General features: G+C 33.0%; 1 protein-coding gene across 1 annotated transcript; it reads right to left on the reverse strand.

Moving 5' to 3' along the window:
* Nucleotides 1-20,612: 20,612 nt before the first annotated feature.
* Nucleotides 20,613-41,681, reverse strand: LOC128553005 (P-selectin-like; the record flags this gene model as incomplete). Its single annotated transcript, XM_053534109.1, has 5 exons — nucleotides 20,613-20,806; nucleotides 27,054-27,233; nucleotides 27,899-28,063; nucleotides 39,748-39,873; nucleotides 41,511-41,681. Coding segments are annotated over 5 exons (836 nt in total), but the record flags the coding sequence as incomplete, so codon positions are not given.
* Between the last annotated feature and the right edge of the window lie 11,360 nt (nucleotides 41,682-53,041).

Below are 53,041 nucleotides of genomic sequence, written 5' to 3' on the forward strand. Positions count from 1 at the left end.
ATTATTAATAGTTGAATTACAAGGTAAAATTGAAAAAGAAATGAAAGCTATGGTCGATTCTATTAAAGAACTTGAAGAGAAATCTGATTTGACAGATATTCAGATGAAAGAAGTATTCAGAACTAATTTTGAAATAATATACAATCAAGTTCAGGAATTAAAGGATAGTATGATTAAACATGAAGAACTAAAATACAAGATTATTGATGCCGAGAAAAAGTTACAAAATATGTATCAGTTAGAAATCAGAACAGAAATAAATAAACTAAATACTGAAATGACAAAAACCAATCAAGATTTGTTGGATACATTTTCAAATAAATTTGCAGAATATAAATCTGAACTGGAAAAGACAGCTTCACAAAGAGGTGATGATCATGACACAGCATTAGACAACCTTAAAAACAGCTTAATTCTAACATAGAAAATTTTAAGAAACAACTTCGGATCTTGATTAGAACTGTTGGCACACGTCACAATTTAAAGTACGCAGACTTAAATACACTTACAAAAATATTACAAAAAGATACAGCGCAGCTTAATGCTAAAGTTGAAGAAAATAAAAATGAACTGAACTTTGTAGTTGAAAAATCAGTTAAACAAGGAGAATCAATTACTGCTAATACTTAAGCAATTTCCACCAATGCTGAAGCAATTACCACTAATACCGAAAAAATTACAGAAGTAAAAAATGTTTCCTTAATACAAGAAACACGATTAGCCAGAACAAAAAATACTGTTGACAATTTGTCTGCTTCTGAAGTTGCTACAACAAAACGAGTTGATGATATAGCTGAAGTAATTCTTAAACATGAAAATAGATATAAAGCAATAGAAGAAGAACTAGAGAAAGTAAGACGTGAAGTGTTTCTTTTTGAACAATACAATAACAGAGGTCATTCTGTAAAGGCTTTAACAGATTGGGGATATATTATTGAAGATAGACCATTAGGACAACAAATAATAGATACCAGAGATTTTTATGTATTATTTGGAACACGAGTTAATAAGATTATAGATTATAAAAGTTTTACTGAAAAAGATAAAAGTGGTGTATTTCATATCAAAGAAGATGGGGATTATATAATTGAAATAAATATTATCATTGGCTTCTTTCGTGAAAAAAATGATTTTTTTTGTTTGATTGGCGGAGTAATCCCGATAATTTGAGCCGAATAAATGGACGGGAGAATATTTCACCTGAGGTTAAAGATACAACAAGTGTTAACAAGAAAAAAATTGAAATTAAACTAAAGAAAGGAATGATGTTTACGATTTTGCCAGATTTAGCACCATACAATACATGTGTTATAGAACCAGGAAGTAATGTCAGAGTCTATTTGGTTAATTAATTACTGTGTTTTTTATATAATGGGAATATTTAATAATATAAATGAAGAAGTAAGTAAAATAGAAAGGCAAATAATAAGAAAACCTCCTTTGTTCTTAACATCTGCAACAGGAGATACCGATAGCGGCTTATTTCAGTGGAAAGTTAGTAATGTTAGTTCTGGTTTAGTTCAAAATGGTGATAATGTAACAATTAAACAAAATTGCATCTAAATTATTCTTATAGATGGAATCAAATTAGATAAAGGAGAAGTTAAATTAGAATTAAAAAACAAAGAAAATAAAATTCTTCAAAGTTACAATGCCAAAAATAATAGAAAAAAATGAATCTATTTCTCTTAATTATGCTAATCAATTTCAAACAAATGATGTAATTTATATTAATTCTTTAAATGTTAAAAATATTCAATAAACAGTTTATGGTTCTGTAATTTAACGATAAGTTAATGTATTAATACCATTATCAAGAATATATCTTTTATCATCATAACATAATAAAGATGTTTTATTAATAACATAACTAGAAATATTGTGCTTATCAGAACGAATAGCTTTAAAGGTATGGTCAGTTTGGGTTGAATTAAACAAAGTATCTTTGTAATTTTCATGAACTATTGTTTTCTTTACAACATGCTTTTTAATTCCTTTACATTTTTTAATATTAACTTTATTTTCTAATAAATATGAATACATTTTACTTTTTAATCCGACAAATTCAACGACGGGAATGCCGGCAGCTTCGTCTTTAAATTTTCCAATTACTTTTTTATTATCTTCAAAATAAAACTCTGAATTTGTGTTGTAATCACTATTATCAAACAGTTCTGAATCTTCATAAAAATCATCATATGCATCTTCAGTATTTATTTCATAACATAATGAATCAGTGTCAGTAAATAGTAACTTACAATTACTCTTATACTTTTCCTTAATGTAATTATAATGAAAATCATACATTAAATACTTTGATAAACATGCATAATGTATTTGCGTACGAATAAACTGTTAGTAACAGAGTCGCACCGAAGGGTTAATATTCTGTGTAAAAACAGAAGTTTTCTTTTTTCGACTTCGGACGAGAGTCTATTTAGTCCTAGCATTGCTTCACACATATCCGAGCGTGTTGAGACGTGAAAACCTTGAATCTTTTTGACAATAAAATGTTGTAGTCGGTTTATTCTATCGATATCGGCTATTGTCAAGCCATTCCATAACTCAGCGCCATGCATGGTAATTGGTACGATAACCTTTTTGTACAGACTGGTTGCTGTTATGGGGTTTAATCCATGTGGATGTAGCCCGAGGCTAGCCATTGCGAAAAATGAGTTTTTTGCTTTTTGACAGCGTTCTTCTATTCGGATATTGACCTTCATATTTGCATCCTGTCTAATTCCTAGATGGGTAGTATATTTTACCTCATTTAAACGCATATCACCATAGAATATGCAAATGGGCGCATGAGTACGTTTCTTAGTATATGTCATTGTACATGATTTGGAGGTACTTATGCTGAAATACCATTTCTTAGCATATTGGTAAGTCATGTCCACAAGCGTTTGCAAACTGGAAGGGGAGACAGCAATAAGCGAAATGTCGTCTGCAAAAGATGGGTTCCCGGATTTAGTTGATAGAACGCATGCACCTGCTGGACTATTATGGAGGAGATTAAGTAACTCGTCCACGTAGACCAAATAGAAAAGCGTTGACAAGACCCCTCCCTGACGTACCCCGCATTCAACGGGCACTGGAAGTGACGTCATTCCTTGAAGTCTAATTACACAGTTAACATCTGCAACAGGAGATACCGATAGCGGCTTATTTCAGTGGAAAGTTAGTAATGTTAGTTCTGGTTTAGTTCAAAATGGTGATAATGTAACAATTAAACAAAATTGCATCTAAATTATTCTTATAGATGGAATCAAATTAGATAAAGGAGAAGTTAAATTAGAATTAAAAAACAAAGAAAATAAAATTCTTCAAAGTTACAATGCCAAAAATAATAGAAAAAAATGAATCTATTTCTCTTAATTATGCTAATCAATTTCAAACAAATGATGTAATTTATATTAATTCTTTAAATGTTAAAAATATTCAATAAACAGTTTATGGTTCTGTAATTTAACGATAAGTTAATGTATCAACACCATTATCAAGAATATATCTTTTATCATCATAACATGATAAAGATGTTTTATTAATAACATAACTAGAAATATTGTGCTTATCAGAACGAATAGCTTTAAAGGTATGGTCAGTTTGGGTTGAATTAAACAAAGTATCTTTGTAATTTTCATGAACTATTGTTTTCTTTACAACATGCTTTTTAATTCCTTTACATTTTTTAATATTAACTTTATTTTCTAATAAATATGAATACATTTTACTTCTTAATCCGACAAATTCAACGACGGGAATGCCGGCAGCTTCGTCTTTAAATTTTCCAATTACTTTTTTATTATCTTCAAAATAAAACTCTGAATTTGTGTTGTAATCACTATTATCAAACAGTTCTGAATCTTCATAAAAATCATCATATGCATCTTCAGTATTTATTTCATAACATAATGAATCAGTGTCAGTAAATAGTAACTTACAATTACTCTTATACTTTTCCTTAATGTAATTATAATGAAAATCATACATTAAATACTTTGATAAACATAGAATGCACATTCCGACATAAAAAGGTCTGTTTAATAACAAACTTTCTTTTATTCTATGAATACCAAACAAATTCTTATTAAAGGTCCAATACTAAGGAAAGTGAACATTTTAATTTCTTTTAAAAAGCACAGAAACTATTTCATTTTATTGGAAAATGAAAGTTGGTATGTAGAAATTCGAAATAAATCGCAGTATATGTACAATATTTTTTCTATGAAGTATGAAGAAAGTTAAAAAGACCTGGGGGGTCATTCTGTCGATTCATTGAAATTTCAACATAATACACATACATTTCTTTGAGTTCCAAAGACCTTCTGTAAATTTTGACCTGCCAATCTTCATTATTTAGTGTCTTGCAGAAGTATATGCACTGGCTATGAAAAAAATTGCCAACTCACTTTCCCTTAGTAATGGACCTTTAAACATTGTTGAACTAACAAATGAAGGTTTTGCTATATATTTTAATAAAAGATTTTCATCATGTGTTAATTTAATATTGATTCTTTTACGTAAATTCTCCATCGTCTTATCAAATACACTGTTGTTCATAAGTTTAAAAAAGTCTCTTTCAAAAGAATTCTTTGCTTTAGATCTTTTTTGAGTATTAAAATCAATATATCCTTTTAACCAAGGACTTTCATCAAAAGTTAATATTTTGTGTATTTTTGTTACTTTTAATCCTAATTGTGTATATAGTTCAAGATTTTTAAAATAGATAACATACAGTAGTTAGTTTTGTTTTTTCATTAAAGTTGGAACTAATTTTTTTTTACATTACTTTTTCCTATTTCAAATTCTTCTTTAATATTTTTACTATAATTTGAATGCGTATCTTTTCAGGAGCAAGGGATAATCATTGTTAAGATCATGTAATTCTTTTGGATATTCAAGATCGAATTCAATTATAAAATTAGTTTTACCTTTTGCAATTAATTTCTTATATTGTTTTTCGGATATGAATTAAAAATTTTCAGAGGGTAAATGTCGACACATAGCCCAACCGTAAAGATTATTGGCGTCGAGGTACATAATGTATTTAGATTCTAATTCAGGATCATAATTTTTCATATATTTATTGTTTGCTTTACTGTAACGATTAGCTATATAACTTTTTCCTCCTCTCAGTCCTTTTTCAATAAAAAGATACACATCAATATCAGTTATTAAATCCAGATTTATTCCAGTCATTTTTAACATTGCATCCCAAGCTAAACCAGGACTACTAAAGTCATGACAAGGGTCAAGTTTATAATATTCCAAACACAACCTTCTAAAATTTTCAAATGTATCAGCTAAAAGTCAGTTAAAATATAGATCATGATATTCTCCCATTGTTTTTATTTTAAATTTATTCCAAACATTTTTAGCATGTTCATATTCATTGTCAGATATATGTGTTTCGTTTAAAATTGAATAAAACTCTTCTTTAAGAGGTACTTTTGTTTCTTTGAATTTATTAAATGAATCCATGTAATCATATGGATAAATACCTTTTGTTTTTTTATAATTCAACTTTTTCTATTCTAAATTCTTGAGATGTGTACTTAAATTCTGGAATATTTTTACTAAGTTATCTAATGATTGGGAAATAAATTGAAAAATATTTATAAAAATCAAATCACTTACCATAAATGCCATATATCTTTCCATATTCTTAGGAATGGCATCTATTTCTTGTTTAAACTTTCCTATTTGTTGCATAAAAAATGACCATCATAACCTCTTAAATTATGAAAAATAACAGGAATTTTGTGTGTTAATCTAAAATTAAAATTACAGTCTTGATGAGCACTTCCTCTAAATTTTCCCGTTATATGACAGTGATCTCTTACTCTAGTTTCATTTTCCTTATATTCTTTTCCACAAATATGACAAGAGGTTTGTTTTTTGAATAAAGCTTCATCTTTTTTAGACATTCTCAAATCTTTGTTAAAGTTTTCATTAAATATTTCCTTACAATATTCCTCTTCCTCAAAAATTTTTTTTAATAAACTTATGAACTGCATTAGAACCTCTGTAAACTTGTGTTGGTTTAGTAAATTTATCGTCATAACAACAAACAACTTTATAATCGTAACCACAATCTATATGTTTTTGATATGGCTCAGTAAATGAAGATTCAGGTGACGGCAAAGCAGTTGAAACTTCCTTAGTTATTGATTCAAAATCTGCATAAATTACAAAAGGTACTGCTAAAACTTTATGATAATTTTTAAAATGTATTTTACTTCCCTCTTTTGGCATTTTTACAGCTTGAATACCATTAATAGGTAAACAATTTGGTATATGTTCATTTAATATTCTTTCTTGTGAAAAAAAAATGTAAACATGATTTGCATTTTTTTTTTAATTTTATGTTTTCTTTTGTTAAACATTAATCTATTAAAGTCTTTTATCCAAACATAATGTTGGACTACAGACCTTGAGGACGGTTCCTCGGAACCCTCGGGGGCTTTAGCCCACTTACAGTCGTCATCAGTTATTTAGTTATTACTGATTAACAACAAGTCACAGTGTTCTTCATATTGATTTATTTAAATGCACAATGGATAAATACCTGTAGGTTCTTCATAACCAAATATATTAAATAAAATATCATCTATTAAGACATATTTCCGGGTCGGTTTTAACATAAACAAATCAATCAATTGGGGTTTTTTTCCGAATGTTTTTATGATATGATCAGTTAAGAAAAGATTATATAACGCCCACTCGGGGTCATTTATAACACCGCTGTCATGATATTGTTTTGTAAAAACGTTACTGTTAGTTAAATAACATCGTTCGAGGACAGAAACACCATCAAACTGTTTAGCAGAAAATAACATTTTTATATGGCTGTTTAAAGTTGCTAGTTGGAAAGGAAATGAATATTTGGAAGGTTCATGGGAAGCAAGTTCAAATAGATTATATGAATTATGACTTGGGTCCATAACAGTTTGCCATCCACGAACTGGTTCTGGAATTATATTAAAATTAGGATTATATTCTTTAATAATATCTAAAAACGTGCTTTTTCCTGATGCAATATTACCTTCAACTGATATAACTTTTCTCATTTATATATAATATACTTATAGAAAAAAATCTTTAAAAACACACTTAAAAATCAGTAATCTAAATTTAATATAACTCTTCTTTTTTATTTCTGTATCCGTTAAGTTTAAATTCCTTCATATACGTTTCAAAAGGCATCGAATAATTTTTTTCTTTCTGCATTTCTAACAGTATTGTAAAAATATCTTGAATAACTTTATTTGAATCTTCTTTATTTACTTTTCCGATTCGTGCTTTTGTTATTATTTGTTTTATTTTATGATGATGTAATTTTAAAATAGCTTTTTTGTCTCCAACTTTTAGTCTATTAATAAATATAGTAATTACTGATGGAACAGCGCCAGCAACTGCTACAAATATAGGAATAGCTGGAATAAGTGCTTATGCAGCTGAACAACCAAAAATACCTGCTGTAATTTGTAATCCTGTATTTACTCTTTCACAAAATTTATAACATTTTCTGTAAGCAGCAGCAAGTGTAGTCAAGTTAATAGTTAATTGATCTATTGTTCCTATTTTAGGAAACCCGTTGTCTTCATTAGAAATTAGATTTTTATTACTCATTTATATAATATATTTTTTAAATTTAAATTTCTTCCAATTCACTAAAAGGAATCCAACTATTAAATTTTTCACTAATTTTTCCATTTTACTAAAGCTTGTTTTTTCTTATAGTCTCGTCTTTTTACTTTTTTCTATTCTAAAAACCTCTTGTTTAGTAGGTAAAAGTTCTTCCTCATAAAATGAACCCTGAATTATTTCATTATTCAAATCTTTTATAGTGTATGTTCTGGGATTTGTATTATTAATTCCATGAATTATAAATATCTCCTCTGTCCAGTTTGGTGTATATCCTTTTTCAAAATGTCGTTTAAGTTTGCTTAAGCGAATTCGGTCACCAATTTTAAACTTTGGTTTACTCTTTGGTATCTTTAAGGTTTAGCAATATATCACAAAACAACAGATTTTTTTAGTAAATGAACAGCATCTTGACACACAACTTATCTGTCCAATACATGTTTTACTGTTCTGTCACACAGAGTTGGATACTTAAAATATTCTGAATGAGTTGTCCTTTAAATAAGAATGCCATTTGTAATGAAATAAATGTAAACAATTGTCAAAAACGATGTTTTACCTAGTTATGTAAAGTTTAAACACTTGCACGATGCAAATGCATCAAACGAAGACATGTAACAGCTTTTAAAAAATGGTGAGTTTTTAAAGGCGCTGAACTGTCCAGAAGTGTGGCCCCTTCATGCAGTCCCTTTCCGGAATTCAATATATATATGAGAAAATTGACAATGCTTTTGTAGAATAATATAAATGTTAAATTTTCATGTAAATCAATGCTTTCTTTCCATGATTTAATGACGTTCGAACTTTTTTCTCCGAAACATGGACCTATACCTTAAATTACCATATAAATTAAAGTAAACAGTACCTTTATTTAAGTTTTTACTAGCTTCAGTCGGTGTCATTTTTCATGACGAAAGTTATTGAAGGGTATTTATTTACATAGGTACCTATGGATATTTCTCTTTTGTCATACTATTTTGTAGCAGAGCTAGTGACGTAGTTTTTGCGCATGCGTATATGTGTCAAGAAGGATGGCGTGTAATTGCAACATAGAGGTGCCAAAGTATAATTTTATTGAGAGAATCAATAGATGTTATCATAAAGTGTTGGTATGTAATATGTTCGTTTATTTGATTTATGTATTTTCCATTTATAAAAGTAATTAAATATCTGAAACATTTTGATTGGTTGTTGAACGGTCACGTGGAATTGGATTATGCGCATGCTCCAGTAGGGTGTCTACTGGAAACCAAAAGTCGCCATTTTATTTATCTAGTTTTTTTGTGGAAGTGAAAGGAAATGGAAAACGTTGTTTGAAATGGAGTAGGTACGTATATATATACATGGAACTGTTATGTATATGTTATGTTTTATGATGTTGTTGATATCTTGAAGGTAGGGTTTTTGTAAGGCTTGATGTTTATATAACGATAGGACATAGCCGTGGACATGTGCATGTGTTTATCATCATGATAACACTTTATGGCAGGGAATTTTACATCTTTTATGAATGTTAATAAAAGAAATGTTGTGGCAGTTATGTGTTATTAAATAAGGATAAGAGTATTATTTTCAGTCATTTGTAGTAGGGAAGGTTGGTTATAAGGTGTGAAGTAGATATTGACCTACTTTATGTTGTTTATATTTATGTACCACGTGATATGTAGCGGCCAATCAGAGACTTTTTTTTCTTGCGGGCATCTGCGTAAATGATGTATTGCTCATAAGTTTTACAGAGGCTTTGTGTTTACGAAGCATTTTCTGGTCTCATTGGCCCCACAGGTGTCAGTAACGTACCTAGGATAATGTATGGGTCCATGAGCCATATGACCTTAAATTTACTACAATTATAATGTTTTCTTAGGAAAAAAAAAGACAAAAAGCTATTTTGAAAAAAAATTTGCTCCTGTGACAATGAGCCATGAGAAAGGTGATCAAGAACAGTTTGACATGTGCATTGCTTCCAGGTCCGTACTTTATTTTCAAAACAATATTTCCTTATCAATGGTTGGCCACCCTTTCAGCAAAAGATTAATCTTTCAGAAAAACTTTACTTCAAAACCCAGTTCCAAACCGTTTACGCATCACGAGCGAGCAACGGCATACGAAACGATAGTGATTTCTCCACCCGAATAAATCCCACACATTTTTCGCACCGAAGCCTGTTATGTAACTGTAAATTATGTGTGAACAGATATAGAACAAATTGGATAAATTGATAGTGTTTGGATTTTTGTGTAAATTTCACTGACCAGGTAAAATTTCAACATAATTCCCTAAGACTTTGTTCTTCATTGTCTGCTTTACAATGGGCTGTAATTATTTTTTTACATGACTGAATATATACCGAGTTTGACTGCATGTAAAATTGCAAATTTTGTCATTTTTGCCAGAGAAAAATATCAAATAAAGGCATAATACAGGTAGTGAAAATTATGCAAATCCTTTTACATGAATATTTTCAAATACATATTTACAACATTATTGTGGCATAATTATTGATATTATAGTTACCACTTAGCCATTGTTTAAGAAAATGTGCATGGAAAAAGTTGAGTAAAAGGGCGGCACTTTAATCACGCACCAAGAAGCAGCTGATTGGGCGAGCTGTGTGAAGGTTTATACATAATTAGCATATTACTGTTATACCACAAGAAATAGTCCCATAGACTGGTCCCCTGCGAACTTTGAAAAAGTACGACAGGTAACCACCAGCGATTTCTGTAGTCTGATTGGCTGATGGGATTTTGATAAACAAATATGGCGGCGGCTGCGAGGTAAGTATGTAGGTTTGTTCAAATCAATACAGGCAGTTACAAATCCCATTTCATTTCAATGTTATAGATTTGCTGTTCTTCATTGTTTGTTTAATGTTAAGTAGACGAAGGTCTTAAAAATACGCGTAAATAATGGCATACTGCCAATTCGTCCCCAGTCAACTCGCTCTTGCTTTGACAGTTCGTCCCAAAATAATTGATTTAATCATTTAATTAATAATCTAAGTTCAAGTCTAACGCCTCATAGATATTTGTTTTTCATACAAATGTGTAGATTCTTAAAAAAAACAAATGGAAAGAGGCATGTTTGATGGTAACTTTCCCAATTACCAGTCTAAATTTACTAAATTATAACATACCCAGACCGGTAGACATAAGGGTCAAGGGATCCGGTTACCGCATCTGTTTGTTTATAAATATGATACATATTTTTAATTTTGACACTTATAGATTGACAACAACTAAATTCACTTTCATTTGAGCTGCACCGTGAGATTGAGAAGACCAAAATATATTCATAATCATAGCTTCTATGCCATCTAAACAGCTGATCACATGTATTTTATCTGACTAGGGGTATTTTATTGTATTTTATTTGACAGGGGTAGCCGAATTCAGAGATCTATGTATAGATCTAACCAAAATAGTGATTTTGCAGCCGGCATGAATCCATGCTGTTCACTGACGGTTTCTCTGATTGCAAGAGGCGTTGAATGCGAACAGCATGATCCTGACCAGACTGTACGGATGCTGGTCACAAACACACTATGTTGGTTTTCTCATGGTGCGGTTCATTTTGCTATTTTTACATGTACAGACTACCAAGTGTTGCTAATTTATCAGCACATATCACAACAGTTAATGATGTATTAAATTTTGTTCCGTTGAAATATTTACAATATATTTGCAGGTGTCACCGTCACATATATAATATATATATTGTCGTTTTGTTTATGTCTTTTCAGTTATCATCTGTTATTGCAGATTTGGGAACTAATTGCACTTTTATATTCTATATAAATGAAAGTGTTAGGATGCTCTAAAATGACTGTGTTGCTATGGGGTTACTTCTTGTAGTGTAAGGAAACACGCTTACTTCAGTAAGAGTTCTAGGTTCAAATCCTAGCAGGAAGCCCTGGCATACAGAAAAAGTTGTATTAACTATTTACTTATTTCTGTAGAATGTAATAATTTATTCATTATAAGCCTAAATATTGGCAGCTTGAATTTTTCTTTGTTTGTATTTTTGTCATGTCTGTGTTGGCAGAAAAGGGGGAAAAGCATCTATATCAGAGCACTGCAAACAAACAATATTTTTTTTATAATTTTTATTATTAAAAAATAAAAAACATTTTATTTTCCCTTTGTAAGTCGTTTTGGTTTTAATTTATATGCACTGCAGGCAAAGTAATTTTTGAGTTGGGTAAAGTTGAGCGTATTTAGCTGAAATTACCCATCTCCACTTATTTGAAAAATCTGTATTGTTTCACCCAACGTGATCTTAGATTCTAATATGCAATCGGTAGAGTTTGTACTAGCTCGGTTCTAATCATTCACTTACTGCTGCTGCCATTTAGAATTAAGTCGAGCGCATATTTGATTGACTACACTCCCCATTACAGGAGGAGCATGTTCTTGGCTTGTGGCCTCAACACTAGTGTTGCACGACTCGCGTTTAATTGGTGGTAGTGTTAAAATTCCTCTCGACTCTACCCGAATCGAACGCACCCCTGGTTTGTTGCTGACAAAGAAGTTGAGGGAATTGATAGGTTATTATGGGAAATATATGGTAGAGGCGTTTGCAATATCAAAATTATTATATTTTTCACTGGGCTCATGATGGAATTAAAATTTTAGCATCTTATTACCTTTGTTGATGACCAAAGGTGGTATTTTTAACCTCCCTTTGCAACTATGGCATTGTTGTAAAGTTTCCATTTTGAGAAAAAGTTGAGCTCGGGCCTGGATAAAACATGTCATTTAGCAGAATTTAAATACAACATAACATTCTCAAGTTTCCACCTACATTAGATTATAAGGGAAAACATGTAAACAACTGCATTTTGATACATTTTTTTGTTATATTTATAGCTCGTACGTGCGCTTTTAGTTCCTTCGGCAAAGCAGTATGGCGGGGTTTTGGGGGAGGGGGGTAAAACCACAATGGGCATTTAGATAAGTGTTGGTTGAACAGAATTTTATCAGCTCTAAATCCAATTTTAGTTATTTATGTAATTTGTTTATTAACAATTGAATGCTGTAATACCCTTATTGTCGAGCCCACTTGCGGAAGCGAAGACATAGTTGTCCAAATGGCTGTTCGGTGTATGTGCGTGCGTCAGTGCGTGCATCCGTGCGTGCGTCCGTTCGGATTTGTTTGTCCGGACCATCACTTTGACATGCACGGAGCAATCTTGTTTATATTTGGCATGAATGTAACCCTCAGTGAGACGGAGTGTCATGCGCAAACCCCAGGTTCCTATCTCAAAGTTCAAGGTCACACTTAGAGGTCAAAGGTCAAATTCAATAATGACTTTGTCCGGAGCATTTCTTCTTCATGCATGGAGGGGTTTTGATGAAACTTGGCACAATTGTTCACCATCATGAGACGGAGTGTCCTGCGCAAGAATCGGGTCCCTAGGTCTAAGATCAAGGACATGCATTTCTTCTTCATGCAAGGAGGGATTTTGATGTAACTTGGCACAAATGTTCACTACCATGAGACAGAGTGTCATGCGCAAGAACCAGGTCCTTAGGTCTAAGGTCAAGGTCACACTTAGAGGTCTAAGGTCAGATACAAGAATGACATTGTCCGGAGCATTTCTTTTTCATGCATAGAGGGATTTTGATGTAACTTGGCACAATTGTTCACCATCATGAGACGGAGTGTCATTCGCAAAAAATCTAGAATAACTTCCCTTTGTTGTTACTGTAAATAGCTTATATTGTAACTTTTTCATTACTGGTCATAGGGAAAAATCAAGACCACTTTTCTGTAGTACAACATGCATGTTACATCCAATTTTGAGATGTATTTTGACCTATCTCTACTGGTAAGAATTTTTGTGTGGACTTAGATTTTTTTTTTTAATGTTTACTTCCCTTTGTTGTTACTACAAATGACCTATATTGTAACTTTTTGCAATCTTTTTTTTTATTTGGTATAAATGTTTGCCTCAATGAGACAGAGTGTCGTGTGCAACTCCCAGTCCTTTTGACAGCTGACGGGCTCGACATGTTGCCCGTGGTCATCTAGTATTTATGTGCTGTCCTGTTTTTCTTTGCTGTTTGTTTTATGCGGAGGCTATATTGTATTACTGAAATGAAAAATACGGTACTGCAGATTGCCCAACAGAACATATACTAAAATGTTGTGAGTGTAGGAAGTTATAGCCTGGAATGTGCCAGATATCCAGTAGTTATTTAGGGGCTTTTATGTCTAGAAATATATGAACTTTGTTAAAAAATAACCAAAAGTCCGCTCTGAGGAATATTTTCCCCAAATTAAATTTTGCTGAGGGAGCTTGCATCACATTTTGTGGTTTAGCATAATGTTGCCTATTGCTTGTCTAGAATTAGGTTGGTAATTATTGATTAAATGATGGTTTGAAGTTCAGCAACCTCTTATGAATTTTATTAAGTTAGCAATTTGTGCTGCCTGTATTATGGCGTTATGTAAATTAAAGTTTAAGGGCTGTTCATTTGTTGAGAATGTATTTCACTGGAAAATTGTTTAAGCTGTTTTTTTCATGTGTCTTCATACAGTGCGCATTAGGTGTTTCAACAGCATTATTACCAGTTTCATTTTCCTTACTTCAGCACATGAATGGCTGCATGCATGCGGTTGTTTGGGTTTGAATGCTGAATTGTTTTTGTTTTACCTATATGTAGTGATGTAAAAGGTTTCTCTGTCTCTGGTGGCATTGCTTACTTTTACAGTTGAAAGGTGCCGATGTGAAGTGAGGTGGCTGCATGTAGTTCCACATACTGGGACAGAGTGCAGCATTGTAAATTGATTATTCGAGATGTGTGAATGTTTGTTTACATGTATTATTTTTTTAGTGGTTATGGTCAATAATTTGATCTTGTATCTGTGATTGTGTTCCTGGTCATTGTATGGAAATTTTGATGTTTTTTTTTTTGCGAATTGAATTTTATTTCCAATGAGCTTGGCCTTCACTAGTGCAGTGGTTTCTATAATTCGGCAGCCTTTATAGATTTAGCAATAAACAATCATGTTCATTAATGGCAGTGCTGTTGTGCTGAGTATACCGTAAAAAAAACATATCTTCTCTTTTTGGTATCCCTAAATTCAGGGCTAAAGATTTGCTCTTGTCCAAGTGTATATTTATAGCGCAATCGTCAATATATAACATATGGGTTATAACTTTCTTGTATAGTAGAATGTTTTGTTTTGTTATATTTGTCAACCATATCCTGTAAATTATCTAAATAAGTGTAAGTATTATTTGCTGTAAAATATTTCCATATTATTCATTTTAAGCTTCTATTAAATCTTTCGATTACTACAGCTTTTCCTTCATTAAATGTATTATACATGTAAATCTTATTTTTATTCAAAAATGATTCAAACTATTTATTATAAAAAATTTTTCCTTCATCTACCCATCAATTTGTAGGTGTTCTACCTTCAAAAACTATTTTTTCAAATGCTTCAGTAACAGATTCTCCAGTTTTATTCTTTAATGGAATAACCCAAGCATATTTGCTGAATTTATCAATACCGGTTAACAAGTACTTCATGCCTTTATTATATTTTGAAAAAGCTTGCATGTCAACTAAATCAGCTGACCAAGTATCATCAATGTCACGAACAATCACTCTTCGTTTAAAAAAAATTCGTTTAATTGGTTTATGTAATTCTTCTGCTAATTCATCACTCCATTTTATTTCGGGGGTCTTTTTGAGTAAGCGTTTAGCTCCAAAGGACTTACGTCCAGGTAAATACTCTACCCCCTTTTCCCGTTTTTTGACTTTTTTCCAAGTGAGCTTCTAGCTCCCGGGGACTTACGTCCAAGTCCAAGTTTGTATTTCGTTTTAATTGCTGGTTTTACAACTAAATGTTTTGCATTTTTTTTTCTCCAAATGCTTTTGACTGAGTTTTATTTAAGTTGGAAAGCATTTGCTTGTCACATGTACCTTTTTTTACACCACTGTCGTAGCAAAAGTCATGGTCCATACATACTGCGTCTAGTTTATTAACAGGAGGTCCATTATCCAAAGATTTCCTGGCCCACAATAGTAATATCCCGGTAATGTTAAACCTTTCTTAGGTAATAAAGGTAACATTGCTTTATGAATATCTAAATTACCCCCTGTACTTTTAGCAAACTTTGATTTCATTATCATTTTTCTCCCGTTTATTTGCTGTAACATAATGAGGATTTATATTATCAGTAAATCTTCTTTCTTTCAAACAATATATTTTATTCTGTAAACTCATCTATATCATATGTATTTAAAACTTTTTATTTTTTCACTGGATTCAAAACCTGTGGTTTTATTAATTGTCTGAATGGACCTTGTTCCCAGGGACTTACGTTCATCAAACCGGAGGTTTTTTTTAATTGATCAAACAGAATGTTTTTTTAATTGGTCAGCATTGGTCAGTTAAGGTCAAAGTGGGGTCAATTTGGGGTCAGAGTGACTTAAAAACCTCATATTACTTACTACTTTCAATTGGTACACGTGTTTAATGCTTATTCTTTTATTATCCCAACAGTTAAAAAAAAACATAATCAGAATTGTACATCTTGAACACTGAAAACGCCTTTTTACAGATTTTTTATTTATTTGCATTTACTAAGTTTCTTCATTTTTGTCACAATCTTGCACTTGTTTATATATCAATTATTCAGATTTTTTCTTTATTTCCATGCACAAACTTGAACACACTATAATTGTTGTCGGCTCTAAGTCTCTATAACGGGAAGGTAATTTTGAAATTTATTTATTACACAAAATAATTTAAGAAGCATACTTACTTTTTATTTCACAATGTGTTTCAATGCTGCTCCAGTTACCTGATGCTTCACACTGTATAATTTCTGAACCAATTATTCTATAGCCAGGGTGGCAGATGTATGTAGCATTTGACCCGAAAGATGTAAAATTACTGGAATACATGATGTCTCCATTTTTTGGATTTGGTAAAGTTCCGCAGTCTGCAATCAGAAATAACCACAACTCGTTATCTTAAATTTGAACAAAGATGATAGTAGATTTCAAACAGTTGAAACAATAAGCAAATAAATATATATCATATCGTCAACTCCCTTAAATTCGCGACTATCATTGATTCGCTGCCATCTTTGTTTTCACGTGATCTCCAATGTAAACATAGGTCCCGCATGCACAATCCACTCTACCGTGACGACCTTAATTTTCACGAAAATTATGCCATTTAAGCATGGAAGAGATTTCAAAAGTATTTTTTTTTATTAATTAACCTTATTTCCTTATTCCCAAATTTCCTCATTGTTAAAATCCATTTTTAGGCAAAAAAAAAAGAATCTTTCATAATTCTCCTTCGTCTCATGCCTAGTCAACCGCCATATTTGAACAGTGGCGCCATATATTATGAATTACGCCAAGCATATTTTTATTGTTTAGTTTTCAGTCCCCATATTTTAAGTGATATTCTTTCTGTTTTAAAGCCATCCAACAGCCAATTGGGTAAATATATGGGCTGTGTTCACAAACGTTAACTAGAAATTGCTTTTATTTGTAAAAAAAACACATGTCTCCCCAAATGCAAAGTCCTATAGGCAAGAAGTAAATAGGGGTCAGGAGCGAAAGTCAAAGAGACACTGATGGTTGGCTGCAATAGGGATCATCTACTTGACATGTCCAGTCATCCCGCTAAATTTCAACACTATTGGCCTAGTGGTTCTCAAGTCACAGTTCAGGCTCCTGTGACCTTGACCTTTGATCAAGTGACCTCAAAATAAATAGGGGTCATTTACTCTGCATGTCCAATCATCCTATTAAGTTTCAACATTCTAGGTCAAGTGGTTCTCAAGTTATTCTCCAGAAATGATTTTACATGACCAAGCCCCTGTGACCTTGACCTTTAACTCATTAATACCTGCAGCCATATCGCCGCTTAATTACTGGTATCAACTTTCCGATACATTCCTGAGCCACTTATCAATTTATCTGCTTTGTATGCCTGTGGATTTTCACTGATAATCAATAATCGATAAGATCTAGGCATCCTTTGATCAAAATTAGGAACAAACATCTGTTTTTAAAAGATGAATAAAACTGACATTTTCACAACTGATACTACAATTTATGATCTAATCAATAATTTAAAATGTACTATTATTTTGATTTGCAAAATTGTTTTACAGGCCAACTGAAGTAAATGAATATGAAAAACTGCAATATTCAAGAAATATTTGACATAGAAAAACAGCCATTATTTGATTATTTTATATTTATTCAAATATCATCTTTTGCTAAACTTTAAAGCAAATGACATTATGAAAGAACAAAATTATTCTTTATTTAATAAAATTAAAAATACTGAATAAAAAAAGAAAGATTCTGCGGTATAATAGAATGAGAGGATAAAACAGGCAATACCTACAAATAACTTTCTAATTCCGATATTTAGTGATGAGTATATTTAAAAAAAAATATGCTTAAATAATAAATATTTTGATTGTTTCGATCGCTACCAGGTTTTATAAATCTTTAGAGTAAAATATTTTCATTGGTTGACTTTGACAGCAGTCCAATCGTTGGTACTCTTACAAACGTAAAATTACGTCACGCGGCATACAGTACTATCAGGCGGAAAGCACATTTATGCGATCCCCGGCATACACGCCTGTTATCTTTTGACGGATAAATACGACATGCGGTACTCGATAAGAGTTAATATGAACGCATAAATGCGATTTACGTCCTTAATGAGTTAATAGACTGACCCCAAAATCAATAGGGATCATCTACTCTGCATGTTCAATCATCCTATGAAGTTACAACATTCTGGGTCAAGTGGTTCTCAAGTTATTGATCGGAAATTGTTTTCCATGTTCAGGCTCCTGTGACACTGACCTTTGATCAAGTGACCTCAAAATAAATAGGGGTCATCTACTCTGCATTTCCAATCATCCTATTAAGTTTCAACATTCTAGGTCAAGTGGTTCTCATGTTATTCTCCAGAAATGATTTTACATGACCAGGCCCCTGTGACCTTGACCTTTAACAGACTGACCCCAAAATCAATAGGGATCATCTACTCTGCATGTTCAATCATCCTATGAAGTTTCAAGATTCTGTGTCAAGTGGTTCTCTAGTTATTGATCGGAAATGGTTTTCCATGTTCAGGCCCCTGTGACCTTGACCTTTGATGGAGTGATCCCAAAATCAATAAGGGTCATCTACTCTTCATGACTAATCAACCTATGAAGTTTCAACATTCTGGGTCAAGTGGTTCTCTAGTTATTGATCGGAAATGGTTTTCAATGTTCAGGCCCCTGTGACCTTGACCTTTGACGGAGTGACCCCAAAAACAATAGGGGTCGTCTACTCTAGCAGCCCTACAACCCTATGAAGTTTGAAGGTTCTAGGTCAAATGGTTCTCCAGTTATTGCTCGGAAATGAAGTGTGACGTACGGACGGACGGAAGGACGGACGGACGTTCTAACGAAATGGTCTTTATGTGACACCCCCATTGTTCTCTCTATTGTTCTAACAGTCACATAAAAAGAAAATAGTCACATAAACAGAACGGAATGAATGACATCAAAGAGAAAGTACCGTTATGCAGTCACTTAACCATCATTTCGCGGGCGCGGAAGGACGGACGGACGGACAGGGCAAAAACAATATGTCTCCCCCAGAGGGGTGGGTGTGTGGAGACATAAGCTTACTATTGTGTTTGAGAGGAAGAAGAATCTGTTCTTAGAGCATCAAAAATGTATATTCTGCCATGAAAATACTCTTAAAGACAAAAATGCTCGTTAACTTTGACCCAGAAATTTTTGTGATGGTCTCTTCACCTTTGTTTAGCCAGCTTGAGGAGGCTGTCTTGTTGAAACATTTTTGAAACCATTACAGAAACGTTTTCATGTTGATATTAGGTGTATGTGACTTGTTGTGTACCAGAACCCATTTAAAGACTTTAGGTGTAGCCTAACTGTAAATTATTTGCAAGAAATTATGTGATAACCCCATCCGCGAATTGAATGATAGTAAGACAAATGGTGGCCTCCAGTGATACATGTTAACATTCGACCTACTTAAATCTTAAAGCTGTTTGTTGAGTAAACTTTTAAAACATATCGGTGAAAAATGGATTGATTTTCATTAGTAAGACTTTAGTACAAATTTATGTTGCTAGATTATTTTTAATTCATTTTTATTAAGATAAAGTCTTATGGTCTCGAATCATGGGTAAACGAGGATATCATTGTTTTGAATGTCGTCTTGTATAAAATGTTCTAGTAGTTATAAAATATACAGTGTTTACGTTAAACCATTTTATTAAAATTTAAGTTCAATACGTTCTTAATTATATAATTTTATTTTTTAAAGAAAAAAAAAAAAACAAACGTAAAAGTGAACTTACTGGTAATGTAACTGGCATGAAAAATTTCATTGCAAGTTTGTTTGATTATCATTAAGTACAGTAAAAATAACACTACCAACCTCTAATAATACAGTTAGGTGACGAAACATTCCATGAACTATTTGCCAGACAAACGGCATTGCTTTCACCTTCCAAATCGAATCCAGTATTGCAAGAAAACGTTACTACAGATTTGTATGTTGTTCCATTTGTTGTATCGACGCTACCATTTTCGGGTTGTGTTGGGGGATGACAAACTAGTTATATAAGAAAAATACTTTATTGTTGTTGTTGCCTTTGTTGATATTTATTTGAATTGTTTTGCTTGCTATTACAGCTAAAGGCTAATGTCACATTAAATTTAATAAAAGGCATGAGTTCTTCCTTGGAGTAAGACATTGGTAACATTACGAGATTCTATTAGTGTGTTAGATCTCTTCTTCACATAACAATTCATTTAACCTTGTATCAAAGCAACTAAGTCAAGGATCAAATGTCAAACAGTATCCGTACCTTATAACACGTATGTTACTAACTGGTCGCACTAATAGCTAATCTCGTATCAATTTAAAAATTTAAGTTTAAGCTTGCATAGTACCATTAATAATGCAGTTCACTCTATGAATGCTCCACTTTCCTGTCTGTGTGCATATAGTTCTGTTTTCGCCACGTAGCGTGTAACCGGTGTTACAGCTATATGTTCCTACTGACTTATATGTTGTGCCGTTCGACATGTCGGCTTTTCCATTTGGCGGGTCTGTCAAGTTTTTACAATCTGAAAATAATATAACAAAGGTATATATCAACAAACTGGAGTTTAACTTGATTTACTCAATAAAAGTCATTCTTATATGTGAAGAACTTTTCATGAATATTTGCAAGAAATGCAGATAATTAATGAGATGAAACTTTGAATTAAATTTATATATATTCATGCAATGTTTTGTGTCAAATTGATTTGAAGTCAATATTTGGAATATCGGCTTGAAATATATCTGTAAATATATCAAATATCTTTTTCAATAGTACGAAACTATAAAATGGGAATGAAAAAGAACAAGTCATTGAAGTAGCATGCAATAAAAAAAAAACGTGTCTCTATTGTATATTTGAGACTAAACTTTCTATAAAGTAAATGACCAAATACAATAGAAAAAATCTGAATATTGTAAACAAAGGGGAACATCTCTTATGGTGAAACTACAAGTGCACAAAATAATATAAAATCCGATGCTACCTATGAACCGGAAAGCCCGTTAAATTAAATAAAGTCTTTACAGTAAAGATGCAATTCATAAAAAAAATGTTAGGTATTTGGTGGATAAAACAGTAAAACAATAATACGGATTATGTGCAACCAGTGAACCACAGTGACGATTTGATTTAATCGTCCATGGAATTCGAAGGTAATGAAATGTGCAACTCCCCTCATGCCACCAGTGTATGTTTTTCCATGAGGCAATCCCGAGAATTATTCACTTCAAGCTTTCATCGAAATTTATTTTAAACTTAGAAATACTTACAGAAATCCTTTGGCCATCTTTCACTTAAAATATTTTATCTTTAAATATTAAATTCAAATATATGAAATCCTCATCAAATGTTATGAACTTTACTAAATATATAAATTAAGTTCGCGTATAAAGCTATATTCATAATTAAATGTCATTTAGTTACAAAATTAATTGTTAACCCCCCCCCCCCCCCTCCCCCGCCCGTGTGACAGGAAAGGCAATACCGGCGACAGTAACCATCAGAACAAATCAACACCCTTTACAATATTTACAAATTTATTTACATAAGATGATTATTAACAATGAATAGATGATAAAAAATATCTGTTTATAAGAAAGAAAAAAATTCAAAGTTCCATTCCTATGTGACGTGGCACAGTTCTTTAATTTAATTGCGAACTTTAAGTAGCACAAACAATATATAACGTATCTTCAAATCAAGTCCCTTTAAACCGTAAATACGTTGATTCCGTTTTGGCTCCCTATGGTGGTAGGTGACTGCATCCATGAGCTGACTTTAGAGGATAACAAAAATCAGCGTCTTTGCGGTTTACGGCACAACCATGGGACGAAAGCTCTGCGCTGGGAAAATCACATCCAGGCGAGTGAAGACAAGTGAACCTCGGGCATTGTACTTCCGGGTTATGACATCACCAGGTAAAATCGTCTGGCGGAAGAAGCTAAAATATATAACATATGGTAAGCACCATAACAAAACAAATAAGTCAGGTCATACAACTGCTCCATTGGGTACACCATACCTCCGTAGGCTCCCATAAATAATACGTGCTACTTATACAAAATATGTGTGCTACTAAGTTCAGACGTCACGTGATTAAAATACGTCACTAATTACTTCCATTATTACAAAAATTACTTACTTAAAAGACTAAAGTCGAAGTATGAAAAAGATATGAAAAGTATATGATGAAACATTATAGATACGGACATGATAAACTGCAGCTATTATTTACAACTACAAATTAACCAAATTCAATGTTAATCAAACGTTATATCATAGTTGGCATCCATATAATACCTAATGCCATACAACAAAACGGACATTGTATGTATATGATATAGACTGGCACACAATTTCAAATTACAATAATATATTACATACATGGTACTAGACTTGCAATATAGATTTATACATTACAGTGCAATGCAGTATCGGCGTTCCATAACAACGAAATGTTTGACATATGTTTTTGAAACAGAGTGCTATACAAATATCATGTTACAAATTTCAGTACAATTTTTACATCTTATATAACCGAAACATTTTAGATTCCTCTTTCGAAATAATTTACAAAAGTCTGAACAATTTAATAAATTATCCTGACATACCGAAACTAGCTAAAATCATATGCCGAATAGTAAATGTTACAGAATTCTGTAGAATGCACAAAAATTTACCAAATAAAAATCGTAATGCAAAAGTCATACAAAAAACTAACAAATAAATTTCTTACCTCGATCGAGCATAAATTTCTAGCAAGAAAAAATAATCAGACATAGATTCGTCTATAATGTCGGAAGGTGGTGTGCGCAAGGCATATCTAGTCCAGTCTATTTAAAGGGTAATGTCCCGCCAAATACTAAATTTCATGGGACTCACGGCTAAGTCGTGAGCTCTGACTATTTCTATTTTCACGGGATTCACGATATAGCCGGGAAATCTGACTATTTTGGCGCGGATTGAAATTGACAATTTAAGGCCCGTTATAGTGGTTTTGGGGATAAAAACATAAATTACTGAAGTTTATAAAATATCAACTTTCTTATTACTGAACCGAATTTAATGAAATTTACATGGAAATTTAAGATATGAAATACAGAAAAACACGAGAGGTATTTTATGCGTGAAATCTGACATTTACCTCAATAACTCAAAAATTTACAGACCCCCCCCCCCCCAAAAAAAAAAAAAAAAAAAAAAAAAAAAAAAAACAGCCAGTACACATTTATACTGTGTTTATCTGTATTTGAATACAGTATGTACTACTCTCGAAACCTAATGTATAGTACTTTTAATACACATAAACTTAAAACTTTACATAAAGGAAGTGGCTAGGAGTCCAGTAACCGGGCCTCAATACCCGGAGTTGAGATCCAGTAATCAATATACATATCTATTAGCATACTGTATCATTAGTGTATAAGGTAATTGTTGGTAAAAGATAAGATTAGGTGTCATAAAGATGCCGTTATTAGGGGGGTTTTTTAGCTCTCACTCGGGTTCGGGGCATATTGAATATGAAGATTCTGATAGTCATCGCTATTTATTTACTGAAGTAGCTAAGAGAATTCAACAATTCATGAGCACAATCCATGTCTTACAGACTAAAGAAAACATTAAGTTCATTATTTCAGCATTTTTTCTCACTATTTCGGGAATGGATCCGGTTCAATGGGGGAAAATTAATTCAAATAGTTGCGAATTTCTGGAAATTGGGAATAAATAAGTCGCAAATTCTCCAGATTGGTGGAAAATGTACATTGTAAATATACATTTTGTCAGCTTTCATCTTCTCTCATTGGAAAATTATTTTATAACTGTGACCCAAGGATTGACATAAAAAAAGTATAATTTTGCTCTAAATTGGGACGTTTCACCGCTGAAATTGAGATTAAATGCCATATTTGGGGATTGGAAACGGGTCCTTTTACAGGACCCATTGATATAGAGGAAACAAAATCGCTGCATTATGATTAATCAGTCCCGAGAAAAACAAGAATTAATAAAAAAGAAAAATAAAAAAAAAAATCCAGTTAAGGCTTACAAATTCCTATTTATCATTTATCAAACTTGACAATCCCAAGCGTTTATTTTCTTTTAAAGATTAATTAGAAATAAAAAACGAAGCGCAAGCAGTAAGAACAACTCAAACTTGTTTGTCAACAGACATAATTGTGGTAAAAAGTAAAGTATTTGTTTCTTAAATACTTTACTTTTATACGCGGAAAGCCCGAGCGTGACACACATGTATAAAGTGGGAAATGTTTTGTTAAAATTTATCAATCAATGCTGTATTTAATAAAATTAAGATAGTAATTGACAATCTGAGGCCATTTCTTAACAACTGCACAATTTTTGTAGTGTTGCTTCGAATATTTATTTACCCCACCCACTTTTTCCCAGTTTGAGAGTGTACCACTCTTCAGATTAACCAGAGTGTACTGATATACTGTCATTTTAATGTTTATTTAGGTAACAATATCTGCTGAAAATAACACCTCAATATCTCAACTAATAAAACATATTTTAGCTATTTGGTAAAGTTCGTCCATTGAAAATCAGTAAATTTGATTTGACCACTTTGTGGTTCTGTGATGAAAAAAGTATTCAGTACAATTTAAAATGCAACATGCTGTGTGAATGTCCATTGCTTAGTTATTTTATCATGGAAGTTTCAGGTAAAAAGTAAGAACCATTTTTTAAAAAATAAAATTGTGTTCCTGGCTGGTCACATGTCAGATTACCCCACCCACTTTAAATGTGAATATCTATAAAAGTAAGTCAAAACTGGTAACAGTAACTCTTGTTAATGAAACTTAATACATGCAGGTATATTACCACAAAGTATAAATAAAATCAAAAAACACTTTGCGCAGACACCTAACTGGGACCCCTCGCCCCCCCCCCCCCCCCCCCCCCCTTTCTGTGAATGTTGCTGATAAATTTAAAGAGAAATACAAAAATGTATAGTATCATTATTCCGCGTTGAATGTAGGTAGAGGTAGAAATAATTGTGCTGTCATACTAAGAGGCTAACAAATATATCTTTTTTTTTCTACTGGAATGTTATTTTTATCTGTATGAAATTCAGATGCAGAATACTGAGGTTTGATTTTTGTGTCAATTAATGAAAGGGACACAAATACAATCGTTACTTATTCTGAAAAATATATACGTTTGAGTAAACGCTGTTGTTTTTCAATTACAAACAATGTAGTTTGCGAAATTACATACATTTGATAGTTATTTTAATTGGAAATTTACTGAACCACAGATCGCACGTTTGAAAAAATCTATTTTGCATACAGTTGGTAAAAAACCATTTAAGCAGCTAAAGTTAAAAGTTAAAAATGAAAAATAAGCGCAAGCAGTATGAGCAACTCAACTCTGTAAGTCATACAGACATAAGGTTATATAAAAGTAAAGTATCTAAGAAACAAAATTATTAATGCATTACTTTATACATTACGTCTGTGTGACATGCAAGTTTGAGTTGTTCGTCCTGCTTGAGCTTTATCTATCATTTTTAATAGAACTTTAAAAGGAAAACTAGGATTGCAAATTTGATAAATGATAAATAGGAATTTGTACGCCCTAACTTTAAGCTTTTGTCTATTTCTTGTTTTTCATGGGAGTGATGAATTCAATAAATGATAAACTTAATGAGTTCTAGTATTTTAAGACATGGATTGTGCTCATAAATTGTTTAATTCCTTTTGCTGCTTGAAAAAATAAATATTAATGACTACTAGAAACTGCTGTTAAAATGTCATAGACAATATACCTCAAACCCGAGTGAGAGCTAATTATAAATAATAATAATAATAATAACAACAACACGTAATAACGGCATTTTTATGATTAAACATATATCTTTTACTAGCGAACACCTTATACACATAATATTATATGTACATTGAGGTCTAGGGGTCCGGTTACCAGACCCACTACTCACTTCTTTTATATACGTGTACTAAATAAAACATAAACTTTGCCAGTTTATATGTACTAACCATGCTAACAGTACTATGCTTTAGGCTCAATTATAAATAGATCTAGAGTTCTAATGCGAACTTAATATAAATATTTAATAAAATTAATAACATTTGATGAGGATTTTATACATTTGAATTTAATATCTAAAGATTAAATCTTGTCAATTTGATTTCACTCAAAATAATTCAGTATTAGATGTCCTATAAATAGTGGACCGCAGAAATGATTTTTATTGACGCCGATGACGCCATAGAGCAAAGTGTTGTAGCGTTCATGTCGTAGTTCACTAACTTTTCATGTGAAGTTTCACCATATAAAGTCAGACCATAGAAAGATTGATGAAGCTGTCCATAAAGAAAAATATACACAAATTAAGTTTTGTCGTTAATGTTGTCGTAATTAAATTTCCCAAAAGTCAACAATTCCTGTCTTACTCAGTAAGCGATTACGTTTAAATTTGACCAATGAGCGCCTAAATAATCAAGACTTTCAAAATGGCGACCACATGTCAGCTGGAGACGAAGTTTAATTTGCACGGTATTGGAAATATTTTTCTTATTTGTTTTCAATATTGTTTCAAATATTTCACATACGTCATACATGTTATCTATAGGCGCTCCTAGCCCTGGCCGGGCCTTCGGCCCCGCTCGGGCTTTCCGCGTATTAACAGCAAATATCCTTTGCTGAACTTGTTAATATAGACGTCCATTTTACTTTCACAAAGTTCGGAAATATCTTTGAAAGTTTAAAAATGAATTACACAAAATAACCTTTTATCTGACAATACGTTGTATTGTCGCTCCAATGTCCTGACGCATTACAATATATGATATTAGGACCACTAATGTCGTATCCAGATTGGCATGAATATGTAGCATTTGATCCGTAAGAGGTCATATTTCTGGCATAAGTGACTTGTCCATTTGCTGGATCTTGTAAAACACCACAGTCTAAAGAGAACGTGAAAATTATTTTCGAAAGTTGCAAATAACCAAGTATGTATTTTAGCATAATAAAATAACACTCTTGAGCTTAGATTTCTTTCATCTTTGTGCTTTCTAGAAACACAAAATAAAATATAAAAAGCTAAAATATCACTGATATAGATGCCTGATACTTTTATCAATAATGTTTATCGGGGAGTAAATGTTGTGGATTTTGCGGTTGTGTCTATCCATGACATTTATCCAAACGAAGAAGTAAATACCCGTACATTATCATTATTGTAAAAAGTTTAAGTCACGAAATAGCCTTTTTCGGGACTCCATGCTCGCGAAAATAAATGGTTTCACAGCATACCCTATTCAATAAAAAGGATTGTAGATAAAAAATTCTACTTAGATATGGATACTACTCTACCTTTTCTTGAGAAATAAAACTAAAATTGGACAATAGAACATTGTTTAAACTCCTGTTATTAGATTCTTATACAATTTTTCAAAACATTCTCATTAGAATAAAACTTAATCTTTTTAAAAATATTGAAAAACATCTTCGCAACTTTTATGATGAGTAACTCTAGTACAAAACATCAAAACAACTAAAATACAAAAATATGACAGTTTCTGAAATATTGAAACAGGAAATAGACACTACATTACCCACTTTGACTCACCCTTAATGGTGCATGTCGGAATAGCTTTGTCCCAATGTCCGTCAATAGTACAAATTAATGTACTGGATCCGTTAACTTCATATCCGGTGATGCAAGAATACACTGCAACGGACTTCTGACTAGTGTCAATATAACCATTCTGAGGATACGTGAGATTACGGCATACTGTTAGATAAAACAAAAGTCATGCATACCTGTTAATACATGCAAGCGCTGGCATGAAACAAAAATGCACCTACATCACTGTAATACCTAAAAGGTTTGTCCGTCTAGATTTTCAAACTGTGTTTCGATCTCATTACAACTTCATGAATGTGTTGCATATGACCAAACAAATAAATCATATGAATTTCGACATTTTTCATTTCCTCTGATAAATAAAAGGCGATCAAAATGGCTCAGTTGATTTTAAACTGCATTGAGTTTTTCTATTGGAATTAGCGCTTTAATAATATGTAGAGATATAAGCATTAAACCTGGCATTTTATAATATGATTTCAACGTCGAAAATAAAGATGTATCATAATTTCGTAATGTATTAAAACAAGATCGTTTGATTTTCACACTGGTAGTAGCTTTCGATAATGCGATGGTTCCAACGCAGTGGTGTTGAGGATTCGTCTGAGAAGAGGTGGATAAATATAAATATGGAAGAATCTAATTGATTAGTTTTCTAATGAGTTTCACATTTTTTTTTTCAAATTAAGCTTAGATGTAGGACTGCTGATTTTGTAGAAGTTTGTTTAAAGTTGTAGACTGTTTATATAAAACGACCCCTCATTGCGTTTTGCATAATATCATAAGTATCAAACAGTATCAAACATCAACCATTTCCTCGCTATCGGTGAATTCTCCTTACAGGCATATAAAATAATCAACTAAAATGATTCCAATCAACGCAGGAACGGTGGATACAGTTGCAACGCATCCGTTTCGATTCCGTTTTGAACTTTTTAATAACCTGAACTGCACTTTCCCTGTTGTACATCACTTTGACACAAGACAGAAATTGAAAATGGATATCTAGAAACAATGTGCTATTGATTTTTGCATCCGTTTTCTGACTGTTTAAAGTTACTTATATATTTTGAACCATATCTTATATAATCTACGGCTAAGAGCATGTTTCTATCGTAAAAATTACATATAAAATGTGCTGAATTTTGTACGTTTATTATATGAACGCATAAAAGAATACTTATACATTCATTCTCCACAAAATATAAACAAAATTTCAATGGATTATATTTGATAAACATCTTGCCCGATTCGATTTTTGCATCATATGAAAAAATATGTAGACATATATCCATATAATATTATGAGTATTTGGTATATTTAGATGCTGCATTATATAATCATGATAATTGAATATGAGCAATAAGAAGATTTAAGAAACTTTACTTGTTGCGAGGTATAAATCTGAAATTGAAGTAGCCGGCAAAAGGCATAATTTGTTAAATCAAAGAATTAAACATTATCATTAATATTCTATGGATTTTTATTTCATTGCTGCAAGTACACGTCTCCTTTCTCTCAACGAAACATGTTTATTATGTACAGCCAAAAAGGTATAAAAGATCCACAATCAGCCCTCATTATTGCAGTTTATTACCCGTAGTGTGATAACAAGCAATGGATAACACATTAAATAACAGAGCTTCCGCAAACATTATCTTTGATTTATTGTACCCGTTCGAAACATCTAAATATTTTAACAATTTTGACTAGATAATAAATCCCAAAATGAAAAATTGTTAATTTGTTAATTTCCAAAATTAAACTTTGCTTACACATTAAGACATAAATTTGTTCTTTTCTGAAATAAATATGCTAACGTATGTTGTTTGAAAGGTGGATAATTTACACATCATCTTATAATTCACCAGATGCATGAATGTCCCGATACGGAAAGCAAAATAGTTTATCTAAAATAAATAATTTAAATAAATGCCAACTACATACATTTTTGACTTTTTGAACTCTAAAATACATGTAAACATGTTAGAGATTCGGTTCAAATATTATAATATATCCATGGGTCATATTTGGACGGGCCCCATGTGGTTCTGGGACGATCTGTGCATGAAAAGAATTGGAACCACTGCCTTACACTTGCATGATCGTAAGAGGCGACTAATAGGGTTTTAATACTTGGTTTTGCGGTAACTCTGATTACAGCAGGTATGCAAATTTTAATTCCCTACCTCATGTTTTTATTTCGATGTAAATGAGATGTGCAACCAAAATTTGCAGTCCTGTTTGGCGCCATATAACCTATACTATCTGAAACTGCTTTCGTGTGTACGAGCCCTCTGTAAGGATTTTAATTTACCCAACATACAAAACTTTTTCACCTATGTAAATACAGTTTGGCAACAAATAGAGGTTTTGAATGAGGTCGTAGAAATTTAGCGGTAACTCGAAAACTTTCTTTTGTCATATTTCAAAAAGTAATGGTATTAGAAACTTGATTTTTTCACTTTTTATTAAGTTATGAATACCTATTGTTTGCAGTGATTTTATTCTAAATATCTTATTAAATTTCTTAATTGTCGTCAGCACGTGCAATTCTAGTAATTAGCACGTGCATTCAGTTGTGAACCAACAAGGTGCCTCTTTTAATCAGAAAATATTTTCTGGTCTTAATTACAACTATTGCTGATTTTTGGCTTGAAAATTTTGTATAATACGCATGCAATTAAAATTCTAAACGTTTTGATACGTCCATTTTACACCATTTCATATATTAATGCAACGGATTGCATGCCATATACGTTATTCATTCGCTTCCTTTTTCAATACATATGGACAATGAAGTTAGGGAATAACTCGTTGAATCTCGGCTTGGAATATTTAACATATATAATATTAAAAAAAGGTTTATCAAATTAATTGTTTTAAAACATGTGAATAAATTATGTTGTGGTTTTTTTTTTTTTTTTTGGTTTTTATTTTTTTTGTGACATCGTTACCCGTCAGTATTGCATAGATACGCTTAACATATAACGCATGCATAAAATTGTTCTCATTTTCGTTGATATCTTTACTATTACTGTTACGAATTCAAGTATTTTAGATTTCATACTTCTATCACTTTAATAATTAATCATATTACCGGACTTCTCTCCATAGTTTAGCAGTACAATAATGGGAGTAAACTAGGCCTAGAGTAAAGACTTCCAGTGTGTTTAGAACGGTTCTACCAAAGTGATGCTAATGTACATGTTTATATGGAAACCTGGGGAAACCTGGTGCACCCTGTGTCAATTGCTAAATATCAGATAACAATGCTAAATGCCAAACACCTTATGCAGAATGTTTTGAAAACGAAATGACATTTATTAAGTACTATGGAAGGCCAACGAAAGCCGGTGTGCCATGCTAATTGCCAAATGCTAAATGACAGTTATGTTATTGCAAAATGCTATTTGCTATATGCTTAATGTCAAATATTGCCTGTGAAATGGTAATTGTCAAACAATAAATGATAATTGGTTATTGCAAATACGAATCAATAAATGCCAAATGCGTATTGCTAAGTACTTGTTCAGATAAAGAGCTGAATATCAGTGTATAAATGCATCCTGTAAATAGTCATTGACCTTTGTAACATAACTTTGTCACTATTAAAAATATTTCTTAACATTTTAGAGTAAAAAGTTTCGATCATGTCATCTTTAACCCTCAGAATATGTTATTGCAAAAAAGCATTTGACGAGTAGCATTTGTCATTGGCAATCATTATAGGCATTTAGCACAAAGGATATGGCATTTGGCATTTGATATGTATTGAAGGCCGATGCGCTGTAAGTATAGCCAAATGCTAAATGACAATTATTTGAATGTTAAATTACGCCATGCTGTTGCATACGTTTTGACGTCATTGTTATGATGTCATGTTCTACATGACGTCATAAACGTTATTGATTGTAAACATTATACCCCTGATGAAGGCATTGAAAGCCGAAACTAGTTAGAAATAAATTAAAAACCAGTTTGAAGTTGCTCTTTCATTTTCAATTGATTTATTTAATGCAAAATGCCAATAACTTAATGCTATACACCAAATACTTAATGCTAAATGCCAATCACTTAATGCAAAATGCCAAATACTTTATATAAAATGCAACAAACCAAATGCGATATGCCTATTGAAGATCAATGCGCAATGGTAACTGCAAAAAATGTTAATGCAAAATAAAAAATGCTATTTACGAACTGCTTAATTTCAAACATTGGCTTTCGAACTGTAATTGTCAATGATAAATGCCTTTTTTTTGTTAAAACAATAAATGTCAAAATGCTCATTGCTAAGTTTCCATTGAAATAAAGAGCTGAAGATATCAGTTATAAAACATTGCCCTTCGTTACATAACATCGTTACTTTATTATATAATAAACATTTTACAGCAAAATGTTTCGGTTCCATGTCGTCCCTGTAACATCTTCAACGTTATTGCTTTAAATTAGACAGGCAGGACATCTATTTTTTTTTTCCAAATGAGTAAAAGTTACATTCATTAGCTGAAGAGATAAAGATCACAAAGACTGATAATTTGAGAATTACAATTTATCATTTGACAAGAAGAATTTGTTTTTATCTTCTTCTTCTCGTTCGCAACTACATTGCCAGACCAGTAGCCTTGAAGGCTTGATGAAACTTGTGGTTTGCCGCAGATTCTCATATCTCCATACAGTTTCTGGTGCATTGTTGTATCTATAGGCCAAGTCGCAGCTCGCTCATGGTCATGCCTTTTTACATCTCCGAAAGATATGCTACGCAGTCTGATCTTCCTAACCACATAAACAAGTTGGCGATTGTGCCAGTCTGTATTTGTACATGTGAGCATTGAGCTTGTTGTGCCCCGAGCGAAGCCTGACCAACATCACTTGTTCAGACCGATCAAGGAGATGAAAAGCATCTTCCTCTATCCTTGGTCTCATTAGTGTCTTGGTGATGGTGACTTTTTCTTGTAACTCACAGGTTTTGTTGGTTGTTCTGACTGAGCTTCTAGCTTAGCCAGTTTGTCTGTCTCTTCATTGCCTGCAAGTCACAATGGATGTAATCCACTGAATGCTACTTTGCAGGTTATACTCAGGCTCTGTATTCTTCTGGCTAGAGCGGAGCTTTATTGTTGATCAGAACTTCCATAACAGACAGTGCATATGTGAGAAAGACGACTAAGGAGCTTTCTTCTGCCGAGTCTTCAACCATTGAGAAGGCCTTCGTGAGTGCTTCAGTCTCTGCCTTGTTTTCCTGTGGCTGCATGTAGAGTTTTATGACACTTAGCATTTTGTATACGGCATATAGTGTTTTGTATTAAGAATTAAGCATTAAGTATGTGACATTAACATTAAGCTTTTGACATTTAACATCAACAACTTCTTATTTAGCATTTGGCAGTTAGCATAGCGCATCGGTTCCCACTAATTCCGCAGGGACAATTAGCCCAAGTGTTACGAAAGAGAAGTTCGCCAAGCATTTAAGATGATGTTAGATGATCTGTTTTTGCAATTCAAAATGTAGTTCCATGTTGTTGATGAGATCTTGTATATGAATCAGATAAGGATGTGACAGTTATAGCTTTGGCTTAGCTGTATTGCTTAATGATTGAGAAAAGATCTACATCACTTTCACTGTGAATTTCCATATCTATATGTATACGGGTTATCGCTAAATGACAAATTTCATGAAAGTATTTACAGATGGTGATGTATTTCAGACAGATAATGTTTCTTTAATATATGTAACCTAGCATCTCAATATATATATTTCTTCATTTTTGGTGAGAAAACATGTTATATTTTATGGCTATTTATGTGTTTTTATATCACTGAAATGCTGTAAAGCACTGAAAATGAAGTTTTAAGACTTAATTGTTTATATGAAACAAATGAAGAATGTGACCTTGTACCATTTCGGTATTTTCACTCAAAGCAAATTGATTCTAATGTAGTGTGCATATTGATAAGCACCGGAACAGCCGTACAAAATTGCAATAAAGAATAAATCCTAGCACTGAGACGTCTAGGATTTATTCAAATTGCTCACCTTTAGTAAGTGGTAGTGCATGGGGGTGGCGGGATCCGGGGTTTGGCTATCCGCAGTTATTCATTAACACTTAAAATTCGTTCTTACACATAGTTCTATACTTACGTTCTGTTTGCTTTTTAAAACGAGATGATGGTACATGTATGTTTTTTAATGTTTAGAATGTAAGTCATCATAGTAAAACGATCATTTTGATTTCATTTTGTTTTTCAATATGTCAATGAACTGTAGAGTGTTTTGTATATAAACTATTTAGAAATATGCGACTTATTGAAGCAATGGAGCCGTAATGAAAATGTATAAAGATAACATTTACTGATCATCCTTTTGCAAACTGTCACTTTAACACATGTATTTTCTTCATAACCGCATGCAGAGGATGTATATTGCTACAACAAATGTGCATGAAAGAAATACAGACATACTCTTTCAAAAACATCGTATTTTCCTTTTATTTTTCCATCCGGTCTATATACAAAATATATAGTACTTGATAACATACCAATGCTGATGATATCTCCGGAAAGTGTATTGCATAATACGAGATTTCAACAGAGTAACAATAAGTGCCACCCCAAAAATAAGAAATACGCAAAACATTATTATTATTTCGCAAATTTTATCGTACATTCTTTTCTACATGTACATTAGCGTCACTTTGGTAGAACCGCTCTACATACACTGGAAGCCTTTACTCTAGGCCTCGTTTACTCTCATAATGGTTCCGCTGAATTAAAAAGAAAAGTCCGGTAATATGATTAATTATTAAAACAACTGAAGTATCAAATCTAAAATATTTGATTTCGTAACAGTAATAGTAAAGATATCAACGAAAAAGGGAACAATTTTATGCATGCATTATAATATGTTAAGCGTATCTATACAATACTGACAGCTAACAAAAGGCAATGTCACAAAAACAATTTATCCACATGTTTTCCAACAATTAATTTAATAAACTTTTTTGTTTTTCATATAATGTCTATTAAATATTCCAAGCCGATATCTAACGCATTATTAATTAACTTCATTGTCCATATGTATTGAAAAAGGAAGCGAATTAAAAGCTTATATGGCATGCAATCCGCTGTTGACCAAAAGTAACAAATGCAAAGTCCCATTCGCCAAAGAAGTAAAGGATAAATGAAATCATACGCGTACATAGTAATTGACTATTTCGAAAAGACAGGAAAGTCAAAAATTGTTCGGGGTTCTTTGACGGTGATCGTAGAAGGATAGAAACCCTGCATAATGAGAAAGCTTCATCATTTGAACTGTTTCTAAAGAACCCTGACATTTTTATATCATGCCCAGTAATCTGTTACACACAGCAGTTTTTATATAGGCCTACTATGTATGTAACACAGTTTCCGTAACGTATTATCACTTCTATTACATCAAGCTTTATATACAGATTTTGTATAAATGGCACATTTGGTAGTTTATATTAGGTGCTGTTCAGTTTTATGCAGGTAACTGTTTGAAAATGTACCTTTTTAAGGACTGTCTCTTAAATGAAATGTTGTTTTTAAATTTATGTTAGGTGTCAAGTATCTAATACTTTAGCACTGCCCGGCAGTACTGTCATTTGTTGACTAATTGTGTTGTTGTTTTTTAATCAACAGTGTAAATCTTTTGAAGAAAAAGTTTCAAAACCATGTTTCTATGCCAGAAGAAAAAAGTATATTCTTTAGGTTTATGTTTTCATTTCGTTGTAAATTGTATCACTTCCGTAACGAAGGTGTATGTATTTATAATCGCCATTCCAGCACTTTGCTATACATAGCACATCAGCAACTTTTTATGTGGTGTTAAGGACATTTTAAATTGACAGAGGGCTGTAAGTTTTCTTCTATACGATGTTCAATTTTATGAATATAACAAAGGTAAAAATTTAAATTTTTGTTTTAAGAATACAGCTCAAAATTGTTAGTCATATACCTTTATTCTCTCTCAGTGTTGACGGTAGAAAATGTCATATTGATTGGATTGGGTGTCGGATGTATTTTTTCAAACATGTTGCATTAAAGAGTTTCTTTTAATTAAGCCACTACGCTAATGTCATTTTTGGTCAACTATTTCATATACCTGCATTACCGATTCACGGAATACAAGGGAATGAATGAAGTTTGATACTGTCATACTACGCTATAATTTACAAGTAATCAAGGGCCATTTTGTATAAAAGATTTACAATTTTGACCAAAATTCTTCAACATTAACTCTTGCACTGAACAAGAGTTTATTTGGGCTCATATCTTACCTGTTGCTTCCAGCCAAATGTGAACAAATAAAGAAAAACTTGCCGCTGACAGCGGAAATACATTCACCTAGGCAATATTTATCCACCGTTTCTGCGACAATTCCTCTACCCCCGCGGCGTTGTAACCACCGCTTCTGCGAAAGCTATGGCCAGTGTGATTATATTCATATCTTAATTTGTTTTTTTTACTTACTCAGATATAATGATGCGATATTTTTGTTTTTTTTACTATCTCTTTTATAAATCCGTCACAGGTGAATAAATCAAAAGATTGACATGGCTGAACTGATAATCACTGTTACTGTATACAAATGCTAACATCGAACTTAGCCAGCCTTATCGAAATAGCCTTCAGGAAGATAATACAATACTCAAATGATTCCTTTCAAGCTAGTCATGTATAAAATGCAGCTTCTTCACACTTAATTCAGTATTATGAATTAATTACTTACATGAAAAAAAAAGATACTGGAACAATCATTTGAATCATGAAAATCACACTTTAATAATTTGCTTAATATGGAATTTCCACATATAAAAGAATGTTCAGTTATGTCACTTTTATAAATACAAATAGTCAGAGAAAAGAGTTATGGACAGACGTTTCCATGACTTTTGAGTATTATCCTCAGCAAGATATGTCCAAATGTTACATTGTGATTAAAACTTTAATTACTTTAAAAACTATTCCTGCATAATATAGAGGCCAAATCAAAATATGGATATATTCCTTTGACGCTGGCTTTGGAGCTTTAGACATGAATTCAATTTGCGATATTTCATAATTTTTTATGCTGATTATTTGCAGAACTATTGCAAACAATAATTGTGAATATAAGTGATAAATGTCCCAAAAGCGTGCCCAAAAATCCTTCAGTTGTCTGCGCAAATATGCAAGAATAGTTTAGGTATGAATAATTATGCGTCCTTGACCTTGACCTAAGAGACCAGGGTCATAAGCGTGACAAACTTTCTCTGTATGGTTATCAGTTGTGTGGAACTATTTTCAAATCTCATGATAAATGGCAGAAATATGGACCAGACAAGAAAAAACCATGTTGACATTTGACTTCAAAGTGTGATCTTGACCTTGGAACTAGGGAGTTGTGTCTTGCACATGACACGTCATCTTATTATAGGGAGTATTTATGCGTAGTAATTTTAAAATCCCTTCATCGGTGGCAGAGTTTTGGACTGGACAAGAAACAGATCCTAATAACATTTAACATCTAAGTGTGACATTGACTTTAGAGCTAGGGTCTGGTTTTTGCGCATGACATGTATCTCATTATGGTGAATAGTTATGCCAAGGTATTTTAAAACTCCTTGTTGAATGGCAGAGTTATTAACCGGACACGAAACAGACCTGTAACTTTTAACTCGAAGCTAGGAATCTGGGTCTTGCGCATGACACATAGTCTTATAATGTTTATCATTTATGCCAAGTTATTTCCAAATCCCTAAATGGATGGCAGAGTTATGGACCTGACACGAAGTGTGACCTTGAATTTGAAACTAGGAACACATTGTCTCATTATATGGTGACTATTTGTGCCAAGTTATTTTAAAATCCCTTCACCGATGGCAGAGTTACAGCCAGACAAGAATTTACACGGACGCACGTACGCACGAACGGACGGACGGACAATGCCTACCTTCGTTATGTTTAAAGTTTTTTTCAAAACCCTAAATGCACAAGGTACTGGACTTGCCATGGAAATAACAAGTAAATGGAAATAACGTAAATGTCTTGAAGCTATATTTAAGACACTAAATTTAAAGCTGAGGATCTGAGTAGTAGACAACAAACCAGAATACTTTTTTTTTGCTATATATATTCTCCGTCTATAGTATCGAACTCAAAAATACCCAACATGATTTTGACCTCAAACCAAGCTCTGACATTTGTGCTGGCGCAAACGAAATAAAACAGAGAAAAAACATTATATCAAACAATTAATTGTATACAGTTTACCATTAGTATAAAATTAATAAAAAATCACATGCAAATGAGTTAATAGTATAAGTATAACAAACTACTATCAATATACTATTATTCATCTTACTGTGTAATGATATGCAAATTGATTATGCCATGGATGGTCAATAGTATACGATATAGCGTTAATAGTATACTAATTATATACTGTCAACAGTATACTGTTAATAAGACACTAATTGTTAATAGTATACTGATTGTATACGGTAAATAAGATATTAATTGTTAATAGCATTATTATTATATACTGTTAATAGTATACTAATTGTACTCTGCTAACAAACTACTAATTCTACTAAAATCTATACTAGTAAATGGGCAATGTAGATTCATTGTTCCCTATACGCAAGCCTAAAGTAAATTATTATATAGATTAAACTACATATTCAGGGTAATCAGGTTATCCAGATTCAAATGTTGGTAATTTTACCTAAAGATCTATCTTAAAGGTGGCTAACTTGATTTTGGTCAAGTTACTGGTTTCTATAAATATTTGTTCATCTACACAACACGTTCTTCTAAAATTTGATTTTCCTGTTCTGGTTGCACAACCAGGTGGGATTATTTTTTGCCTAAGAAATGACATGAATGTAAGAACTATTGAATTATAATTAACAAAGATTTGCAGTGAAATTTACACAGCCAAATCGCATTAGAAATAGTATGTGTAAAGTTAAAATTACCACCCCTTGTTGCATATCTTGGTAGTGCTACCCTGCACGATATACCGAAAAAAATTAACTTGGAAGCTTAACATGTTATTTCAAAAACTGGTTTAGTGCAGATTCTTAAAATATACAAATATCTGTAAAATGCAGATATGAAACGGGGGTTGTTATAAACTGCTTAAAAAGTATTAACACATACTCAAGGGTTCTAACCCTATGTAATGGGTCTTTCTATTCCTTCAAAAAATTCTAACAGAATGAATATAAAAATTAAAAAAAGCAACAGAAACTGTTCCATAGTGTGATAGACCACATTCAATTAGTATTAAGAATTTAAGAAAAGAAAACCCAATCAAACATTCCTGCGTTTCCTTTAAAACTGATGAAAATCCATTGAATTACCATAGTTTAACATCTTAACTCTTATAAAACTTATCAGAGAATGATCATTTCGCACTAAGATCCCGTCATATAGTGTAATATTGATCGGCTGTGTAGTTTTATTAAAAATAAATAAATAAAAAAAATAAATAATAATAAAAAATAAATAAATAAACGTTCCTTAAGTCTTTATGACCATCTTGATATTGACATTGCAGAAAGTGGTATAGGTCATAAGCGCAACACATTGTACTATATTGTTTTATCAAAGACCCAAAGACCTGCCGTGTTTCGAGCCTAACAGGATCTTGCAAATCAATTATATGTACCGAACAAATATACTTAATGGACGCACAGACGGAAAGGTGTAAAACGGTGAAGGGTTGAAATAGCATGAACCTTTAGTCCCAAAGGGAAAGGCAATCTTCATACCGTTTTGTGTGCAGTTTGCATGAAATGTGCTCCAACTTCCATTTGACATACATTCTGTAAACTGATCACCTTGAAGCGTATATCCAGGTTCGCATCGAATGCTGGCAATAGATCCGAAAGTTGTTCCATTTGAAGTGTCAGAGTCTCCATGTGGAAATGATCGTGGAATCATACAGTCTAGCAGATACAGAACAGCGAAATGTTTAAACCGTTATCATTTATATGTTTAAGAATAACTTTAAAACAGAATTCTGCTTTTGTAAAAGAGGATACACCCCACCCCGCTGCGCCATATTGCTTCTCTGGAATTGATATAAAACATTTGGATAATGCTTTGTCAAACCAGAGCTGCTTTTGAGAAAAGCGCTTGTCTCCCACAACTGCCCGTGAGAAATGTCTAGTTTCTCTAGATGGTCTAGACAAGTAGACTTATGTAATATATCTAAAAAAATCTAACTTACAAAATAAAGCTAGCATTAAGATAGCTGCATGTCCAAAAGAATAATCATTTAGTGTTCTTAAGGTCATGCGTCTGTTCCTCTTTCGAACCTCTTACCATTTGACAACACTTACCGTAACGCATGTCCAGAGATTGAAATTTTCTAGAGGAATTATAGTTGAACCTGCATTGATCATTATCTATTAGGCATAAAGGCAAATTGGACGACAACAAAAAGAGAGAAAAGTCTAGAAAATTACTGCCATATTTCTTAAAAGGTTTTGAAAATTAGTTACTTACATGTTATATGTATTGAAAGCACACACAGAAAAAAGTTTGATATTTTTACTAAATTTTCCTTTCGAAATTCAAAAGTGTTTGTAACGTGTTAGTGGAGGTAACCCAGTGTGACAGTCGTAGTCTTATACCTTAAAACTCCGAGGCAGATTGTTTACGGGAAAAAGGGATTAGGTACAATTTTACATTAGCAAATAAACATTAATTTTTAACATTTTTCTAAAGATTTAAATATAATGTTATGACTTTAAAACATAAATAACTGTGGCAAACTTTAAGTTGAACGTCGAGGATTCTCCTGACAGATTTGTAATTCTATATAAAAGCCGGTGAATTATAAAGCAACTTCAGATAAAACAATCTGAGCAAGTACATCCTACTAGTCTAGATTACTAGAGTATATATAGGGGTAAAGGTTCTATAGTCCCCCTCTGTGCATTTTGAACTTCAGCAAGACAAAACAGTACATTTAAAAGAGACGCTAGGCAATAGGTCTGAGTTAATCTTGTTAAAAGTCACACTTCTATATTCAGGGTCCTTTCAAGAAACATTTAAAATCTACGTGATTTATGATGCATTTCAAAACAGCACGATTTAGGAAAAAACCTCCGAGCAAATAGCAGATGGTTAAGTACATCTTACCAATCTGAAAAACTAGAATAATGGTGGGAATGGAAGTTCGCGGGTCAATTTCTTTCCATTCTTTTGTCATTGATTTTGTGCGCATTTTGTAATAAATCTATCAATTAATCTCGTGACAAATAGAATCAGAGGAAAGACATGTTGACATCTGACGAAACATATATTTTTAAGCTCTATTTCATACACTATTATCAGTGACAGATGGGTATTTGAGGTATTTGCTAACAACACACCATCCTAAATATACTGACCATGGCATCATACTCCATTTCTTTATCAAGAATTTTGGAAACATTTTGCAATAAACCAATCAAATTATATCATGAAAAGTGAAAGAGAAGAAAATGCATTGTTGTGATCCGATAAATATATTTATTAAGCCTTCTATCAAGCATTTCGCTCTGACATTTGGAGATAGATATCTTAGGATGAATACCTTTGATGGTACAGGTTGGTGTCTGCCAAACTCCACTTGCTTGGCACGTTATTGTATCTGCACTTGAATCATATCCAGAGTCACAGTTGACACTTGCAGTTGATCCAAAAGTGGTAGTTGTAGAGGTTAAGCTCACAGTCCCGTCAGATACAGATGGTGCACCGTCACAGTCTTTCAAAAATAAGACATCATTTTAATTATGATTAAGTGTTCGATCTTACAAAGTATAAAATTAGCAGCCTCAAGAAAGAACTGCAGTGCGAGGTTCACTTGAGATAGAAAATAAGATTGGAGAATCTAGTAATGCGATTTTGATAAGCAATTTTACATTCATATCATGCTTCTCACAAGCTGTACATTTTTTAGCTTTACGAATGTACGCAGAAGATAAAATAAGTCTGAAGATTTGCACAATAATTTATGACGATATTGTTATTGAGGCTCCTTTTGAAACGTATCCAGGGTCAAAGCTGAGAGAGGCAGTTTATCCGTAAGTTGGTACCGAGCAGAAGTCCTTTAAAATGATATAAGACAGATACACAAAGTTCAAGCAAAAATGAAATTTATATGCCTCAATGTACATCCAGCACTATAAACTGCCCAAATATGTTTAACGAGTTTACGGATTCCTCCTTGGTGTATGTGCCATGAAGGTAGGAATGTATTTATTGCCACGAACACTCTGGTTCAATTTCGGACTCACAAGTACACTTCTTTTTCTTGCATTTTTAACACAGATTTAGAACAAAATCGTGGTATAATGTTATAATATGATAAAACTTCAGTTTAAAAGAAAAATTATTTTTTGCGTAATCCTGTGTCCAGTTCCTTTAAGAAGCCAATCAGCTAGAATTCTAAATTGAATTTTTGTTATACTTTCAAATTGCCTTTTTCAGTCACATCATCTAAGCAGCCACTTAATAAGGTTTGACTGCTTCTAGATAGACATCAATATATCAAGAAAACAATGCAAATAAATAGTTACATGAGATATATTGCCTCAAAGGTTCAATGGAAGTTCTATCATTGAGTGAGGGTAGTGAAGGATTGAGTGAAGGCAAAACCTATCACGTATTACAAAATTCATCAATAATTAATATTAGGAGATGCCTATGTAACACTAGAGTAACATAGAAATTACTTTTAATTGTGCATGTTGGTGTCTCCCAAACTCCACTGTCCTGGCATACTATTGAAGCTATATTTGAATCATATCCAGTGTCACAGGTTAGAGATGCAGTAGATCCATAAGTAGTAGTTGTAGCGGATAGGCTCACAGTCCCGTTAGATACAGATGGTGCAAAGCCACAGTCTTTTAAAAGTTAATTTTACATTATTATTCACAATAACTATATCCTTATTTTGTCAAAATGTTAGTTTGTCTGAATTAGAAATAAATATGGCAATTGGGGTAATTATGTAATTTCTGAAGTCCTTATTCTGTTTCATTCAATTAAAACAAATCAAAATTTGGTGGCCGATAGCGTCCATTTAAATTAAAGCCACAAGAAATTTTACCGTCAGTTTAACCCTTAGCCTGCTGCAGGCGAATTTAACAGTCTTTGCAAACAGCTTGGAACCAGATCAGACGCCGATTAAATCGGCGTCTGATCAGGTTCCAAGCTGTTTGCTACTCTGACAATATTTCTTCCAATTTTGGAGCAAAGTGAATGAACTTAACAATTTTAGCAGACGACATTTCCAGCAGACGACAATTTACCTAGCATGCTAAAGGTTAAACAAGAGCTGTCCGCAAGACAGCCAAGTTCGACTATTCGAAATATTGTCCCAGAAGCAGGAAAATATTAACCAAAAAGGTTAAATATCAAGAGTTTTAAGTTAAAAAGGGGACATAATTTAACCAAAATGAAGGTCAGAGTTATGGGACTTGCTGCTATCAACTAGTTTTATAACCCCAAAGGCACATGTGAAGTTTTAATTCAATATCTGCATTAGTTTTGGAGATAGTAACTTTCATGTAAAACTTTAACCAGAATTTTCTAAGTCCAAAAAGGGGCATGATTTGCCCAAAATACATGTCAGAGTTATGGGACTTGACCCAGTGAGGTTGGTATTGATCCAGAAAAAAAAGACAAGTTTCAAATCTATATGCCTTTTAGTAATAGTTGTATGTACTTGCACGCAAAACTTTAACTCGAATTTTCTAAGTCCAAAAGGGGGCATAATTTGGCCAAAATAAAGGACAGAGTTATGGGACTTGCTACTATCAACTAGTTTTATAACCCCGAAGACACATGTGAAGTTTCAATTCAATATCTGCATTAGTTTTGGAGATAGTAACTTTCATGTTAAACTTTAACCAGAATTTTTTAAGTCCAAAAGTGGGCATTATTTGCTCAAAATACATGTCAGAGTTATAAGACTTGACCCAGTGAGGTTGTTAATTGACCTAGAAAAAGAAAAAAAAACAAGTTTCAAACTATGTGCCTTGATAGCTGTATGTACTTGCATGCAAAAACTTAACCAAGGTATGACGCCGACGCCGACGCAGACGCCGACGCTAGGGTGAGTAGAATAGCTAGACTATTCTTCGAATAGTTGAGCTAAAAATGTCGCGGGCAACTTTTAAATCCGCGAGATTGTATGTCGACATTGTATAAAACATCGCGGCCAAGAGAAACTCTCGAGTTTTTCTGTCACACTTCTGTCGTAAAAAATCGTGAATTACGGACGAAACCGCGACATTTTCTGTCTACATAGTAGGTTACGCCACGCAACCATATTCTTATTTCAATAGATGATTGCAGCCACTTTAATCCGCGATATTTTGTTTTGATGCGTACTTTATAAAAAATTAGATTTTAAACATCTAAGCCTCGAGTTTTTATGCCGTGAAACGTCTTACATAAAAAGTAGCGGCTTCTTTGAAAAAAATCGCGGATTTCTTACCCGCGACATTTTATAAGAATGCGAATGCAAAGCGTGATTCACACGGAAGTAAAACGGGCTTTAAAAGACTTGTGGTAAGTTAGCAGTAGCAACAGCGGTAGTAAACTTATAAAATAAGATACTTGCAGTAGCAGTAGCAACAGTAACACTAGCAAAAAAGTGCAATCTGCAGAAGCAGTAGAGCAGAAGCAGCAATAGCAGTAGCAAAGTTAGCAGTAGCAACAACAGCAGCAGTAGCAGAGTTAGCACTGCAGCAGTAGCAGAATGACCAGTAGCAGCAGTAGCATCAGAAGCAGTTTTAGCAGTAGCAGCTGCAGCAGTAGCAGCAGTAGCAGTAGCAATTGCAGCAGTAGCATTAGCAATTGCAGCAGTAGCAGCAGCAGTAATAGCAGTATAAGCAATAGCAGCAGTAATAGTAAAAGCAGTAGTAGCAGAAGTAATAACACGTGTTTCACAAACTGCTGCTACTGCTACTACTGCTTCTGCAGTTGTCACGATTTTTTCTACTACTGCTAGTGCTTCTGCCGATTCACGTTTTTGTTACTGCTACAGCTACCTCTGCTACTCTCCTACCAAATTCACTTTTCTGCTGCGCTCCTATAGCTCTACTGCTGCTACAATTACTATAACTGCTATTGCTACTGCTGCTACTACAACTGCTACTACTATTACTGCTGCTGCTGCTGCTGCTGTTACTCCTGCTACAAATACTGCTGCAACTACTGCGATTGATGCTACTGCTACAGCGGCTACAGCAACTGCTGCAGCTGCCTTTTTCACGTTTTTGCTACCTTTGATACCGCTTCTGCTACTGCTACTACTGCTGCTGTGATACTGCTACTGCTGCTACTGATACTGATACTACAGTTTCTGCAACTGCTGCAATTGTTTTTACTGCTTCTGCTGCTACCGCTACTACTACTGCTGCTGCTACTGGTACTCCCGCTACTACTACTACTACTACAGATCCTGCAACTTTTACTGCTGATGCAACAGCTGCTACTGCTGCTGTTTCTACTGCCAACTTTACGTTTTTGCTACTGCTGCTACTGTTACCGTTACTTCTGCTACTGCTACTGTCGCTACTATTGCTGCTACTGCTAAAGCTACTTCTGAAACAGCTACTGCTTCTAGTGCTACTGCTACTGCTGCTACTTTCATTGATACTACTGCTACTGCAACTTCTTCTACTTCTGCAACTGTTACGGCTGCTGTCGCTTATGTCATGATTTTGCTAGTGCTACTGCTGATACTGCTACTGCTACTTCTGCTACTTCCAATTTCACGTTCTTGCTACTGCTGCTACTTCTACTGTAGTTGTGCTACTGCTACGGATAAAAGTTATTACTGCTGCTGCTAGTTTTACGCTTTTGCTTCCACTGCTACTGCCAACTTCATATCAATTTTGAAAAGAACAGGTGTATTCAAATCACTCCGTCTGCATAAAATTTCGCGGCTTAAATACTTGCTCTTTTCGCCGCGACATTTTATGAGGCCGTTATATAGAAAGAAAAAGTCAAAGCTTAATTTTTAGTCTCGACTTTAGTAGAATTTCTACAAAAATTGCAAGAAATATCGCGGATTTTTTTCTGTTTCTCGACCTTTTATAGACTATCGGGGGATAAAATGTAGAGTCAAACAATGGACGCTATCGGCCACCGGAGTCAAATTTTTCCTTGCTGTTTCTAACAACTATTATAAGATATCGCGTTTATATGTTCCCTGCGACATTTTTTACGATTGTGACAGAAAATCCCGCGGACTTGTAAGTTGCCCGCGACATTTTATGCACAGACGAAAAAGTTTTCGCGGCTTTAAAATGTTCGCAACTGACCACCATATCAAAAACATGTCAGCAAATAATCATATGAAATTTATGAACAATAAATAAATAAAAATGATATTTGTTCCGAAATAAAAAGAAATAATAACATCACAGAATTTAGATATGTCGCGCCCTGTAACGCCGCAACATGACATTTAAGATTAAAAAGGATGCAATTCCGCGCCTTTCAAAGCATATAAACAAATCAAGCAGAAGCTAGCAGGTCTAATCTTTCAGTTCAAGTTCCTTATTGAATGATTACGACGCATTTATATATATAATACCTCTAATGGTGCATGTTGGTGTTTGCCAACTTCCGCTGGCCTGGCATGTAATTGTAGTCAAATTTGAATCATATCCAGTTTTACATGTGACATTTGCAGTTGATCCATAAGTAGTAGATTTTGAAGAGGTTAGGGTCACGATTCCGTCAGATACAGATGGTGCAGGGCCACAATCTGTTAGATATCACATTTCGTTATAATTGAAAAAACTGAAGATATAGATATTTCTGTACGTTTCTGATACACTGAAATTCAAAATTTGATAAACCTTCAACTTTAACCTTTTAACATAACAAAACATCTTATGTAAACCATTTTATTTTTCTTTATATTCAAAACAGTCAGGTTCCCAAAGAAATAAATGTGACAAGTACTGATGTTTAGAAAATATGAATTGACTTAAGGTGGAATGGCCTGATTTGAAGTTATTGGGTTTCGTTCCGACATTTTGATTAATATAAAATTCAGCTTAATTCCTCATAGATTGTCTATTTTACTTTTTTGATATTTTCTTTAACTTGTTTCTCTGCAGACCTTCAAAAACGATCATTGCCGTCTATTTTTGATGAACAGCGATTTCACGTCCATCAGACGATTTTTGTAAATTGTTCTGTCCATTCTACAACAAATCGGTTAGGCCGCTATTTCCGTGACGTATTATCTGAGCGTAAAACTGGTTACACAAAGAAATTAAATTTTATGCATGTTAATAGCATAGAGGCAAACAAATATAAAACAACTTAAGACCTTAGGTAACTTATATCATCATGTTCAAATAAACACTATTAATTTATTTAACGTTACTACAGATATTACATTTGAGAAATATTCCGATTGTTTGAGGAGTATTCGGACACCCCGATTTCGAATAAAGCGCATCTTCTGTGAATAACCGCGGGGAAACAAAGTATATTTGTTATACGGAGGCTGTTGCTCTGAAAAGGTTAGATTATTTAGCAACTTGGCTAGATAGAAACACATCCTTTGCAAAGACGTTTTAACTCTCTCATAAATGTGTATAAAGAAAGGTTATCCTTGTATTCATAGACACGTAATACAAACATATCCATATATAATATTTTTCCAGTAGAGACCTATCAAATACAACAAACATTCTGATAAAACTATGAAATATTCCATGAAATTAAAAAAAAAGAAATCAGTTTGTATGGGGTTTAGCGCTCTTTTGTATGTTACGGCGGGCATTCAACCTAGTCAGTGTTCCTGGATTCCGTATTTTCAACAAGTAACTTCCAACTTTACCGAATAAATAATGATGGAGGACGAATAATTTCAGACACGTGCCTTCTATCAAGTCGTCATGCCTTACCCGGGGATTGAACTCGCGATTCATAGGTCTGCGCTCCTTCTACTTAGATCAGTGGGTGGAGTAAAAGAAAGAAAGATAGAAAGAAAACAGCGGTTGTAACTGAGACTCGCTGTAATTTAACAGCGGTAAATGTTAAACATGTTTAATTCTATGTTGCCATTATCTATATGTGCGATTAAGAATCGTAACTTTGTACGGAGGACCGGCGGTTCAAATTTGCAATAAGGATTTGTACGAGTACGTGTATATGTGTAATGTTTCACTTTTTATTTTAATAAGCGTCTTTTGTGTCATAATTCAGAATGTAACAATTTTCCAAAAAATTAGCAGTAGATTATTCGGATGTTTATAACGCGTATATAATGATTACGGAAATTATAGAACTTATGATTTATTTCATAGCATCTGTGCGTATAAAACACCAAAAGAATGACTTTTAAACGAATTTCTGCCGTCAATATATATAAACATTTGTGTGGAGCAGGTAATTAAGCGGGCAAGCCATTGGCAAGTAATCTTATGGTCAGATGTTACTCGGCTGGAAAAGTAAGAAACGAAACAGTAAAAATGTATGACCCTGGGATGTGCGTGGCGCGTGCGTGCGTGCTTAGGAAGTGTTAGTTTTAGTTTAAACATATTTATTCCCAAAATGAAGTGCATATATTGATACAAATGTCATACTGTGATGAAAGCAAAACAGGAAAGGATAAGAATGAAAGACAAGTCTTATAGAATTCTTCTCCTTAGCGGACAAAATATAACTGTATGAGCGTATCGAACTAAAATTTGTAACGGGGCTAGGAATATAGTAAGAAAGTAGGAAGTGTTAGAGATAATAAAAAGAAAAAGGGGTGGCTAAGTCAATTGTCATACGTTTGAAATCACAAGCTGTAAAATATTTAAACTTACTGTATATTACTGAAATATGATATTTTGGAATAATTATGTTTCAAGTGTGAAAACTCCGAACTATATATACAAATACATATGCATACATTCTTCGTTTTAGCAGTGTATTACAACGGAAAACTTGTTTAATGGTATTTTTAATAAGAAAAAAAAGATGAAAATTGATCATTTTTATACAGAAAATATATTTTAAGAGATTTTTAAAAATCAATTAGACAAAATTGTCGCATTGGCCTATGTAAACATTCTGCATTGAAACCATTCCACACCGAAGTCGCAAGATTTACAGTTATAAAGACCTCTTTCGAAAAGAAAACCCTCTTTATCGCGTGCTATGATTAATGAAAGAGTGAAACACTAAAATTTAAAAAGAGATATATCAGAAGAAAAGCATGTAAACTAAGCTATGTTGTGATTTGGGGGTAAGGGTATGGGTAGCTTTATGTAATTTTACGCGAAAATGAATCCAGTGACCCCAACATTTTATTCTGTAAATCGAAAGAAAATAGACTTTTCATCTTCATGTTAGTTTTTTTTTGTAAAATTCTTTCGTTAGGGTTTTATAGGAGACAAATTTAAGCAAACATTTTCTTCAAAACTAAACGTCATATACGTCATATTTCTCGCTTTGACGTCACTTTAACGTAAATATCGACTTTAACGTTAAATGATCTCCAGAAAAGTATACACCATTTAAAGGCATTTTTAAACGAAAATGCGACAAAAAAAACAAGCAAATCGGTATTTGTTGAATAAATAGAGCGATTTACGAAAATAGCCTGACGGATGTGAAATCATGAGTTTGTACAATAAATAAATTATAAGTCTTGAAAGAATTAAAACCTTAATAGAAAAAAAGGAAAATAAGGAAAAAGAATTTGGTCCCTGTAGGGCTTGAACCTACCCCCCCCCCCCCCCCCCACCAATAGTGCAGTAAAAGTAGGTTTATGGTAGGAATTGAATACTCTTCAAAAAGGAGGTACCCTATTAGGCTTCTAATACCTTAATTACATCATTAATACTCTTGGGAGGCGCAAGCAAAAGCAGCTGTGTCATATAGATATGTTAAAAGAATACATTGATAGAGATAGCTCTGTCCCACATCCTGTTTGTGTTAGTGTACATTTTAGTGAGGAAATTGAAAATTCAACTGAATGTAATTTTGAACAAAATAACAGCATTGTCCATGGTCAAAGAAAGTTTCAAAATTCAGATATTCTACAACACCGGGATGAAAAACCTCAACATAGATAACAACTTAAACAACTTATCAATGAATATGAACATTTATTTCCGGACATTGGGCCCGTCTTATCAACATATTTACGAGAATTTTTCTCGTATCTTTCTCGTAAGTATCTCGCTACGTTCTCGTAAATCTGACAGGTGTCTTATGAAGATTATCGTAGCTACGATATCGTAAGTTTCTACATAAAATCCTTGTAACTTTACGAGAGGGTCAGGGGTCTCGTAAATATTTACAATATCGTAAGTAAAATGGCGGCATCTATATATTTTTAATTTAGCTACCACGACGAAACTTTTCAGTCGTAAATACAGCATATCCTCTGCAGTAAAACTTGATTTTCCGTGTACATGTTGCACAAGAGTGGATAAACTACGTCATGCATCATACCAAAGCACGCGTTTTGGATCCGTGCGACACGAAGCAGAAGCGAGCATTAATGAAAGTATTGAACACATATGTTTATCATCGCTGTTTCATGTTGACAGATCTGCACAATCGGAGGGACATGCTGGTAAAACTTCGTCTCAATTAACTACTGTAGAAATATTCGTTTATTAGGTACTTAGTATAATTTTATAGGTATCAATTTTGCAGACATTCGTTATGTCATTTGGGGTCGACTCCTACCCTGTTTACTTCGTGTCAGTGTTTTTTATCATCTATATAATAAAATAACTGAATACGCATGAGACTTGATTTGCAAGTTTTAATATAAAAGTAAATTAAATTGTCATCAGTGATATATATTTGATACGAACAAATGTACAAACGAAGGGTATGTTTGACAGTCTATTGCAGAAAATATGACCTGTCTGTATTGAACATATGTTTACTGGACTATAAAGTCAAGGAATTGTCTTGCCCTTCAGGAAATTAACTGAACGCCTATCCCGCGTGATAGCCGTCAGGTAACTGGATGCCTATTCGGTCCTCGAGGGGTCTTGTAGTTGGCTTGAAATCTTGATTCGACTTAGGCCTATTTGTGATAGCATATGCCATGCAATTTAAGTTACAAATGAAACATTCTTATCACACAAATGGTATCGCAGTTTATTTAAATCTCTTAAAACATTACAGACAACAATACTGCTCAGTGCAGTAACCAGACCTTGAAATAAAACATTGAGGCAGACTTTTTCGGGACAGAGTGCTGCAAACATGGGTGTACACACAACCTGCGATTTTGCGAAAGATGATAGGTAAGGGTAGATTTCTCAGAAGCACAGAGCATCAAAAACACAGCCCCAGAGCCACGCATTTACATAGTAGGCCCACAACAAAAAGAAGCTGTAATGGAAAAATATTTCAGACGGGTTGCTTCAAACATCCAACAAGTACATATTAATTTATGCTAAATATTGATGGAGGGGAAAGAAATGGTAAGGGGCGAAATGGGGTCGGGATGTGTGGGGGGAATCCGAAGAGGAAAGTTGAACAAGGACGAATATACAAGGGAATGCCATGTTCTTTAAAAACTGTCGCACTACAACGTAAACTACAATAGCGCAAACACTCATGTACCAAAGATAAACACACAACTACGATCAACTGAATAACATAGAAAAACGAACAAGCAACACATAAGAAAACAGTAAGTCAACTGTCAAAGTGATAAAGGGAGGTTATAAAAGGAATGGAATCTATAATACCTTTTAAATGGTTAAGCAGATATTTAAACCTATCACAATTAGAGAACAATTATAGAAAATAGGAAATAGCAAGAAATTTATATTTTTCTGTTCATAATAAAAAAAAACTGGCTGCTAAATTATAACCAAAGTCATTAAAACCCTTTAAAGGCAGTTTGTCACATTAAACCAACTCTTTTTTGTTTTTATAATATTGTAGCGCTACTATAAATGAAATTTTAAACAGTGACATTATTTTTGTGACAAATAGTGGACAATGTTGAACATTGACTTGAAGTCTGAAATGTCAGAATTGTTCCTCTGAATGCTTTAATTTCATTGGTTTAGGCTTACATAACATACCTGGTCATTGTCTGGATAGTTCTGTAACTTAAAACATGTATTGGGCTGTTTATTTTAAAACAGTTGAATTAACATTGGATTAAATACAGGTTTATTTATTTCATTCATTACTGTTAGAAGTTATCAATTCAATTGTCTCACAAAATGCTTAGTAATGATTTTATATTTTATGCTTTTAGACAATTTGTTAATATTTTGAGTAGAGTATATATGTTTCATAAATGGCAGTCTTTCTTATATCACTGTTTCATTCTCTATTTGCTCTAAAAACCATTTACTATAGTAATCATTTAAGAGCTTTAACCAGATCACAGTTTGTGTGTGTGTGTGTGCGTGTGCGTTTGTATAACAGACGTTGCGAGGCGTGATTATTGTATACACACCAACGGTGCGAGAACCCTCCTCTGATTCGAGGACTTGCACACGGGTCCTCTAGTTGTTTTTCAAGATATGGAGTCTTCTTGAGGACCACTTCTTGATTATGCAAAAAACTTTTAGTCCTCATAAAGAGGCAATATCAAGTCTGTTAACACACAAATGTTACACATTTTTATTATCGGTCATTATCTGCCCCTTAAATCTTGTGTGTGCATAAGCTAATGAATATGCAAATTCTAGCCAGTCGGAATTCTCGGAATTTTTCGTTGCAAGACAGATACAAGTGTATATGCCCGGAGTAATCCGAATGGTAAGGTGTAAACATGGACTACAGTTTCGCCGGTCAGTCTGTCAGTTGTGGACGCACTGGATCTATGCAAATAAATAGTTTCAAAATTAGAGGTAGGTACTACTTTATTGGCCAATTATATCATTTTACCTCAAGTTAGTCCATAACCAAACATAGAGACACTGTTTAAGGATGTACGAGCGTTTTTTTTTCAGGATATCCGCCATTTTGAAAAATGTTTCTTCGAATATTGCTTTCTAACAAAAGTTTTGCCAAAAATTAATGCTAAATAATTAAAATATGGCTAAAAATGTACCATTTAACCAAATATATTATCCTTTTAGCGAAAAAAAAAATTTTCATCCT

The sequence above is a fragment of the Mercenaria mercenaria genome, unplaced genomic scaffold (genome assembly GCF_021730395.1).
Source record: "Mercenaria mercenaria strain notata unplaced genomic scaffold, MADL_Memer_1 contig_3376, whole genome shotgun sequence".
NCBI lineage: Eukaryota > Metazoa > Mollusca > Bivalvia > Venerida > Veneridae > Mercenaria > Mercenaria mercenaria.